Consider the following 68,370-nt stretch of genomic DNA (forward strand, 5'->3'; position numbering starts at 1 on the left):
CTGCCTCTTCCGCCTCCCCTCCTCCTCCTTCCTTCCCTGACGCTGAATAATCAGGCCCGGCTGTCCTGGTTTCTGGAAATACCCGCGTGTGGGCAGTGGCTCAGGGCTGAAACAGGGGATGGATAGATGAGGACCGCTGGGCAGCCCCAGGCCTCCAGTGCAAAGACACCAAAATCCAGGGGTGTGGTCCATGCCGGTCTCCTTCTGAGGAAGGGAGGGCAAGAGGTTTATTGAGCAGTGGGGGAGGGATGGGAATTCAGAGGGCATGGACGCAGGCCATCTCGTCTCCCAGGTCCTCCTCATCAAAGCGGGAGAGGATGGACTCCTCGTCACTATAAAGTGAGCTGGTCCCCTGTGCCAGCAGGTCACTGGCGGCACTGTCCATCTCGTCCAGTGTCAGGCGACATGCATCTGCAATCTCCCGCTTGGCCAGGGCCACGAATTGCGGGTCTCGGGCAAACAGGCCCAGGCCCTCGGAGATGAGCACCTGGGGGCACAGATGGAATCAGTGTTGACAGAGGGCACAGCATGGAGTCGAAGCAGTGTGCACAGAGGGGTTGGTGTGGAAGAGTGATGAACCCGTGAGGGCACGCAGGGAAGTCAGTGGGGGACAGTGGGGCACACATCTTGCTGAGCAGAAGTCACAGAGCAAAGGGATAGCTACATACACAACACAGAGACTGGGGACCCTCCTTCCCAAGCTCCCACCTTCTCCCCTTCTCTCCCATCCCTGCGGCCCCCTCCCCTTCTGGACTCACAGCCTCCACCAGGCTGTCAGCACTGCCCCTTTTGCCATAGGTGGGGTCTGAGTGGGTTCCAGGCACGTGCAGACAGGTGAAGGTGCGCAGTGGACTGCTGGATTTGCCGAGGTATCCGTCCCCTGCTGCACCCTCCTCCACCAACAATAGTGGGGCGTATAGGAGCCGGCCCCGCTGAGGAGGGGTTGCCCAGGAACCCTGGACCAGAATAAACATCAGGAGCATAGTGGTTGATGGGTAGGGCATGAGGATCTAGAAATCACTCCTGTGCCTACCTCTTACCCCCCAAACACAACTGGAGTCAGATTGAATGGGTATACATCAGACTTGGGTTTATTTCAGAGCATAGAAGGCCTGGGTTTAAATCTCAGCTTTGCCACTTACTAGCTGTGAGATCTTGAGTAAGCCTCTCTGGGCCTCAGTTTCCTCATCTGTACACTGGGGCTAGTAACAGTACCCACCTCACAGGCACAGTGAGGACTGTGTGAATTCACATGTGCCCCCTTCTTCAGAAGGGCCCGATATGTAGTGTGTTTGACAAATTCAGCCTAGGCTGCCCCCCACCCCTCCGGGCCTCAGTCCCCCTCCCCCACCTCACCTGTGCCCTGCTGGGCCCTGAGTTGCGCCCACGATGATAGGTGCCTGGGATGGGTAAATCTTCACAACTGCCCTGGCGCCGCAGACACTGGATGGTGAAGGAAGGCTTCCGGCCTGGGGGTGTGGGGGGTACCAGGGGCAAAGAGGAATGTCAGTGCCTCCCCAGCCCTCTGCCCTTATGGCCCATGAGGCCCCCCCAGGACCCATGTCCACTTTCACCTGCAGGTGTTGGGGGCAGCAGACGGCGGCGTGGTGCTTGGTGGCCATCCACATATCTCTGGGGTCTGTGAGGTGGCAAAGGGATGGGGCGTGGGGGAGTCCCTGCCTGCTCATCTAGGTAGGAGAGCCTGTTTGGGAGGGAGGGCTGGGGTGAGCTCAGGCCTGGGCATGCGCGATGGGGTGCCATCCCTCTCGCACGTGGCTCATGGGCTCATCGTACGTGTCGTGGCCAGAGTGCTGGCTGGGGACTTCCTCTTGTTCATCCTGCTTCTCTTGCCCTTTGGTTGCCTTGGACTGAGAACTTCCTTCTTCCGGAATGGTGAAAATGAGAACCCCAGAGCCTCTTCTGGGGAAAGTGAGGCAAGTTAGGCAGACCAGATACCCCCAGTGTGGCCCTGGTCCCCTGGTCCCCTCTCATTTCATGTCCTACCTTCTACAGAAACACTAGACTTTTTTAACTGGGAAAATTCACATAACATAAAATTAACCTGTCATCGCTTTAAAGGAGACATGGGCTTTCTTTTAATAGATGTTTGTCTCACTGGAAAAACCCTCTGCCCCCTGAAGTACCCCCATAAAGTGGCTAGTCCCTGCCTTCCCTCACAATCCTCCTGCAGACCTTTGGCCATACCTGTGGGCATGGGACCCAGCCTGGGGCACACTGGACTGTCTGGAGTTGGGAGCACCCCCATCGTCGTCACTGGGCCCAAGGGAAAGTGAATCTGGTGGTTTGTCCCAGGCAGGCAGAGACACAGAAATCACAGAGCTCCGGCGAGATGGGGGCTGGGAGCCCACTGGGGCCTGTGGAAATCACAGGATTGAGCGTTGCATCCAGGTTATAACTAAGTCACTTGGTCAAATAGTGTGTCTCCAGTGAGCTCCCCAGGGGCCAAATCTGGCTCTTGCCCTCCAACAGTGGGTGGTAGGTACCATAAAAACATTTGTCTATTGCAGGGGGTCTTCTCTGGGGGACTTCCTCCCAGACGCAGTATGGAAATCACTCGGGGGGTTGAGGGAGTATTTTACAATCAAGAGTTCCTGGGGGAGTGAAAGCTTATTGTCCTTACTTTGTACGTTTCCGGGTCCTTCTCATCTTCCTCCTCCTCTCCCTCCTGCCCCTCTTCCTCCTCCTCCTCATCTGTGTCACAGGTGAGGGCCTGCCGCATCTCAGGACCCAAGTCTTGCAGGCTCCTCAGACCAGCCTGTGGGGGTGGGAAAACAGGGAAGTGGGTAGCTCAGGGTCTAAACTTCCCTGTCCCTGAGCAGGAGTGTGGGGTGGGGGAAGGAGCCCCACAGTCACCCCTGACCTTCTGTGGGTCCTGGGTCAGTTTCCTCATCTGTGACATGGGTTCCATGAGATCAAGAAGGCAGTCAGCCTCAGCCACAGAGCTCCCACATACCCCCCCCCAGCTCAGGCCCTGCTCCCAAGACCTGAAGGGCAGAGGAGGTGCTTGGGGGGGCCTCGGCCCCTAGTAGCCCCTTTTCTTTCCTCCGCCGGAATTTGCGGAAATAGTCCTGGATCAGAAATGTGGCGTAGAATTTGCCCACGGTAACTTCTTCCTCTGGAAGCAAGGGAGAGGAGGCAAGGTCACACAGGAGTCCTCTGCTCCCCACACCCCCACATCAAAGCTTGGACTCTCCCCCTGCACCCCTCCCTCTCCAGCCAGTGGTGGTTTGGTGGTGGTGAGCAATCGTTGACATTCAGAGGCAGGCTTAAGGAATTGGGGTGGAGCTAGCTCACCGTCAGCTGGGGGGATGACCTCATCTAGCAGCTTCTGCTTCATCCGCTTCCAGATCTTTTTGATGACAATCCGCAGCTCCTGATTGGCTTGCTCCAGGTTCCCTGCATGGGGAGAGGATGTGGGGCATGAGCCAATAGGAAGAGGCTTTCACAGCCACTCCTTCACTGTTGGAGGGCGCGTCACAAACTTCTACCGCAGCCAAACACCGCCCCCGTTGGACAGGTGGGAAAACAAGCCTGGAGAAGGCAAAGTCACCTATTTTGAGGTTCAGAGCTAAGAGTGGGGCCCATCTCTCAATTAGTTTGCTCCTTGCACCTTCCCCAGGGACCCTCCCACTCCTGCCCCTCCCCCTCCTCCCCACACACCTTCTGTCTTGATCTTCAGGGATGTCCGAACGAGGGCAAAGAGTGTGGCATTGAATGTCACTGTCCCATCTGAGTTGAGAGGCATGTTCATCGCCACAAGTCTCTGTGCACACCAGGGACATGGAACCCATTTTGGGCAAATGACAGGGATGCAGGCATGTGATGCCCAAGGGCAGAAACCTTTGAGGATGCCACCAAACACCCCCTCCCCACCCAAGGCAGGGTCCCTGCCCACCCCTGCTGTGTGGTGACAGTCCTCTCAGAGGCAGTGGTGGGCAGGTGCACAGACCTTGCAGGCCACTCGGTGTGGGCACAGCTTCCCGAATCCCAGGGGTGGCTGGATGCGTCTCAGCAGGGCAACCACATCCAGGTGCTTGATGCGGCCTCTGGGGAAGGTGGGGGTAGAAGAGAGGCACTACTGGGTTGGAGATACCCCCTCTGGTCCTTACTCAAGGCCCTACCAGCTCATCACTCCCTCGCCCCACCAACACCCCATAGTCTGCCAGGGAAGAACTGGAGGGCAGTCAGTGGGGGAGGGGAAAAGGCAGAGGACAGGGGCAGTGGGAACCTTGGGACATCTACTGCCTGGGTAATGGGAGGCATAGGTCAGAGGTTCCAGAGTTGGAGGACTGTGAGGCAGTGCACTGTCCTCTGGTATCCCAGGTATGGGGTCAGAGGGCATACTTGGCGCCAGGGTCATATTCAGACCAGATCCTCTTGAATTCATCGAGGTGATGGGGGCCCAGGATGGACCAATCTCTGGTTAGATAATCAAAGTTGTCCATGATCACAGCCACAAAGAGATTTATGATCTGTGGGCCAGTGAGTAGGAGAGGTTAGGTGAAGGGCAGAGAAGAGTATGGGGGGTTTGGTGGGAGGCGGAGGTAAGCTTCTATGGTCACTGGGTCATGAGTCCCCGGGTTAATCTTGTCGTCAGGCCAGCCCTTTCACCTGCTCTGAAGATCTGGGCTCCCCACCTCATCCCCATCAGGACCAGCCCCCGGGGCAGTAGTGGTGGTTGTGGGGATTGGTCCTTACCAGGAATGCACAGAGCATGAAGAAGCTGATAAAATAGGCTATGGCAAAATTGCTACCACAGCTAAACTCCTCACCAGGGCCGAAGTCAGACTCAGGGTCACACCGGCTCCCAGGAAGGCTGGCAAGCATTATCTCCTGCCATGCCTCACCAGTAGCACACCTGCGGGTCACACAGTGGTGCCATCTTGGGGGGAGGCTATGAAGTCATGACAAGGGCCGCTGTGGGGGCCAGAGGGGTGAGGATATGACCTATTTCTTACCAGGGGCTACATCTGGTAAAAACAGCGTTTCAATATTTTAAAAGCTGGTGTGGCCATGTTGATGACGATCATGTTTGCATTTTACAGAGGGGGTGCTGAGGCCTATGAAAGGTACACGTCTTGCAGCCAGAAAAAGGATGGCTGAGGCTAGAATATTCTAAAAGATTCTTTAGAACACAGCCAGAAAAGGTCTCAGGCAATATGGAGCCCCATGCTGCCCTGTTACTTCCATAGCTCAGGCAGTCTGGGGCCCAGAGAGGATGTGTGGGTACCCAAAAGCATGCTGGAGATCAAAGCAGCAGGGGAGAGGGTGTGTGTGTCACCTGAACAAAAGCAGCACAGCCTGTGGAAAGGTCTGGAAGTTGTTGTTTCGGTTGATCTGTGTGCCATCCTGAAGAGCCACCTTGCCGAAAATCTGTGGGCGTACAGGGGCTGTGTCAGAGGGGTGACTCCGTGCCCCTACAGGTTCCCATCCATTTCACAACACCTAATACCCAAAGGATCCTTATAACCCTGACAAGCAGGCAGTGCTGATCCCATTTCACAGATGTATGGACTGACTCAGGGTGGTGCAGCTTGTCTGTCTTTCTACCCCCACTTTGGGCTCATTCCTATCTAACCCCCCTCAACAGAGGAGTGCCTGAGGGATGCTCCCCAGGGTTCTCACTTGCCTGCATCCCAATGACTGCGTAAATGAAGAATATCATTGCGATGAGAAGAGCCACATAGGGCAAGGCCTATGGGGGTGGAGAGGAGGATAGATACTCAGGTCCAGGCAGAGAACTGTTAAGGTCCAGAATGCACTCAAGCCGGGGCCTGCTGAGAGATGTGGTCCATCCCCAAAGTGCCCATGACTGCCAGGGTCTCCCAAATATGGACACAGTATTAAATACAATAGAGTAAGGTCAGTGAGGCCAAGACGTGTTGGGAATTGAGAGCCCACAAAAGAGAGAAAACTGGAAATGGTAAGCTGCACATGGGTATGGCATGCTGGAAGGTGTAGTTCTGGGGGCGGTAAAAGGACAAGCTGAGGGTGTGAAGTGGGGATGAGGGGTGAACAAAGGAGTGGGGGAGTTACCTGGAAGGACTTGATGAATGTCCAGAGTAATGTGCGAATCCCTTCACCCTTACTGAGAAGCTTGACCAGCCGCATGACTCGGAAGAGGCGAAAGAAAGTGATCGAAATGCGGGAACTGTCCTCAGAGCTCTGGGGTTGGGCGTGTGGTGGGTATGCTCAGTCCACATTTGCCCCAGCCACCTCCCTGTCTCATGCTTTGGCCCTCCCAGCCTCCAAATCCCTCAGAACCCAGGCCCCAGGGTGGTCAGGGAGCATTTCTAAGGACTTTTGGGAAGAAAGGAAAGGAGGTCTGGTGAAGAGAGAGGCAGAGAGTCCCTGTTGTGAGGTGGGGGGGGGGGGCTACCTCGCCAAGATGGCCACCATTCTGCACGGAGATATTGCCAAAACAGAGGTGATGGAGGAGATGATGAGATCACAGGGACAATGAACAGGAGAGAAATGATGGAGGAGTTACGGGGGATAATGGATGGTAGAGTTATTATCCAAGGGATGATAAGGAAGGTTACGTGGTAATGGATCAGGATGGTTGAAGGAAAAGTTGGTAATGAGGGTGAAAGGTAGAGGAGAGGGCACAGGAGATGGTGGAGGAGAGATATTGGAGCCAATGGAGGAAATGATGAAGCCGGTGGTTTCACGGAGATGAGAGAACCGATGGAGGATCCAATGGAGAAGCCAGTGATGGAGATATGGACCCAGCAGCATTGTCAATGGAGGACCATGTAGTACCCAGTGAAAGAGATGATGGAGCCAACCGTGCAGTCAGTGGTGATGACAGAACCGTGAAAGACCCAGTGTCAGAGACGATGGTGTCGGTGGAGGAAATGGAGCCAATGAAGGAATCAGAGGAGATGATGGAGTCAAAGCAGGAGTTGGTGGAGATGATGGGACCAATGGAGGGGGATGTAGAGGCAATGAAGAAAATAATAGAAATAACAGGAGAGTCATTTTAGGAGATGCTGGAGCCAGAGGATAGCTTGCAAATGAACGAGCGGGAGCTGGTAGAAGGGGGCTTTGGCTGAACCCAATAGGGACTCAAGAGATAGAGCTAGAGGGAGGAGCTCTGAGTCTCCAGGAGTGGGGTGGATGTGAGTGGGAACCACCTCCCCATGTGAAAGAAAGCCCTGGGGTTGAGGTGAGGGAAGGTTGGTAGGGGGTGAGTGGGTTAGTGGAGAGCCAGTCCTCACGTTGACTTCAGTGACGGCAATGTCCACTACGCTGCCCACCACAATAAGAGCATCAAACGTGTTCCAGGCATCGGTAAAGTAATGCTGTAGACAGGAGGAAAGCAGTGCCCTGTCTTCTCAGAGCTAGCAAGCTAGGGTATGGGGCTAGTAGTGGTTGGGGGCATTGGGGAGGCAGGGTGTAGGCTGGATCACATGATAAGGCTGCATCTAGATCCCTCTTCCTCCCTAGTCTCATGACTCCCTGGTTGCTGCCCCCCTGAGAGCTATGCAGTGAGTTCCACCCTAAGGAATGGGTCTAGGCCTTGGGGAGTACCTTGGGTTTGAAGGCGATGATTTTGAGCACCATCTCAACAGTGAAGAGGCCAGTGAAAACCATGTTGAGGATGTCCATAACATAGTTGAAGGGAGCAGTCTGCTCATAGTGCTGGGGGAGAAAATCAGATGTGGGGACATAGCCTGAGGCAGAGATTCCCCCCCCACCCCAACCAAATATTCTCTGTCTTGGACTGAGGTAAGTCTGGGGATGTGGTAGCACTATGGGTTGGCCAAACCTCTCACACGGTCCGCCTCCCATTATGGATATTGGAAAGCCCAGCCCTTGATTTCCTAGCTTTCCTTGCAGCTAGTTCTGACAGAAACATAAGCTTGCTGCTGCTTGGGTAGCTTCTGTGAAAAATATTTTTGATTTCCAATAAAAGGGTCGAGTGAGGAGAGTCCCTTGGTGCAAGCTTCCTTCCTTTTTCCTTCTTTGAGTGTGGTTTTGATGTCTGGAACTGTGGCAGCCAACTTGTGACCATGAAGCAACAATCATGAGAATGAAAGCCAACTTACTAAGAATAGTGGAGCAGAAAGACAGAGCCTGGGTCCCTGATGAGCAATGAGCAAACAGCCTACCTCTGCACTGCTTGCTATGTGAGGTAACTATCATAATTCATTGACTCCAAGGATACACATCTTTTCACAGTTTAGAATCTCTGAAATTGGGGTGCATTTCACAGTCAATGACAACTTACATTTGCCATCTGCCATTTTTCCCACATTCTCACATCTCTGAAATCAGGATACAACTTATGATTATCGGCCTTTTATTTGAATATATGTGGCACATATCTTTAAAGCTTAAGTCTCTGTCAGTTGGGGATTTTGTTACTTGCAGCCTAAAGCATTCCTGACAGTTCTCAAGGATTTGTGCAGACAGAATAGGGTCAGGTGTCTGGCGGGATCAGGGTGGGGAGCTCAGACCTGCATGGCTAGAGCAACCGTGTTGAGCAGGATGAGCAGGAACATGAGATACTCGAAGGCAGCAGAGTTCACAGTGGCCCACACCCGATACTGATTCGGGTTCTTGGGGATATAGCGGCGGAGTGGCTGGGCCTTGAGGGCATACTCCACACACTGGCGCTGCATATAGGTGCAAGGCATGAGTGAGCAGTGGGGTCCCGAGGCAAGGAACTGGGGTGGGGGTGGGGGGTTGGTGGATCAGGGGTCGGAGGTCACCTGGTTCTTGTCCAGCTCACAGTCTTGGTACTCCTGCTCGCCCTGGGCACGGAAGGTGATGATGACGAAGCCCACAAAGATGTTCATCATGAAGAATGCAATGATGATGATGTAGACAATGAAGAACACTGAGATCTCCACGTGGTAATTATAGATGGGGCCCTTGTTCTCTGCGTTTGCATCGATGGCCTTATATAGCAGCCTGGGGAGCCAGTGGAGGCAAGTAAAGGGATATCCCAGACACCTCAGACCTGTCCCCAGACACCTTAGGCACCCCAGAATATCCCCAAAGATCCCCAAATCCCCTGACCTAACTATCTGAGACCTACACACCCGGCCCTCAAAGACTCCCAAAGCCCAGCCCTCCAGAGATCTAGAGATCCCCATCCAACCTTCCTGAGAATCCCCATGCAGGCCCTCCAAGACCCCCAAATCCCTTAAGTTCCCACAGACTCCCAGTTCTCCTCCAGCCATCTGAGGATCCCCATGCAGATCCCCAGAACTCCCCAACAAGCCCCCAAAGATCTCTAAGTCCCCTGTCCTATCAACTTGAATTCCTTGCTCCCTCGCCCCCCCACCTAGTACTCCCAAAGACTTGTGCAGCTATCTGGAAACCCCTGAATCTCCAGCTCCATCTCCTCCAAGACCTCCACCCAGTCCCCCCAGACCTCTACCTGGTACCCCCACTAAATCCCATGCAGTCCTCTCTAGACTTCCACCTAGTGCCTCAGAGACCTCTCTAACCCAATTCTTGGAGGCCCCCTCACCCAGGTCCCCTAAGCACCCCCGGCCAACTTCTGGGAGATCCCCACCTAGTCATCTGATACACCCACCAGTCCCCAGAAAACCCTATCCACTCTCCAGAGACCTTCTTCACATCCCAAGTTACCCTTCCACCCATCCCCAGGATATCCAAAGCCAATCCCCTAAAGACTCTTGCCCAGTCCCCTGCCCATCCCTGGGGCCCTGCCCCTCACGCAGGCCAGCCTTCGAAGGTGGAGACAGTGAACAGGGCCATCATGGCTGAAAGGACATTGTCAAAGTTGAAATCACTGTTGACCCAGAGCCGCTCCCGGACCAGGGGCCTTGACACATCTCCATCGGGGTAGACCAGGAAGGAGCCCCTGTGGATGTTGCAGACATGCTGGGTGGGTGAGGAGGGGTAGGGAGCTGTGGAATGGGGACTGGTGTCTCCAGTACGGAGGCAGCAGGGCATAGTGGTGGAGCTGGATAGCCTGGGTTCCAATCCTGCCCTTCCATTTACTGGCTGGGTGACCTTGGGCATTTAACCTCTGTGCTTCAGTTTTCCCCATTTATGACATAAGGATAATGACAGAACGTATTTCCTGGCTTGTTACAAGGATTAATTTTGTTAATCAATGAGAACAGTGTCTGGCATATTGTTGGGGCCGTATACGTTAGCTGTCAGCAACATTATTATCACCATCATTGCCATCCAGGAAAAAGCAATACAAATAACAGCCAACATTTATCAGCACTAAGTATATGCCAGGCACTGTGCTAGGCTTTACATGTACTAACTTTACATTGTAGTACACTCTCTTTGTAGTAACTCATTTGCTCCTCACAACAACCTTGTGAAATCCACACTCTTTTTATCCCCATTTTTCAGTTGAGGAAAATGGGACTCATCAAGGTTAAGGAATGTAACCAAGTCTCATGAGACGAATTTGAACCAAGAATGGTTCAGCGAACCATTTCAGCGAACTATTACCCTCTGTAGGAGTCTCAAGACGGAAGCTGGGGACTTGGTGGTGGGGGTCGGGTGTTTGGGGATGGTTGGGATTCTGGAGTGGAATGTAGGTAACTCTGGGGAATGTGGAGAGGGGTTTTGGGCGGTTATTGGGGGGGCCTCTTAAGGACTGGTGATGTCTGAGGGCTTTTGCCATTCTTGGGAGAATTCTCGGGATGTATCTTTGGGTCTTGAGGAATTCTGGGGTCTTGGGGGCCTTGATAAAATCTGGGGGGTCTCTGCAGTTCTTTGGAGGAAGATCTAGGGGTTTTAGAGGCCTGGGTGAGATCTAGGGGCCTCTTTGGACTTTAGGAGGGTCCTGGGCTCCATGGAGGGCAGGGTTTCAGGCACTCACTTGCATTCTTGGGGTGTGTGTTTGGCCTCATCAGTGCAACTGTAGAATTTCCCCTGCAGAGAGGATATTTGTCAAGCAGATTCACCCTTCATCCCCAGGCCCCGTGCCTTGATTCATGCCTGGGCCTCCCTCCAGTGTTTCCTCCCACCTTGAAGAGCTGCACGCCAATGCAGGCAAACATGAATTGCAGGAGCGTGGTCACAATCATGATATTCCCGATGGTCCGGATGGCCACGAACACACACTGCACCACGTGCTGCAGACACTCACAGATATGGCTCATGGACACCGCAGGCCACGGTGGCCACAGGGCAAGGACTCTGGGCATGGATGGAGCTCAGGGACTTGGGTCAGGAACATGTGGTCTTGGGTGAAGGATGTGTGGGTACCAATGGGAAATGTGTTTGCCAGACAGGGGTATGTGGCCACATGTCAGGAACTTGGATCACAGAAACGTGGCCTTTGGTAAGGAATGGATGGTCACTTGTAAGGAACATGGATGAGGCCACATGGCCAGTGGTCAGGGCCGTGTGGTTACACATTGTGGCCAGGCTATGTGGTCATGCATCACTGCAAATGGTCAGTCGGATCAGTGATCCTGGCCCCAGGGGCGGGGCAGGGTCTGGGTCCCATGGATTTGGGTGGGATGGGATTACCTTGAGTCCTTTGGCCCTGTTGATGGCTCGGAGGGGCCGTAGTACTCGGAGTACTCGAAGAATCTTCACCACCGAGATGGCACTGGAGCTGAGGAGGGGGCAGTCCTCAGGCCATGGCCCAGGCCTGGCCTTGGCTCTTGGAGGAATGGGGTAGGCAGGTGTCACTCACTGGATGCCAAAGGAGATGAGGGACACGCTGACCACCAGCAGATCCAACAGATTGAACCAGCTACGGCAGAAGGAGCCACGGTGCAGGAAAGCCCCAAACACTGTCATCTGGGGAGTAGGGGGCCATCAGGATAGTTAGACCCCAGATCCGGGGAAGAGAGGGGAGTTGGGGATGGAAGCAGGAGAGATGGGCTGCAGAGACGGATGGGGAATAGGTTGGGGTAACTGGGGGTATGATGGGGGGTCCATTAGTCACCTTTAGTAGAATCTCCACAGTGAAAATGGAGGTGAAGGCATAATCGAAGTACCCCAGAATCTGGGGGGCAAGAAAGAGGGGGAGCCACCGAGTCATGGCTGAGGGGGATCCTAGCTGTGTGTATCTCTCAGTAAGTTTTGCTGTCCCTCCCTCCCTCTCTCCTCCCCTCCCTCTCTCTCTCTCTCCCATCATCATCATCATCAAGGACTTTTCTACAAGGCAAAAGCCTTGGCCACCAGAAAGACAAGCGTTCAGATTTGGGTTCCTCTGCCTCTACTCAGCTACATGGGCGCCCTTGGTCTGCTCAACCTCTGAGCACAGCTCCCTCCTCTGCCAAACACTGATCACCTCCCTGGTGCTTCCCCAAGTGTGTTGCACTCATAATAAAGGCTGGCACTGCTGCAGCTGCCATTATTGCTCCTCTCTCTCTGCCCAGCTAGGGGTCTTCTCCTTGCCTCCACCCTGGCCCCAGCTTGTGCCCAGTAGGACACCCTTGGGAGTGTCCCCTGAGTCCCCAGCCCAAGGCTCACGTGGTTGCGGAAGGAGTGGGCTCGGATGGGGTCCTCAGCTGCCAGGGACACACTGCTGAGGATGATGAACACCAGGATAAGATTGGTGAAGACGTGATGGTGGATGAGGGTGTGGCAGGCCTTCCTCAGCCTGGGGAGTGGGGAATGGTCCATGGTCAGAACACAGGACCGCAGAGTTGATTGGGGGAGCCCGAGAGACACAGCATGGGCCCTGTTGCATAAGGCCGTGCACGCCCCCCCCCGAGCCTTGGCTGCTCCCTGGTCCTCCCCCTGCCCCAGCCCCTCCTGCCCCAACTCCCTGTACACTCGCAGCACTCACGGGTTGGTTTGGCTGAGGCAGAAGAAGGCGCTGCCCTCAGGGATGGGTACCACCTTCTCCTTGGGTACAACTTCCTGCAGGAGTTCCACATGCCCTGCACCCCCTTCCTCCTCCTCCTCTTCCTCCTCCTCCTCCTCCTCCTCTTCCTCCATGCCTGGCAACAGAAGAAGATCAAAGGAGAGAGAATTAGTTGAGAAAATGTATGTAAAGCACCTAGAACAGTGCTTGTCATGTGGTCAATTCTCATCTCCCTGCTAGAGTGTCAGCTCCTCAGAGAAGGGATTTCAGACTGTTTTGTTCACTGTTGTGTCCTCAGCACTTAGAACAGTGCATGGGACACAGGAGGGGCTCAGTAAATGTGTGTTGAACGCACATTACCATCTTCAGTCATATACATACTATTTTATAATAAAGGCTCTGAGAAGTTCTGCAGTAAAACAAAACGTCTGTTTCTCTTCTCTAATCTCAGCGTCTCAAATGTTCCTGGCCACACACCAAGCCCATTATTTTTAAGATGATGTTGGAGAAGGGTGCTCTCCAGAGAGGAGAGTCTCAGGGGTCACGAGCTCCACCTGGGTGCTGTCCCCAAGGTCCCATACCTCTTCCACCTGGTCTTTCCCACTTGCCTGCTCCTTCATTTTTTGCACCTTCCTCTTCCTCATTCTCCCCACCAGGCACCTGGGGACAGGAAGATGGGGGTCATTGATGATGGGGTAGGCATCGATGATGGGGGGATGGACACAGGGGAGGCATGGGAGGGACACAATAAAGAAGGAATGAATAGGCAGAGGATGCGGGATAAAGACACACACGCATAGACAGATATTGGTGGTAGTGGGAGGTGTAGACAGTGCCCAGGCCTCTAACTCACCAGTGCTCCATTTTCCTGTGGAGTTTCCTCAGTGTTCTTCTCCCTGTGCGAGGAAATTGGGGAGGAGGTGACTGTTAAGGATCGAAGCAGATAGGCAAGGCCAAGGGAGGGGGTCATTGCAATCAGAACAGACCTTTCTCAGGTCCCATACAACCTCCCTGCTTCCTCCCTCATCCCCTTAGTCTATTCTCACAGCAGCAGGAGGGATGCTGTTAAATTCTACATCTGATACATTCCTCCTCCTCTGCTCACACCCCTCCCATGGCTTCCCACCACTCAGAGCAAAACCCAAAGTTCTCACCATGGCCCAGAATGCCCTTCATCTGGCTTTTCTATTCCCCCCATTTGAGCTCACCTCCTACCACTCTCCTTGTTCCCAGACCAGGTATCGAACCCGGGGCCCCGGGTGAAAGCAGTGAAATAGCCGAGTCCTAACCACTAGACTGCCAGGGAATTCCCTCCATGGTGTTTTTTGAATGTGCTAAGAATATTATCATCTCAAGACCTTTGCACTTGCTGTCCCCTTGCCTTGAACGCTCTTTCCCCAGATATTTGCATGGCGCTCACTCCCCCACTTCATTCAGGCCTCTCTTTAGCTGTCACCTTCTCATAGAGGCCTTCCTTGATTACCCTAACCAAAATAGCAATCTTCATTTCTCTCTATTCTCTTACTCTGCTTTCTTTTTCTATATTACATATTATTAACATATATTTAAGTAAATTATATTATTATATATTAATTTGTTTGTTTTGCTTGCCTTCCCCAACTAGAATGTCAGCTCCATGAGAGCAAGGACTCTGTCTTCTTTGACCCCTGCTGTCTCTTTAGCATCTAGAACAGGGCCTGGCAAAAAGTAGGTGCTCAATAAATGCATGTTCAGTGAATGAGGACTGGAAGGTTGGATCTGCAGATGGGGATTGCCAGAGTGACCAAGGCATCTCTGGTGGTGTGGGATGTGTGTGGGAGGGTCCCAGTCAGGGATCCTAGGGAGAGACTGTCTTGGAGGCAGAGCCAGACCTCACCTGCCCTTGTCCTTGTCAGTGCCTGCATCTCCACTGGCCAGGTTGTCCACAGCAATGGCAAGAAACACGTTCAACAGGATGTCTGGGGTGAGCTCAGGCTACAAGGATGGAGAAGCAGCCTGCCTATGGAGTGCCCATGTCCCCATTATCCTTCCCCAGCCCTGCCACGATCCAGCCTCCCAAGACTCTGAGGATACAGTTGCCGCAGATGAAGAGGATGATGAAGTACACGCATACCAGCATCCCTGGGAAGAAGGGGCCGCCATAGGCCATGATACCATCATACATGACCACATTCCAGTCCTCACCTGTCAGGATCTGGGGGTGGGAGGTCACCGTGAAACTCTTGGGACCCTTTCCCCAACCTTGGGTCCCCCCGCCTTGCCCACCCATCCCATAATCTCCAGGTCTCACCTGAAAGACAGTGAGGAGGGCCTGGGGGAAGGTGTCAAAGGTGCTTCGCTTGGTGTGTGTCTGGTCAAAGTTGAACTTGCCCCCAAACAGCTGCATGCCAAGCAGGGAGAAGATGATGATAAAGAGGAAGAGGAGAAGCAGCAAGGATGCAATGGATTTCATTGAATTGAGCAGGGACGCCACTAAATTGCTCAGAGATGCCCAGTGCCTGCAGCAGAGATGGAGGGGGAAGGGTTGACATGTCCAGTGGTGAGTCAGGAGCCAGGGCAGGGCTCCAGTTTGGGATGCACTGGGGCGGACTGGGTTAAGATGAGCTTTTGTGTCATTGTTGGAAGTGATTTTGGAGTTGGGGTGAGGTGAGAATAAGAAGTAAGGGGAGGGTTGTATTCGGGGTTGGTGTTGGCATTAGGGGAGATGAGGTTAGTATGGAGGGTATATGGAAGTTGGTGAAGCTAAAATTGGGTTTCAGGTTGGGCCTGGGGTTAGGGATTGTAGCTGGGGATGGGGTTGGGGAATATTTGGAGCTGTAGATGACTGAGTCGGGGATAAGTCTGTGGCTGAGGGTTGGGATAGAGGAGAGGATGGATGGGGATGAGATTGGGGCTGGGACTGGGGATGGGTTTGCGTTTGGAGATAGGCTGATGGTTATGAGTTTGGGATGTGGGGGTTGTGGCTAGTGATGGGGATGAGGCTGGGAGCTAGGAATGAGGCTGGAGGTGGGCTTGGGCTTGGGCTTGGGTTATGGGGCTGTAAATGAGCTTGTGGATGATGAGTGGTTGGTGGTTGGGGTTAGAGATGGTGTTATGGTTGGGGGTGGGGGATGGGGTTTGGGTCGGGGATGAGTATGGAGTTGAGTTTGGAGATGGGGTTGGGAATAATGTTCTAGCTGAAGTTGAGGCTGAGGAAGGGGATGGAAATGGAGTAGACACCCTCCCCAGCGGACTTTAATCTCCAGGAAGGCAGGAACTTGTGTCTGCTTTGATTCCTGGTGTTTCCCTAGGGCCTGGAAGGGCACCTTGTATGCAGTAGGCACTCAATGGATATTTGATAAATGAATGGTGATGAGGATATAGTCATCATTGGAGCTGGGGTGGTGGCTGTTGGGGCTGTGTTTGGGGCCCCCGTCCTCTCCCCCGACACACACACACACACACACACACACACACACACACACACACACACACCTGGTGACCTTAAATATCCTGAGGAGACGCACACAGCGGAGCACCGAGATGCCCAGGGGCTGCATGGCGCCCACCTCCACCAGGGTGGTCTCCAGGATGCCCCCACAGACCACGAAGCAGTCAAAGCGGTTGAAGAAGGAGGAGACGTAGACAGAGGGCCCCAGACCATACAACTTGAGAAGCATCTCCACCGTGAACAGACAGAGCAACACTTTGTTGGCATACTCTGTGGGGAGAGGGGCAGGGGTGACTGGGTTAGTCAGTTTTTTGTGGTGAAATGTGGGGAGGTAGGGGCCATGGGGCGATCTGGGGTAGTTGGTATCCGTCCAGACACAGGCCGGTGGTGTGGTTAGGACTAGGGATCAGGTGAGTTTGTAGGTCACAGTGGGCAAGGTTTTGAGGGGCTTGGAGCTGGGGCAAGGGGCAGAGCTGGGGTGTGGGCTTCGGTCAGTCTCTATGAATACAGAAAAACTCCAATTCAAGGGTAGAGTTAGAATCTGGTGTTTAGTTGGGACTGGGGCTGGTTTGAGGGTTGGGATTAGAAGTGTACTCAGTATTCAGGTTGGGGGCTGAGATTAAGGTGAATAATAGTAAGAGCTAACACTTGTAAAGTGTTAGCTTTATGTGTGCCAGGCAATGTTCTAAGCATTTTTCACTTTAACTCATTTAATCCTCCCCGCCACCCCCTGAAGTGGATACTAATACTATTCCCATTTTGTAGATGGGGAAATTGAGGCACAGAGGGCTTAACTTGTCCAGACAGTGTGGTGTTAAGAGCCTGGACTTTGGAGCCAGGCTGCCTGGGTTTGTCACTCACTAGCTGAGTCCTGGGATTAGTCACTTACTGCACCTTAGTACTTAATTCACCTAAAGTTGCAGTGAAGAGAAATTGAGTGAGTACAGGTAAAGTGCTGAGAACAGAGCTTGACACACACAGCAAGTGCTATACAAGTGTAAGCTACAAGGTAGGATGGAACAGGCTAAAGTTTCTGCATTTACTTGGGTAGGAGGGCAGTATCTGGGGGTGTGGGGCACCCGAGAGATCCTGGATTGGAGCTTCTGGGGTGGAAGGAATTGGGGGCTTGGGGAGAGGGCTGGCAGGCTGGGGGGGTGCACCCTGGATCTGGGTGAGCCAGATGGGTTGCCCGTGGTGCTCCGAGGCGATGGTCAGCGTGTTGAGGAAGACGAGCAGCAGCACGGCCCAGTAGCAGGCATTGGACTTCACAGCCCGCCGGCAGCGCGCCCGAAGGCCCCGGTTGGCTCGGCGGAGGCAGCGGCTGTGGGGATGGGGAACCCACCGGCTGAGATCACCTACCTAAGCCTGTCCTGGGGGGCTCAGGTGGGGGAGCCCGGCGGTCATGAGGGGCTTGGAGGGCTTGGAGGTGGGGCTCACAAAGTCATGGGGTCCAGCAGTCACACAACTTTTCCAACTCACCAGACACTGGTTCTCATTATCTTGTTTCTGGAAAAGAGGGGGGTGGGAGGCAGGCATCGTCAGGGGCTGAGCGGCAGTCAGCAGCGAGGGTCAGGGGCTGAGGTCAAGGTTGGAGGCTAAAGTAAGGATTGGGGTCAGGGTCTGTTCTGGGTTCTGGCTGGGTCAGGGGTCAAGGGCTGGGGGCCCTCACAGGCAGCGTGTACAGCTGGCCAGAGCCCCCTCTTCCTCTTCCTCATCGCCTGGGGTCTCTGCCATCGAACCGGTGTCACTGGCTGGGAGGCTGGCTGTGTGCAGGGTGGAAGAAGAGGTCGGCACATGAAGATCCCAGGGTTCTGCCTTTGGCTTTCTCCTCTGCCTACCCATCCCTCCCCCTTGTCAACCTTGCTGGACCCCCACCGTGGCTGCTGGTGGAGTGTGTGGAGTGGGTGGAGTGACTGAACCAGTGCAGACGTCCTCGTCTCCTATTGGTCAGCTCTGCCAGTTGCGGCCCTGTGGGGACATGGAGGACAGTGATGGAGCACGGCCTGGGGCGGGGTTAGGTGCGCGCGCGCGCGTGTGTGTGTGTGTGTGTGTTATTTGGAGTCTTTGTTCTGGGTGCAGTCTGGGAAGGGTATCTGAGTCTGGCTTCTGTGTCCTAACCGGAGGCTGGGCCTAGAGTTTTTTTTTGTTTTTGGTTTTGTTTTGGCCGCGCAGCATGGCATGTGGGATCTTAGTTCCCCGACCAGGGATCGAACCCGTGTTCCCTGCAGTGGAAGCGCACGGAGTCTTAACCACTGGACCTCCAGGGAAGACCCAGGGGCCTAGAGTTGCTGCGGGCTGGGGCTGGATCTCAGGAGGGCAGCCCACATCTGAGGATGCGTGGAGCAGGGAATGGGCCAGGTTGGGATTGCCTACGGTGGCTGGCCTGGCCCTCTTGAGCCACAGAACCAAAGTTGCCATCAGCTGAGGGGTCCTCCATGTCCAGCTCCTCCGCCTGTGTGATCCAGTCCAGGTAGCCCCGCAGGTCCTCCTCCAGCTGCTGCTTCTCTCGAAGCTTCTGGAAGTCCCCTCGCGCTTTTGCCTTCTCCCTCTCCTTGGAGAACTCTCTGAGGGAGGAGAATAGAGGGTTAGGTGGGGGAACAACCCTGGCCCCCTTGCCGTCGTCACCTCCCGGTCACGCTGACCTCCTTGCTGTTCTTTGAATATGCTGAGCACATTTTAGCTTTGGAGCCTTTGCACTGGCTGTTCCCTTTGCTTGGAACACTCTTTCCTCAGATACCCACATGGCTCAATCTCTTTCACACTTTTACTCAGATAACACCATCTCAAGGAGGCCTGTCCTGATTGTCCTTATTTGTAATTACAAGATCTCGGCATTCCTATCTTAACTCTTCCTTTCTTTCCATAGCACATATTCCATATAAGACACTACACATATGTGTGTGTATGTATGTACACACACACATTTATTGTGTATGTTGCTATTGTCTGTCTCTCCCCACCAGAATGTAATATCCAGGAAGGCAGAGATTTTTGTCTCGTGTTCCATTCCTGAAACAGTGCCTCACACACAGTAGATGCTCAATGTTGATTGAATGAATGAAGGGGTATTTTAAATGGGTTTTGAAGGATGCCTAGCAGTTTGCCAGGAACAAAGTAAAGGGACAGGGGCTGAGGGGCAGGAAGGAAGGCCCGGGTAGGTGTCTAGGTTCCTCACCCACTCAGGACACCAAGTACAAGGTTGAGGACGAAGAAGGATCCAAAGATGACAAGACTCACGAAATACACCCAGGGCAGCTCATACCCCATGGCATCCTGCATCTAGGGAGAGAGAAGGGGCATGCATCCCTCAGGGTAGGCGGACACTCCCGCCCGAGCTCGGTGAGGAAAGGCAGGTGCAGCTTCTGCACTGTGTGCCCGCCGTCCACCTCACCCAGTAGAGCACGTCAGTCCAGCCTTCCATGGTGATGCACTGGAAGACTGTCAGCATGGCGAAGAAGAAATTGTCGAAGTTGGTGATGCCTCCGTTGGGACCTGCCCAGCGTCCACGGCACTCGGTCTGGTTCAGCGTACAAGCACGCCCCGATCCCGATGACGCACAGGGCGATGGGTCCTCCTCCGCCTCTACGTCTGTGGGAAGACTGGAGCTCTGGAACCCGAAGCACGCCCACCCACAGTCGTTGCCACCTTGGACGCCCGCCTACCTGGGAAGCTCGCCTCAGGGTTCTAGATTTTTCTAAATCAAAGACAACCCTTAGCCTCTGACTGTGTTGGGTCAGAATTCTGAACCCCTGAGAAGCTGTGAAGCCCTACCACAGGGATCTGAGGAGTGGGACTGTAAACCTTGGGGCAGAATCTTGTGAGTAACAGTGAGGCGTGAGCCTAGGAGCAGTCTTGTGAATATGGGAGGCTCTCTTGAAAGAAGGGTGGGGCCAAGAGGGGTTTGGGTGTGGATGAAAAAGGCCTGACTATTTGGGACCAGTTCTGGAGAATGGAGTCTTCAGTGTGGGATAGGGCCTTAACCTGTGAGTGGAAACTTGTGATAGGGCGGAGCAATTAGCTAGGGGGGCGGTTGTAGTCTGGAATTGAGGGCGGAGTCTTGAATATGGGAGGGGCGGGGTAAGACTTGTTTATCTGGGGGCGGAGCCTGAACTTGGGGGCGAAGTGTTGAGTTTGCGTGTGTCCCCTTGAGAACAGGGTGGGGCTTAGGAGCCAATGGAGGGGGCGTATCCTGTCCCGGGGGTGGGGTGGGGTGGGCTTGCTGACCAGATCCCAGGAAGTAGCAGGTTTTGTGCATGCGTCCCAGGAACAGCTCGAGTCCGATGATGGCGTAAATGATGATGACAAAGAGCACAAGAAGTGCGATATGCAGCAGCGGCACCAGCGCCTTCATGATGGAATTGAGCACTATGTGCAGGCCTGTGGGGAGCGAGGGGTGGGCAACGTAGGGGCGGGGTCAGCTCAGCTCCCCTCCCGCTCTTCCCTCCGCTACCTCCAAGCCCGGGGGACGAGCCACTCACTCGGGACCCCGGACACCAGCCTCAGTGGCCTCAGCACCCGAAACGCCCGCAACGCCTTCACATCGAAGCCCCCCGGCTTCCCTCCGGTATGCGGTGCGTCCCCCGGGCGTCCGGGCCCCTGCTCGAGCAGCACGCTGAACAGCCTGATGGGGGAGCACAGGACAAGGAGGCGGGGGTCAGGCGTTCGGACCCCCCCTTCCCCCCTCCCTTCTCCTCGGAAAAGTACAAGTCCCTGTAAGTGGAAATGCATATTCCTGATTCTGGCTGCCGAATGGAGGCAGTCTGAAGCAGTCGCTTCCCCGAGCCCCGAATTTAGCGGGCCTGCGGTGGGAAGTTGAGCTAGGGTTGGGGGTATCCCTTGCAGAGGCGCACCCGACCACGACGATGATGAAGTCGAGCAGGTTCCAGCCATTGCGGATGTAGGCGCTGGGGTGGAGCACCAGCCCGTAGGCCACGATCTTGAGCACGGTCTCCACAGTGAAAATCACCAAGAATACATACTCCACCTGCTCCTGGGGGCGGAGCCGGGGGTAGGGGGCGGGAGATCGGGAAGTTATTTGGGAGTGGGGTTTGTTTGACAGGGGGTAGGGGAAGAGGAGCGTAGCGGGGACCGAGAGTGGGGCTGGGCAGGAGAGGGTCATCTGGGTCAGAGAAGGGCGGGGCCTGGCTGGAAGGCTTGAGGTGTGGCTCTACTGGGGCTGTATCTAGCTGGAGGCGGGGTGGGGCGGGGCTAGCCTCACCAGGTTGTGGTTGGCAGTGTTGGAGTCATCCTCTGGGAAGGGGATGTAGACCCCAAGGGCCACGCAGTTGGCAAAGATGGTCAGCAGGATGAGGATGTCGAAGGGCCTCAGGTGGACACAGTTAAGGACCCAGGCAGAGTGGTCTCAGAGCCCCACATTCCCTTGGGGCCCTCCCCACCCAATGCTGACCCTTGACCCTAAGGTGACCAGCTCTGACATTCCCAGCCCCTGCCCTGACCAAGGCCTTGACTCTGACCCCCCTGGAAACCTTAGCCATCCTCAACTCTTGTTGAGATTTAGTCTTTGACTCTTGATCCCCCTGGTGACCTTCACCTTTCTCAACTCCCCCTTGAATCCAGTTCTTAATCCTTGATCCCTGGTGACCTCAGCCCTCTTCCATTCCAGCCCTGGCTTAATCCTTGACTCTTGGTACCCTGGTGACCTTCACCCCTGAACCCTGCCCCTGGCCTTCCAGGATGCTTCCATTCCACGATGCTGATGCAGGACCGCCGCAGGGGGTTTGCCAGGGTGAGGCAGAAGAGTGCCCGGGGTGAGCGCTGGGCACTGGCCACTGCCACTGTCTTGTGCTTACTGTGCTGAGTCCTTCGCTTAGGGGTCCCCAGGCTGGATGCCCCGCCGATTTCACCACCTGATGCTGGGGGCCCAGGGCACAGCCCCCATTCGGGCCCAGGGCCTGTCCCGTTGGCTGGACTGGGCTCTGGGGTGGTGTCTGTGTGGAGAGACCGAGTGGGGGGGGGGGACAGGGTATTGGGGCAATCATGGCTGCCTCCTACATGATCCTATCCCTCTGTCTGAGGGAAGGAGAGAAGAGCATGTAAAATTAGGGAAAGTTGAGGGTACCCGAGTTAAAGATTGGGGGATAAGAGTTGGAATTGGAGTTGATTGATTGACGATAGAGTGAGAGTTTATAGGGGAGTGAGGGTGAGATTATGTTTCTAATTGAAGTAGGGTTTGGTGTTAGATTTGGGGGGTAGAGCTTGAATTGGCATGGGGTAGGATTAAGTTTATAGCTGGAAGCAAGTTTAGGATTAAATTTGAGTAGTAGAGTTTGGGTTGGGTTTAAATACTGGTGGGAGTAAAGTGTTCTTGAGATATGATTTAGGGTTAGGACTGGATATTTGAATGAGTTGGAATTTGAATTAGGATCAAGGTTAGGGTTTAACTTGAGTTTGGGTGGGATCTGAGTTTTGCACTGGGGTTTTCAGCTAAAGCCATTCCCAAGTCCCATGGCCTTGTTTCAGTCTCCAAGGGGCAGTGGGTTGGCCTGGTTAAGACACCCAGCTTTGGAGGAAACAAGCTATCTGTGTTTAAATCCTGACTCTACCACTTGGTAGCTGTGTGTGGCCTTGAGCAAATTATGTAACCTCTCTGAGCCTCAATTTCCTTATCTGTATAATGAGATGACAGTAAGAGTACCTACAATATAGGGTCGCTGTGAGGATTAAATGAGTTCAGCATTCAGAAGAGTGTCTGGCACATAGTATTATCCCCATTTTGCAGGCGGAGAAATTGATGCAAAAAGAGAGGTTAAGTGATTTGATGAAGTAGCTGAATTGGGAGCCAAATCCAGGCAGTCTCTGACTCTAAGCCTTCACAACTTACTACCACCATCAAGTGTGTATTCTCTTTCTCTCTCTCTCTCTCTCTCTCTCTCTCTGGTACTTAAAAATGGGTCTGGGGCTTCCCTGGTGGCGCAGTGGTTGAGAGTCTGCCTGCCGATGCAGGGGACACGGGTTTGTGCCCCGGTCCAGGAAGATCCCACATGCCACGGAGCAGCTGCGCCCGTGAGCCATGGCCGCTGGGCCTGTGCGTCCGGAGCCTGTGCTCCGCAACGGGAGAGGCCACAGCGGTGAGAGGCCCGCGTACCACACACAAAAAAAATGGGTCTGCACTCTTTCTGGAAAGTCAGAGACCCACTCACTAACAGTGCTTATATCCAGGGGTTGGGGTTGAGTTTCGGTAACTTTAGAGCTCATGGTAAGGTCTGTATTCATGTTGGGGTTTGGATTCTAACGGGGGTTTGCCCTCTGGTTGGTAAAGTTTGTGTTAGGATTAAGCTTGGGGCTGGCACTGGAGTTGAAGTTGGGGTGGGCGCTAGGATAGGGATCAGGGCCAGGATTCGGTTGGGTTTCAGTTGGGATCTAAGGCTGTGTTTGGGGCTGGCTGGGATGGGAACAGGATGATGTGATTCTGGTCCCCTAAAGGCTCTCCAGGGGTGGGGTCCTGGTGGGCAGTGGGTGGGTCAGAGGGGCTGAGGATGGAGCAGAGCCCAGGCTTGCTCCAAGGGTCTGCAGGGGTGGAAGCCTGCTCTCACCTTTCCCGCCTTCAGATGCCGCCATCCTCCTTTCCAGGTTGAAGAGCCATCTGCACACAGCCCCCCTCTCTTCCCCCAGCTTTGGAGGGATTAAGGTCACAGGGCGGGGCCATAACAGGGTCGGATGGGAAGGTGAGGAGGGGTGAAGATGGGACACTTGTGGGCCAGAGTCTGGCAACAGAAAAGGCACTGATTTAAAAAAATATATTTTTACAAAATATATACTAGCACCAGAGTCAGAAACTAAAATAAGAAAAATGATAATTGTTTCCCAACAGTATCTGAAATTCGAAGTATGTAGGAATAGACCTAACATAACATATGTGCAAGATCTCCATGGAAAAAAATTATCAAATATTTTCAAATGATTAAAGGGGACCCAAATAAATGGAGAGATACATTAAATTTACTAATTGAAATAGTCAATATTGTGAAGATGTCAATTCTTCCCAGAGTGATCCAGAGATTCAATGCCGTCCCAAACACAAATCTCAGAAGGGACTTCCCTGGTGGTGCAGTGGTTAAGAATCCGCCCGCCAATGCGGGGGACACAAGCCCTGGTCCGGGAAGAGTCCACATGCCGCGGAGCAACTAAGCTCGTGTGCCACAACTACTGAGCCTGCGCTCTAGAGCCCGCGAGCCACAGCTACTGTGGCTCTAGCCACAGCGCCTAGAGCCCGTGTTCCGCAACAAGAGAAGCCACTGCAGTGAGAAGCCCGCGCACCGCAACAAAGAGTAGCCCCCGCTTGCCGCAACAAAGACCACGCGCAGCAACAAAGACCCAACACAGCCAAAAATAAATAAATTAATTTAAAAAAAATCTCAAGAGATTTTTCCTTGAAATTTGACAAACTGATTCTAAAATGTATATCGATATACAAAAGACCTAGAAAAGCCAAAATGCTTTGAAAAATAACAAGATGGGAGGACTTGCTATATCAGGTATCAAAGCTTGTTATAAAGCAAGAGAAATTACGAACAGCATGGAGTTCAGAAACTGAGTCCCACATATAGGTACACGTGATTTATGACAAACGTGGCACTACTGAGCAGTGGAGACAGGGTGGTCTATTTCATGAATGGTGGTTATATGGATGTTTACTATGTAATTATTCTCTGGAGTGTGTATATATATATATATATATATATAAAACATTAAAATAAAGCATTTATTGAATGCATGAATACTAGTGACTGTAACTTACATAGTGGTTTTTGTTTGTTTTTGTTTTTTACTGTATTATGTATCAGGCACACATTTCAACGCTGCTTTACGTGAGTTAATTCTGTTTAATCCTAGGAAGCAGGTACATTAACAGTTCCATTTTACAGAAGAGGAAACTAAGACACAGGGAAGCTATGTAACCTGCCCACGGTTGCACATTTAGCAAGTTGCAGAGCTGAGACTCAAACCTAGTCGCTTTGTGCGAAAGCCCCTGCCTTAACTTGTACACTTTTACAATCTAGAAGATGAATGCTGCCTTAAATGAATGAGTATAGAAGCCTCTCTCCGTCCCGCTCCTTCCCCCTTCCTTCCTGACATACACACACACACACACTTGCGCGTGCAGTATAATCCTTTGCTCACTTGGAAGAGCGCACTGGGCTGCAGGAAAGAGAAAACAAACAAAACCAGACCTACAACTCCCAGCAGCCATTGCACGCTCAAGCTTGCGCGCGCCCATTCACACCAGAACGACAGGCATCCGGCTTGCGCCGAACTGGGTCTCGGAACTACACTTCCCGGCTCTCCTCGCGCAGCCCGTGACACTCCTTGGACCGCGAGCAGGGAGCGGGCTTTCCACAGCTGCGCCTCTCTTGCTCGGACCCGGCCCTGGACCCAACCTCGGACTCCAACACGGCTCTACCATGGAGGAGGCGGACCGAATCCTCATCCATTCCCTGCGACAGGCCGGCACGTAAGGACACAGCCCCCGCCCACCCCGGAATGCCCACATCCGGGACTCCAAAACTCTGGACCTTGACATCTAGGGCTGCAACTTCAGGACCCTAAGACCCTCCCTCCTCCTTACACACACACACACACGCACGCACACACACACACGGGGCCTCCCAAACCCTTTGACCTCTACACTTGGTAAACCCCAAACTCCAGGACCTAGACACCTCGAGACCTTAAAACCTTGGAACCTCAAGACCCGGGATCCTGAAATCTGTGGATCTTGACATCAATACCCTGGGACTCTGACATCTGGAGATTCTAAGCCACCTTTATCCTGTGAACCAGGGAACTTAAAACTCTGGGATCCTGGCACTCAGGGACTCCAAAATCCCCTGGGATTGGATACTTGGGAACCTTCAAACCTGGTTTCCCAATACCTGAGCCTTTTAAAACCCCAGGACTCTATAAAATCTGGTGGCCTTAATGCTTGGTGACCCCGACGCACAAGGACTCCTGCATTCGAGGGTCCTAAAAACCCAAGATGACAACATCTAGGGAGCTTGATTTCTGGATTGCTTGAGACTGGGTGGTCCTGATACCCAGGGACTCTGACATTTGGAACTCCTGAAAACTCCAGCCTCCCAACATCTAGTCTCAAAATTCTAGCAGGTCAGTATCTAGGGGCCTCTGACATGCAGCAAACATGATATCTGGGGATGCAGAAACCCAGAGGCTATTCCACCTGGGCTCCTAGGCCTTCCCAGACCCCAGAAATTTGGGGCTTTTAGGCATAGGGAAATTTGAGAGTTTTTGAACTCGGATCCCTTCCATCCACCGTTCTACACCAAGATCTTAGGACCTGAGGACTCCCCCCATTCTCAGTTTTCCAAATGGAAGTCAGCCAGCAACACCCAGGACCTGTCTGAACTGTGGCCACCCTCCCTACCCCATCCCAGTACTAGGGCTTCCAGAAGGCAGCACGGCCCAGCCTCATCCCTGTTTCCTGACTGCTTCCCCCCACCCCCCATCGAGCCTGCCTCCTTCTTCTTCAGGGCAGTTCCTCCAGATGTGCAGACCCTGCGAGCCTTCACCACTGAGCTGGTTGTAGAAGCTGTGGTCCGTTGCCTGCGTGTGATCAACCCTGCTGTGGGCTCCGGCCTTAGCCCCCTGCTGCCTCTTGCTATGTCTGCCCGGTTCCGTCTGGCCATGAGCCTGGCTCAGGCCTGTATGGTGAGTGTCTTCCTCCCAATTACACACAGCCTCTTCCTTCCTCCTTCACAAAGTCACCAAGCTCCTTTGAGACTCTTGACTTTCCTCTCTGCCACCTCCCGTTGTGGCTTAGCGTTCATTAGTGGTTAAGGCTGCCGGCTCTGTGGTCAAACTGCCTGAGTAGTTCAGACCCTGGCTACAGCACTTGTTAACTGTGTGACCTTGCTAACTGATGGCCCAGTGGGCATCAGTTTCCTTATCTGTGAAATCGAGATGATAAAAGTAGGGTTGTCCTGAGGATTAAATGAGTTTGTGCCTGAGTTGCCCCTGGCTCTCATATTTTGAGCTTAGCACCAAGAACTTTTCCCCCTATAGTATCCATTTACCAGTTCCTGAAAAGGCCCTGTTTTGAGTCATGTGCTCAGGCTGAAATTAACCACCACGTTCTCTGGTTGGGCCAGCTTGGATCACCTGGTCATCCCTATAGGGCACTGTGATTGGCTGCTCCTTCAAGATCACTTGGAGTTGGAGGAGGGAGGGTTACCCGAAGGAAGATATGCTGCTTAACTAAAACAGTGTCTGCACTAAAACTTTACTCTGCTCTGTTGCAGCTTACCTCTCGTAAGAATAATTTACATACTGTCTCTATTGTAAATAAAGTGCCTTCTGGTGAAGCACTCATGCCTCCCCAGTACAGACCTGTGTCCAGTTACTATATCCAAGGGCTCCAAGTAAATGTCATTTCTCCTGGCTCATTAGTTCTGGGATTTTAGGCTAGTCTCTTAACCTCTTTGGGCTTAAGTTTTCTCATGTGTAAAAAGGGTAAGAATTGTACCTACCACATAGGGTTGCTATGAGGATTAAAAATGAGTTCAGGGCTTCCCTGGTGGTGCAGTGGTTGAGAGTCCGCCTGCCGATGCAGGGGACACGGGTTTGTGCCCCGGTCCGGGAGGATCCCGCATGCCGCGGAGCGGCTGGGCCCGTGAGCCATGGCTGGCCACTGAGCCTGCGCATCCGGAGCCTGTGCTCCGCAACGGGAGAGGCCACAACAGTGAGAGGCCCGCGTACCGCAAAAAAAAAAAAAAAAAAAAAAAGAGTTCATACGTGAAAAGCTGGATATAGTAAGCTTTGTGCAAGTGGTATTACTATTATTGGATAGGCTTGATCTGGCTGCTTGTGTTCCAGCAACTTGTGGCTACGTAATGAATGTCAACATGCCCAGCGTATGGTGGCAGAGGGACAATAGAGTAACTACAGTGAAACCTTCCACTTAGCCCCAAGGGACTGGGTGGTCAGGTTTCTTGAATTTGTTCCTTGCTTGTGCAGTTTCTGTCTCTTAGAAATAGGCCTCAGAGCTCTACCCTTCCCTTGGCTCTCTGGTTCACCTAGTTCTCAGGAGTTCTCAGGTTCTTTTGTCTGGGGCTCTCGGTGGCCCTCCAGGCAGGCAGTCTGTCCCCTGGCCTGGGGCTGTCTTCTCGAGGACGGCACTTTATAAAGGGGAACTTGTGTCCTGTTTGGCTAGGAGGGTGCACAGTGGGGCGTGTTGAGGAGGGGCCGGGGATCAGGCTTCCCCCAGTTTTCTCTTCCTCCCTTCTCTCAGTGCTGTTTCCCACTGGATTTGGTGGTGACCTACTTTTCCTCACACTAACTTTAGCGTGAGTATGGCTTTTTCCGTGATTGAGAGGTTCACGTGATTGTCTGGCCCCAGAGCCTCGGTTTGCCCTGAGCAGGTAGAAAAGGTCTCTCTTAACCCAGCTGGGTGCTGCTCATGTAGCCCACCTTGGCTCAGCACTGCCGCCTTCTGGTGCCTGCCTCTTCATGTGCCCTACTCCTGGCAGCACTTTTTGCGACTCAGCCACTTCCATACTTTGGTGTCTGTCATTTCACACACCCCACTCCTGGAATGAGTTTCTGTATCAGTCACAGCCCTTTGATTGCAGGTGTCGGAAAAACCCAAAGTAAAGTAGCTTAAAAGACAGTGATTTTCACACTGTTTTGACTGTGATCCTCTGAAATAAATATATCTTACGTTGTGACCAAGTACACATATGTGTGTATAATAATGATGTTTTCTGAGTGTGTGCTCTGTGCTGGGCATTGTGGTAACCTGGTGTTAACTCACTGAATTCTGGTGACAACTTTCTGAAGTAGGCACTGTTGGTATCCCTTTTCTCAGGTGAGAAAAGTGAAGCTCAGAGAGGTTAAGTGATTTGCCTGCGGTTACCCAGTTGGTAAGAAGCAAAGCTTGGATTTGCATCCACGAAGTATGCTTTCAGAATCCATGCAACTCTGGCCCAGAACCTTGATGGGCCCTTTTATCCCTTAAAGCATCCACATCGGGAAAGTACTGTCAGCCCCATTTTACAGCTAGAAACTGAGCTTCTTGGTGGTTGAATAACCGGTCCAAGGCCTTATAGCCAGTTAAGTAGTACAGGCTGGATTTCAACCCCAATCTTTTTGACTCCAAAGCCCATAGCCTCTTTTAAAAACATTATTTACTATTTTGTGTGGGTCATTTTTATCAGTCAGGGTCCAGTCCAGAGACACAAACCCCAGCAGTAATTTGAATAGGGAAATTTCAATATAAAGAATTGTTAACTGGGTAAAAGATGGTTAACTACTGAAAGAGTCAAAGAAATCTCCAAGGTGTGACAGAAGTAACACAATACCTTGAAAAGTCCCACTGGCACTCCAGACCGTTCACCTCGTTACCCTTACCCGTCTGCTGTAAGGGGATTACCTTGATTAGTTTCTTGTGTGTCTTTCCAGTTTTTAAAAAATGAAGATATAAGCAAATATAAATATATATTCTTATTTCCCCCCTTTCTTACACAAAAGAGAGCATATACCTAGTTTCTTACCTTATTTTTTCCCCTTGCCACATATCCTGGAAATCATTTCATATCAGGCAATCTTTTTTTTTTCCTTTTTGCAGCTGCAGAGTAGTTCATTGTATGTATGCACTGTAGTTTATTCAACCCCTCTCCTGTGCTTGGACATTTAGGGAGTTCCCAATATTTTGCAAATAATGCTGTAATGAATAATCTTGTGCATATATATTCTTGAATTGTTGGAGGCCTGTCTTCAGGGTCAACTCCTAGAAGTAGGATTGCTAGGTGGAAGGGTAAACGCATACGCCATTTTGTTAGATTTTCCCCAATCGCCTTCACTGGGATTGTTTAATTTCTGCCTTCCCAACAGCAGTGTATGAGAGGGTGCCTGTTTACCCACAGCCTCACCCACTGAGTGTATTGTCAGAGTTTTGCCCATTCAATAGGTGAGGAATAGTCTCTCTGTATAGTTTTCCTCCTAGCTTTGTACTTTGAAAAACTTTCAAATTTAAGGAAAAATGAAAACAGAAAAATAACACCATTCTCCTAGCTTTCTGTGTTGTTAACATTTTCCTCCACTCTTTTCTCTCTATCTGGGTACACACACACACACACTCACACACACACACATTTTTTTCTGAACCTTTTGAAAGCAGCAGACATCATGACACTTCATACCTAAAACTTTCAGTGCATCGCTCCCAAGTAAAAGGGCATTTGCCAGTATAACCACAATATCATGATCCCACCCATGAACTGAATATTGATAGAGTAATAGTATCTAATATTTAGTGCATGGTCAAATTTCCTCAGTCGTTACAAAAATATCCTTTTTAGCTCTTTTTGTTTCCAACTACAGAGTCCAATCTAGGATCATACATTTCATATCACTGTTACATTTCTAATCTTCTGTATCCAACAGTCCTACTTAGTTTTTGTTTCTTTGTTTCTTTTTGCAATGATACATGTTTTTGAAGAATGCAGGCTGGTTGTTTCCTGAAATGCCCCATAATCTGAATTGGTCTGATCGTTTGCTCATGACTAGATTCAGGTCTGGGGCAGGAACTCTGTGCAAGTGATAGTATCTCCTTGCCCGAGTGGACCTCAGGAGAACGTAACGTCAGGTTGTCCCGGATGGGTGATGCTCGTGTGGCGTCTCTCCGTGTGCTTTCAATTCAAGTCGCTCTTGTAAGCAAAGTTGGACATATTTGCATATGTTTAAGGGCCGTTTTTCATTCTCTTTATGGGAATTGTCTGCTCCTATCTTTTGCCTCTGTTACTGTTGCACTGTTGGTCTTTCTGCTTGTGTAGTTTTAGGCACTCTTTATATACTAGTGAAAAAGATTCACTCTTTGCCTATGATATGAACTCCAAGCATTTTTTCCCAGCTTGTCATTATGCTTTTGACTTTGCTCACTGTAATTTTTCTTGAAAAATTTTTTCATGTATTCAGAAATACCCATCTTCTCTTTCATGGCCTCTGGATTTTGAGTCATATTTAGAGAGGCCAGAGCTTTAATTTTATTATTTTTTTAAATATTTATTTATTTTGGTTGCGCTGGTCTCAGTTGCGGCACGTAAGACCTTCGCTGAGGCATGCGGACTCTCAGTTGTGGCACGCATGCCACAACTAGTTCCCCAAACAGGGATCGAACCTGGGCCCCCTGCAATTGAGAGCGTGGAGTCACACCCACTGGACCACCAGGGAAGTCCCCGGAGCTTTAATTTTTAAAGCTCTGAAGGCCTTGGTGAGCCAAGGGGAAGTTCAGAGGGTGGTGGTTGGTGAGAGAGTGGGAGCGTTTGTGGTCTTAGCCCTGGGCTCCCAGAACAGGAGGATCCTGCCTGCCTGACTGATAGCGGCCACCCTTCCCCACCCCCAGGACCTGGGATATCCCTTGGAGCTTGGCTATCAGAACTTCCTCTACCCCAGTGAGCCTGACCTCCGGGACCTGCTTCTCTTCCTGGCTGAACGTCTGCCCACTGATGCCTCTGAGGACGCAGACCAGCCTGCTGGTATGGGGTGCCTGGGGCGTGGTGGGGGTGAGGGAGAGGGTGCTGTGGGGGCTGAGAGAGGTGGAAGTGGTGAAAAGGTTGACTGGTGGGTGTGGGGTATATGTCTTCAGGAGAACTAGGTGGGAGGACTGGGGCTGGGAGAGGGGATGCAGGGCAGGGGGAAGGGAACTGGGGATTGGGCTGACCCAGGTGGGGAGTTGGTGCTGGAAGGGGCCTCTCTGCCTCACCTCCTGCCTTGCCCCCGCCTTGCCCACTCTACTCTAACCACACCAGGCCACTCCGGCCTCAGGGCCTTTGCATCTGCTGGCTTACTCACCCAGATAGCCTCATGGTTCACTCCCTTATCTCTTGGAGGTTCCTGTTCACATGTCACCTCATGGAGGCCTTCCTTGGATTGCCTTGTTTAAAATTATATCTTCCTCTCAATGGTCCTTATCTTCCTTTCCTGATGACCACCTGACAGTCTTCTGTATTGTACTTACGGCCTTGGTCACACTCTCCTCTACCTGCCTCTGCCGGAGGGCAGGAGGTTATTTATCAGTTTGTTCACTGAAGTAGCCCAAGGGTCTAGAATGGTGACTGGTACCATTCTAAGTAGGTGCTTAATAAGTGTTTGTTGAATGTCTGAGTGTGAGAATGATAGCTACATAGATATGTATCTCTGGGGGGGCAGTCAGGCTGCTTTCCCAGGGTATGCATTTTTGGAGTTGTGGCACTGTCACCTGATTGACACTCCCTCCCCACTTCCCTAGGTGACTCAGCTATCCTCCTCCGGGCCATCGGGAGCCAAATCCGGGACCAGCTAGCCCGGCCCTGGGTCCCACCCCTCCTTCGCACTCCTAAGCTGCAGCACCTCCAGGTGGGACCCCTCAACTCATGTCAGTGTTGCTTGTTGCTGCCTTGCCTGCCTTGTCCCCATTTGGGTGCTCAGGTTTTTGGCCCCCTCCCCCTGGTGCCCCCCGTCACGATTCATCCTAGAGGTCTGATTCTGCTCTCTCACCAGGGTTCGGCCCACCAGAAGCCTTTCCATGCCAGCAGGCTGTTCATGCCTGATTTGCTCTCCAGAGGAGGTGAGGATGAGGCTTTGGAGAGGGGCTGGGGGGAGGGGTAGAGGTGGGCCTAACTGCATGGTGAGGCTGGAGGGCTGGCTGACTCTGTTGCTGCCTCCAGAGCCCCGGGAGTTCCAGGCGAGTCCCCTGCTGCTACCAGCCCCCGCCCAGGTGCCGCAGCCTGCTGCGAGGGTGGCCTCGCTTCTTGAATGCCACGCCATCCAACTCTGCCAGCACACGGGCCGGGACCGCCCCAGGGATGAGGACTGGGTCCACCGGGCATCCCGCCTCCCCGTCCAGGTACTGCCCAGTGCTTGGTCCCTGCTGACGAGGTCCCTGCTCACTGTGGCTCCCATTTCGTTTCCCGTTAGTCCTCTGCCCCTGTCCTTTCCCCACTTTGTCCCTCTCTTCCATCGTCTCCTCCCTGTGTGCAACTACCTGGCTCCCTGCCTGAAAGAACATTGGAGTCAGAAAGATTGTGGCCCTCGCACAAGTCAGTATGGCCCCTCGGAGTGTCCGCTTCCTGCTGTGAGACAAGGGTGGTGATACTGCTGTCTTCTGAGGGCGATGTTCCACCGAAGGACGTGCACAGGCAGCCAGAGCTGTCAGGATCTGCTCCCTTCCTCCCTGTTTCTACTACCTTCTTCCTGCCCCTGATTCGCTCCCTCTTTCTCTGTCTCTGCCGTCATCACCAATGTATGGCTTCCAGATCTCTGCACCGTCTCTTCTCATCACTGGCTTTCTCCTTCTGTGGTTTTGCTGCCCCTCTTTCTCTCTCGCCACTGCTGTCTCCTCGTTTCTGTGTCTCTGCCTCATCTACCTCTATATCCGCCTCCATCTCCCTTCTGTCCACCTCAGTATCTGTCCCCATCCTCTCCCCACTTTGTCCGCCTCTGGAACTGTCTCCTTCCGCCTCCTCCGCTGCCATTTGTTCTGTCTTTATCTTTTTCTCTCTTTTTTAAACTTATAGGCATTTCAGACACAGAAGTAGAGAGAATAGTCTCATAAACTCTATGTCCCTGCCATCCACCCTCAATTATAAGCCTTTTGTGGGAATTCCCTGGCGGTCCAGTGGTTAGGACTCAGCGCTTTCGCTGCTGAGGGTCCAGGTTCAATCCCTGGTCGGGGAACTAAGATCCCACAAGCCAGGAGGCACAACCAAAAAGAGAAAAAAAAAAAGATATAAGCATTTTGCCAATCTTTCCTCATCCCTTCTCTAACATTTTTTTTCTGTAATATTTTAAAGCAAGTCCCAGACGTCATATCATTTTAACTCTAAATACTTAAGCAGACATCTCTTAACTCATAAGGGCATTCACTTTTTAACACAACCCCTGGGCCATTTTCACACCTAACAGAATTAACAGTGACCTCTTTTTCTTTTGTTTTTTTTTTAAAGCTTTGTATATGCATTTTATCTTTTGAACCAGAACCTATTACATCTTTTTTTCCCCTAAATTTATTTATTTATTTACTTTTGGCTGCATTGGGTCTTCGTTGCTGCGTGCGGGCTTTCTCTAGTTTTGGTGAGCGGGGGCTACTCTTCGTTGCAGTGCGCAGGCTTCTCATTGTGGTGGCTTCTTTTGTTGTGGAGCACGGGCTCTAGGCACGTGGGCTTCAGTAGTTGTGGCACGCAGGCTCAGTAGTTGTGGCTCGCGGGCTCTAGAGCACAGGCTCAGTAGTTGTGGTGCATGGGCTTAGTTGCTCTGCGGCATGTGGGATCTTCCTGGACCAGGGCTCAAACCCGTGTCCCCTGTATTGGTAACAGTGACCTCTTAATACCATCCAACACTGGGTTCGTAATCAGATTTCTCCAGTTGTCTCAAAACTGCCTCTGTTCTCATGTCTCTCTCTCTCTCTCTCAATTCCACTCTGCCTCTGCCCCCTTCTTTGCCCAGCACCTCTGACTCGGTTTCCGCTCTGTCCCCACATATCTTTTGAGTGTCGGTCTCTAATTTGGGGGCTGCAGGCTTACTTCTCTCCCTTCCCACAGGCTCCTCCAGTGCAGGGAGCCAGTGGGTAGAGAGAAGCAGGGCTGAAGAAGAGGAGGCCCCGTCCTCAGGGAGCTCCCAGGCCTGTGGACCAGGAGAGTGGGTCCAGGCCCCCTTGTGGGAGAGGCTGGATGGCTGGTGTGACTTGGGGGTAGCACCTTGTCAAGCAGCTCCCTGGTGGAGGCAGGGCCTTGGGTACCCCGCAGGCCTCCACACTCTTCCACTGTTTCTAGGAGGATACTCGGGCTCAGCGGCAGCGGCTGCAGAAGCACTTGGCCGAGCATCTGCGCCAGACCTGGGGCCAGCCAGGGGCCCCCCAACAAGCCCGAGACCTGGGAGAGCTGCTGCAGGCCTGGGGTGCTGGCGCCAGGACTGGTGCTCCCAAGGGCTCCCGCTTCACACATTCAGAGAAGTTCACCTTCCATCTGGTGGGTGGGCCTGAGTGGCCCTGGGGCATGCTGATGGGGCCAAGGCAGTATTGCTTGATGTACACACATCACATTTTATCCATACAGGGGCCCGTGTTCCCACCTGCCCTCTCCCCATGGTGGATGGGCACCCAGAACGGTCCCCTGGCTTCTTGGGGACTTCTGTGGAGAAAGGGTAGAGGGGTGGGAACTATGTAAGCGTGTAGGGCTGCTCTTTGTGCAGACCCCAGCTTTTCCTGGGCAGTTTCCTCTGGACATATCTTCTCTCCTTGGATGGTCATCCAGAGGGGCCCTCGTCCTTCTCATGGGCAGATGGGCAAGAGCTGTGTCAAGGTCAGGGAGGTTTCTTTATGAGCAAACACTCCAGTCTAAGGTCAGAGAGTGCATTGATCCTCACACACATTCTGACAGCCGTCAGTGGTACTGTACCTGGGTATGGTGCTGGGAAGGTGCTTTTGGTGGGTGTTGAGGCTGGGCTGTGAGGGGCAGGGCTTTCCCCGACAGCCAGGATGCTCCTTTCTCGCTCCCCAGGAGCCCGAGGCCCAGGCAGCCCAGGTGTCAGATGTGCCGGCCACCTCCCGGCGGCCTGAACAGGTGAGCAGAGCAATGGTGGGGCGGGGGAGGTGTCTTGGGCCCTTGGCTGTCTACTGGGCCTGACACCCCCACCCCGACTGCCTGTGCCTCGCAGGACACATGGGCAGCTCAGGAGCAGGAGCTGGAGTCTCTTCGGGAGCAGCTGGAGGGAGTGAATCGCAACATTGAAGAGGTTGAAGCCAACATGAAGACCCTGGGAATCAGCCTTGTGCAGGTGGGTGTGGGAGAGGGGCTGTCCACCGGGGTCAGGTCACAAGTCCGGCCTAGACGGCTTAGAGGGACTTGAGGGGGTACTCTGTAGAGGTCTGCACTTGTTAGAAGGGTTCATGGGAGACACTGGGGACCTGTGGGCCTCTTGAGGGTTCAGGAGAATCAGTGGGAGTGAGAGGGCGATGTAGGGTTGGGGGTGGGGGTGGTGTTGGACCTGCAGGGGTTAGAGGTGCCTTGGTGTCGGACCTGCAGGGGTTAGAGGTGCCTTGGTGTCTGTGAGAATCGGGAGGGGTGTAAGTGTCCGTGGGCCTCTGTAGGGACTTGTGGGGCTCATCAGGGGTCCTGGGGAGTCAGTGTGGAGGTGGAGGGGTCAGAGGGGCCTGTGGGTGCCTGTCACTGCTTATAGGTCTCTGTTACTATCAGGAGGGGTCCGAGGGGCCCATAGGGCCCCTAGAGGGATGTGTTGTCATCTGAGGGCCTTGGGCTAGGCCAGGGCTCTCCAGGCTTAGCGAGGGCTGGGAGGTTGTGTGCATGGGGCTTCCCCACTGACTGGGAGTGGGGATCCTGGGTGCCAGGTGGAGACCGAGTGTCGGCAGAGCAAGCTCAGCACAGCGGAGCATGAGCAGGCCCTGCGCCTGAAGAGCCGGGCGGTGGAGCTGCTGCCCGACGGGGCTGCCAACCTTGCCAAGCTGCAGGTGGGGCTGGCGCTGAGGCTGGGCTGGGAGGGTCGGAGTTGGATGGGCCCAGCCAGTGTGACATGTAGCCCCCCTGCCACCACCCCTAGCTCGTGGTAGAGAGCAGTGCCCAGCGGGTCATCCACTTGGCAGGTCAGTGGGAAAAGCATCGTGTTCCGCTCCTTGCTGAGTACCGCCACCTCCGAAAGCTCCAGGACTGCAGAGAGGTAGGTGGTGGGGTCCGGGGCCATGGGTGGGGCGGGTTCGGTCCCTCCCTCGGGGGCTAGCCCTGCGCTCTGCCTCACTGCCCTCTACCCGTGGGGTCCTGGCAGCTGGAATCTTCTCGACGGCTGGCAGAGATCCAGGAGCTGCACCAGAGTGTTCGGGCAGCTGCTGAAGAGGCCCGCCGGAAGGAGGACGTCTATAAGCAGCTGGTAAGGCCCGTGTGGGGGCCCTGGGCCACTCAGAGCCGGGGAGGTGTGGGTGCTAAGGGAGCACCTGCTGTCTCTGCCTAGATGTCAGAGCTCGAGACCCTGCCCAGAGACGTGTCTCGGCTGGCCTATACCCAGCGCATCCTGGAGATTGTGGGCAACATCCGGAAGCAGAAGGAAGAGATCACTAAGGTACGCCATCGTGGCCAGGGAAGGTGGGTCATACGGGTAGATATGCCGAAGGGGCAGATGTGTGTTGCAGGGCTACACGGGGACCTCACACCCTCTGAAAGTCAGAGCTATCTGGCCATACCCAGACACAGAAGAGCCCCACACAGTCCACTCCAGCCACCCCTGACCCTGTGTGGATGGGACAGCATAAACGTGAATGCCCTCAGCTGGCCGGCTGCCCGCCCCAGACGGGCTCACGGCTACCCTGGTCTCTGCCAGATCTTGTCTGACACGAAGGAGCTTCAGAAGGAAATCAACTCCCTGTCTGGGAAGCTGGACCGGACGTTTGCGGTGACTGATGAGCTTGTGTTCAAGGTGTGGGGCAGGCCGGGCTGGGTGCGGGGGTGGGGTGGGCCTTGGGCCCTGTGTGAGCCTCGTAGGTACACTGATGCTCGGGCCTGGCTTTGCCCTGGGGAAGATGAAGTCAGGGAGTGGGAGAGGGTGGCCTTGTGGGGGCCTGGAGGTGGGGGTGGGGTAGGGGCGGGGTGAGGCGGGGACAGCCCACCGACACCTTCAGGGTCTCCTCTGTCTGGTCAGGATGCCAAAAAGGACGATGCTGTTCGGAAGGCCTACAAGTATCTAGCTGCCTTGCATGAGGTGAGGGGAGAAGCGTGCCTGGGGGCTGGCTGGGGTGGGGCCAAGTTGGGGTGCAAGCCTTCTGCTCCTGCTGTCCCCAGAACTGCAGCCAGCTCATCCAGACCATCGAGGACACGGGCACAATCATGCGGGAGGTTCGAGACCTTGAGGAGCAGGTGAGGCCTGGGGCTGGGAAGGCTAACCAAGGCAGCTCCTCGGTTTATGCCAAGAGAGGCTGTGGAACCAGACACAGCCCTGCCCCTTAGGCGCTGTGTGTGTGACCTGGAACAGCCCAGTGGCCTGCTCTGGCCCCCTCCTTCCCCCTGAGGGTCCTCACGCCTGCCTCCCAGGGCCGTTGGCAGAGGCTTCAGCTTGAGTATGTGGTGGGCAGTCCTGCCACATAGCAAAGGATGCTTTAGGTGGACGGATGACATGTGCAGAGGCCTGGCGGTGGGACAGAGCAGGCTGCTGTTGGAGGGGGTGGAAGGAGCATGGGAGGGGCCCTGGGTGGCTGTGATGGGGTGGGGCTGGTGAGCAGGAGCTGGGAAAGCGGCCCTGCATGCTGAAGGGCTGCGGTTCGCATTGCCTTAGATTGAGACGGAGATGGGCAAGAAGACCCTCAGCAACCTGGAGAAGATCCGTGAGGACTACCGAGCCCTTCGCCAGGAGAACGCTGGCCTCCTGGGCCGGGTCCGTGAGGCCTGAGCAGCCCCCAGCAGAGGTCTCCCCCAGGCCTCAGGCAGGGATTTGGGGTGCTGGGGGCACTGGCCAAGCACTGGCCTGGGCCATGCCCTCTGCTTGTGGTCCAGTTCCTCCTGCTGTAGTCTTGGCCCCAGACCCTTGCCCACCTGACCCCAACCCTTATCTGGGGCGACCATCCAGAGTGTGGAAGCTCAGCTGCAGTTTATTGCGGAGGGTGCTGGGGGTTGGGGCCTTGGATCTCAAATAAATGAGGGGCTCTGTCTGCAGTCTAAGCTGAGGCATGGATGGGGGCACAGGGCACAGGGCTCAGGATGGGGGAGGGGGCGGGTGGCAGGTGAGACACTGGGTACATTTGGTGAGTCGGTGTGCATGGCCCTGGGTGTCTGCGTGGGACTCAGGACGCCCACTGGGGTGCTTTGTGGGTGTGCATGTGTGAGATATGCAGGTGAGTTCAGAAAGTCTGTGCGACCGAGCGTCTGTGTCGGGAGCTGTGTGATACCGTGTGTGACCAGCATGTGTCTGTGTGGTTTTCTGGGACCTGAGATCCTGAAGGTACCGAGGCTGCTTCTGTGCGGGTGTCTGGGCATGCCCCGTGTGACGCTGCACCTGTGGGCCTGGAAGCTGGCTACGGGTGTGTGCTTTGGGGCATGTGGGTTGACAGGACTGTGCTCGGGTGTGACTGTTTGTGTGACTGCGGATTTGAGGTGGTGTGAGTGTACTGAGGCAGGCTCTTCGTGTTTTAGGGTTTGTATTGAGTCCAAGGGACAGGATTGCGACTCTCTGTGTCCTTTCCAGCCCTAAGGTCATCTGTGAGAGCGACTGAGGCAGGCTGTGTGTGTGGTCAGTTGTGAAGGCTCAGTTTGGCTGGAGAGCCGGTTGCAGGGGGCTGGGGCGGGGGTGTGGGGTTGGGGTCAAGGTCCCTCTGAGCAGCCTTGGTGCAGAGCATGTGATCCAGGAGGGCAGTCAGCTGGGGAGCAGGGTCCCTAGCCAGCAAGATGGTGCACACCTTACTTCTTGGTCCCTGCAGGGACGTTCAGGGCCGGTCACCCCTGCCTCCAGCCACTTCTACTCCCCCGTTTTGGCCCCTGTCCTTCCTTCTTTCCTTGGCTTTGAGGTCAGGAGCCGGGTGTGGGGTTGGAACACCTGCTGGGCCTCTGGCTCCTCTTCTTGCGGAACTCAAACTCATCCACGGTCCACACGGCCCCCTTCTCACTCTCCACGCGCACGAAGCACTTATGCAGGCTCAGGTTGTGGCGGATGGCGTTCTGTGGAAGGAGGACCAGCCAGCCGGGCCGGGGACGTTGGGGAGGGGAGCAGGCCAGGCAGTCATCCTCTGAGGCCAGCAGTCCCCACCAAAAATCGACCTCCTGCCCTTTCTCAACATGCCTACAAGCCCAGTCCCAGGCCCGCCCATTCCTGAACTTGACCCAGCACCGCAGTGGCATTTGAGGCCCTCCCAGCCACTGCCACCTCCGGAGGTGCTCACCTTCCAGGTGGCAGGGTGGTTTCTGAAGAAGGCGAACATGTGTGTGAACCAGTGGTAGATCTCGTTGAGTGTCCGCTGCTTCTCGGGAGCCTCCAGGATGGCCTGGAGGTTAGGGGGTGTGGGGGTAAGGGGAGCCGCTCCCCCAAATTCAGACTGAGAGGGGCACTGGCCCACCTTGGGCCTTCTGACCTGGGTGGAACTGTGGGGACGGGGGAAGGAAGGGAGATGGTGTGGGGTGACGGGTCAGAGACAGGGTTAGAAGCGGGGTGAGGGTAGGGCTGGGATGGGGTTAGGTAGAGGATCAGGTTTGAGGTTGGAGTGGGGTCTGCTTCAGGGTTAGGGCTAGAGTTAAGTTAAATTTCTGGGGTAGAGTTGGAGTTGGAGTTCTCTGTGAGAGTAAGGTTTCAGGGTTTGGGAAGGGTAAGGGCCAGAGAGTGGGGTTCAGTTAAGGATTTGGAAGGGGTAAAGGACCAGGCAGAGTTAAAGGTCAGGGAAGTGGCTGGTTAAAGGTCAGGCTGGGGATGAACTGGGGTGAGTCAAGGGGCAAGGGGTGGGATGACGCGTGACATTAGGTCAGGAGTCAGAGGTGGGCCTAGTTATGTAGTTATTTTATGTGTCAGGGATGTGGTTAGTTTCAGGGTCAAGAATGAGGTTGACTGTGTGTGGTCGTTAAGGGTCAGGGCTGGGATTAGGCGTGGAGTGAGGCTAAGGGTCCGGGAATTTGATCTGCTTGGATTTAGGAATGGAATTGCGTCAAGGGTCAGTGACCATGGCTGCGGTGAGGCTCCGGGTTGGGATGGGGCTAGGTAGGTGAGCGGGGGGCATTGTGTAGGGTTAGGTGTGGGCCTAGGATAAAGGTCCGGGTGGGCTCTGGTGAAGCCTCTGGGAAGGCACTAGGGGGATGAGGATGAAGGGGTTGGGACGGGTCAGGTGTTACAGGAAGGGGTTAGGGATAGGGTTTAGGGGGGAATGTGTCGGCAGACTGGGGTGCGTCTGGGCTGGTGAAGGAGTTTGGGGGCTAGTTTGGGGGCTATTTATAGGCCCAGGAGGCAGTTAGGTTTGGAGTTGATGTGGCCATCAGGAAGGGGGTGTGTTGAAGGCCAGCTTTTAGCTTGCACTGGCTTGGATGGCAGTCTAGTTGTGGGTTTGGGGGCAGGTCTGGGGTGAAGATGGGGGATCACATCTGAGGCGTGGGTTCGTTCAGGCAGGAGCCCGCCTGGGGGTGCTCAGGGAGAGGCAGATCCTCCACCCCGCCCTCTCTTCCTTCTCCTCAGCCCGGCACTCTGCTTACCCAGCGGATGAGGGTGGCATAGGTGAAAGGGGGCCGCATGTTGTGAAACTTGAAGTAGTCCATGTTGTGGAAGAACTCTGGCAGAGGTACGGTGGGATCAGGCCCCGTCAGGGAACTCCTCGCTCCCTCTCCCACCCTCTGCTCTCGACCGACCGGCTGTCGAGTCTGCATGCCTGAAATCCCACCGTGAACACCGCTTTCCAGGATCCCAGTCACTGTTTGCTAAGCACTTGACATAAATGATATCATTTCCCCTTTGCGCCGCTCCCACCAAAATGGGGCTTATTCTCCCCAAGGCTTAAAAGAAACGAAGTAACTTCCCCACGAAATGCATGTAACTGGTTAAATGGCAGAGTCAGGATGGCACTCGAAGGCCCTAATCGCTATTAAGCCCACAGCCCAGACTTTGCGGGTAGTAGGGGATTGGTGAGCTTGGGCGAGTCACCCTGCTTTTCCTTGGTGGGGAGAGGGAGAGTCCCTGGGAGTTACTAAGCTAGCTCCCTTCCTTCTGATGACCAAATGGAGTAGCTGAAGCGCAGAGTGAGTGAGCCCTAATCCTCAGGGGAGACAGGGCTAGGACTAGACATCTGAGACCACAATGGGGGCTTGGAGGCCATGGAAATCCAGAGAGGAAGCTTTTACGAGCAGTTGCCCGTTTCCAAAGACTGGGTGGCAGTGGTGGGGAAGAGCAGTCCCCCGCCCAGTACCAGGCAGGGAGATGAGGGGCTCAGAGGGCACCACGTAGGGCACGTACCATCCTTACCTGGGATCGTGCTGTTTGCATGGCTGCCCCAGAGGTGCCTCCGCACAGCAAACAGGCCTTCAGGGGCCTCTTGGGGACCCGGCCAGGCTGGGACAGTGGTGCCCGGTGTGCCAGTGGCTACGATACAGCAGGAGCCCTTGTCGGATGATGCCTGGGGGAAGAGGGAGAGGCTGGTGACCCAGAGGCTTAAACTTGCCACTTTAGTTTTAAATAAGTGTTTTTAAAAGTAAGGGCACCCTCTTCTCAATTCCACTCTGATGTAGAATCCCACAAAGCAGCACGAGCCATATTTATTAAAGTGCGGGTACGGACACTAGTGTGTGTAGCACACCAGTGCCAGGGCCACGAGCTAGGGTTGAATTGGGCTCCTCTGCTACCCAACTGCGACCTTGGGAAAGTCACCTAAGCCTCCCTGGCCTCAATTTTCCTTATCTGTGAATTGGGGATGATAGTAATACCTACCTCACCATGCATCATGGGGATTAAATAAGTTAACATCACCAAAGTGCTCACAAACAGTGCCTGACACCCAGGGCCAGCTTCTATGTGATCTCTGAAGGTCTTGGGGCCCTGCACTTTGTTTAATGCTCTGCGGTCATCATTTTGAAATCTGAGCCCCGTGATTTCATTTTGCACTGGGCCCTGTGAGTTATATAGCTGGTCTTGCCAGCGGCACACAGTCTGCATTCAGTGTTTGGCGATTTGCTGTTGCTTTGCAAACTCAAGATCATGATTTGGGATCTTAAGGCCAGAGGGTTTGTAGGTAAAAAGGGACAGATTCCTAGGTCTGGGCATGTTTGGAGCTGGGGACAGGGGCCCAGAGATCCCAGGGCCTGGGTGCAAGGATAGGTCCCCCGCCCCCTGCAGGGCCTCTCTCTCCCCTGCTCCCCAGCAGTCTGTGCAACCTGTAGGCCTGGGGTGGCTCACCGTGGATGGAGCCTTGGTTGGGGCCATCTTCCCAGCCAGGTGGGCCTGCATAGCACCCAGCTTCTCCTTCTCCAGCACCAGCTGTGAGGACAGGCACAGAGTGAGGCCTCAACCTGATCTTTCTCCACCATGTCTTTGTGTAGGCTGTGGTCTTCCCTGGGAGTGCCCTGCCCCCTTCCTTCCTTCATGCCAGCCCCCATCCTGGGTGAGCTTGTATCCTGGCACAGGGTGGACGTACGGTTCACCCACCGCCCCCCTGCCCCCGCCCCCCCCATGTCACCTGTTGCTCCAGAGACTGCACCACCTCCCTCTGGAGGAGACACTGTGCCCTGCCCTTCTCATCCAGGAGATGGTCTGCCTGGCAGTGCCTGGGTAGCGGAAAGAGTCCATGCGGGTGACCATGGCGAGCCTGGCTTCTCGGCTCAACATTCCTAGTGGGGAGGGCTCAGACCCTCTGGGAGGAAGGTCTCTCCTCAGAGCCTCAGCCTCCCTCCCCTCTTTCTACCTCAGTCTTCCTTTCACACCTGTCATTCCTTCAACATATGCTACTTGGCATCTACTGTATGGCCAGGGTGCTGGAGATGATGATGGAAGGGTAGTGAGCTGAGAGTGGGAAAGGCATTCCCGGTGGAGAGTACAGCTTGTGCGAAGGCCTGGTTGTGAAGAGGACGGGATGCACTGAATTGCCACTGATAGTTGGGTATGGTTGGAAAAGGGGTATGTGTGTGTGTGTGTGTGTGTGTGTGTGTGTGAGAGAGAGAGAGAGAGAGAGAGAGAGAGAGAGAGAGAGAGAGAGAGAGAGAGAGAGAGAGAGAAAGAGAGAGAGATGGGGCTGAGAGGAGGCAGCAATAGCCATTGTGAGGATCTGGGACTTTGGGGGTCAATAAAAGGCTGGTGTGTTGGCATGAGGGGGGGGGGTAGCAGGGCAAAGCAGTTAGGAGTGTGGATTCCGGAGGCTGGCTGTTACTCAGGAACTGGGTGATCTTGATCAAGACACTTAACCTCTTTGGCCTCAGTTTCTTTGTCTGTAAAATGGAGGTAAATCATAGCACACACCTCTGTTATGATGCCCCCATTATACAGATGAGGAAACCGAGGCTCCAAGAAACTAAGTAACTTGCCCAAGGTCACAGAGCCAGTGAGTGATGGAGCCAGGATCTGAACCCGCAGTCTCAGCTTTTGCCTCTTTCATGTTACCCCTTATCGGGATGAGGCCTGAGCTGAGACCTGCACCCCAGACCTCCTCCCACAAACTGGGGCCCCCCTGGACCGGAACAGGCCTGACCCACTCACTTGAGGAAGTCCTCTGGCTCCTCGAAGACCTTCTCACATCCGGGCCACTTGCAGACACCATTTGCTAGCAGTGAGTAGGAGCCCTGGGGCATGGTTGAAAGGGTGCTGGGGGGACAAAGTGTGTCAGAGGAGGGGATGGCAGGGCAAGGGTCCTTCCCAGCCCTGCACACTGACCTGTCCTTCCTGGGCACACCGGGGCTTGGGAAGGTGCAGAGCAGTGCTGGCTCCCTGGACACCCATTCCAGGCTGGCCACGTTGATCCCTGCAGGTGGGGACAGGGCACCTCTGGGGGCTGGGGGCCAGGCTCTGGAGCTCGGCCCACAAAGCCTCTCATTTTGAGCTTCCCACCCTCCTGAGCTTTGCAGGCCCAGACTCCCAGGGGGCTCTGTGGTCCCTAATCTCCAAGGCTACTGGTGGAGCAGCTCAAAGACTGCGCTGACATTTCGACTAACTTTGCAAAGATCTGTGGTTCCGTGATTTTGACATTCTGTGTCTTTAAGGTTCTGAGCCTGACATTTTTAGAGGTTGGAGTTTCCAAGATGATAAGACCTGACACCTCTGGCCTCCTGAGGGCCGCAAGTCAGCAGCCCACACCACTTATGTTCAAGGATTGGGGGCTCTGGGCTTCTGTGGAGCTGTGGGGTACAGTGTTACCAGGTGGCAGGCCGGGCCGGGCCTTGAGGGAGAAGACCCCCGTAGCAGCAGTGGGTGGCGGGAGGCTGATCATAGCTGGGCTGTCCAGTGGGCGCACCTGCAGCACAGGGGTCCGGGCATGGGCATCCACCGTTGAGAGCTAGGGGCACATGGGGTCCATTTCAGCCAGGTCCTCTCCCCAGTTCTCCCGCCTGCTCCCTCCTCCCTGCCTGTTCTGGGTTGGTACCTGGTGCACAAAGTGTGGCCTGTCCTGGAGGAGTGCCTGCAAGTGGGGCGAGGGACCCAGCCGTGCTCCAGAGGGTGCCACCATGACGAGGGGCACTGTGGGCAGCTGGGGGAAGGCAGGCGGGTGAGATGCCATCCTCATGTTCACTGTTCTACATGTCTAACCCGTATACTCCTCACCAACGACCCCACGTACTAGGCAGAATGACCAACCCCATTTTACATATGTGGAAACTGAGGCTCACGGAGATTGGGTGACTTTTTCAAGATCAAACAGCTAATAAGTGGCAGAGCTGGCCTCCATCCTGTCACCTCACCTCCCTGGGCCCCAAGCCCTCTGTCACAGGGGGATGGAGACACACATGGCTATGCCTGTGGGACCATGATAGGGTCTCCTATCCTGAGACAGGGATTGGGAGGTTGCGGAGAGCCTCGAATCTCTGAGACCTGCTAAGTGGGGACTTTCTTGGCCCCGTGACATCTGCATAAGTCACAGACGTGCCTGGGACCCAGAAAACCACTTCCTGTGCCCCAGCTGGGCCCCCCGCCCAGTGCCACAGTAAAGGTCGGCACCTATAGGCCCAGGTACCCCACCCTGCCTGCCCCTTCCTGGGCCCTAGGCCTCACCTGCAGCTGCGATGGTGGCATGGGGTTCAAGGAGGAAGAGGAGGCGTGAGCCCCACCTCGGAGGTCCCGGCCCTGGAAGGTTGTCCCTGGGCCCTTGGCTCCCAGCTGGTCTGAGGCCTTGGGTGCAGCCCTCCAGCTGGGCAAGGCTCCTGGGGATGGGCTGAGTACCAAGGAAGGGGCCAAGGGCTTGGCTGGCCTGGGGTTGGGCATTGGGTCCTTGTCCGAGGGCAGGCTGCGGGGACACAAGGGGAAGGAGTTACAAACGTGCTGGGGTGTGTGTGAAATGCTCAACCATCTGAACCATGTGGACACCCCCTCTGGTCAGAGCAGGCATTGGCTGGGGTGTGTCCCAAAGGGGCCCCAGCTCTGGTCACGTGTGTGCGCGTGTGCACACACATACTCGGTGTCAGGAGCACGGGTGTGCCTGTGTCTCCAAGCACACGCCACGTGCAGACATACACGGAGCCAGCACACAGCGTGCCTATACACGCTGGCACAGGCCTGGTGGGGAGGTGTCCTCCCTGAGGGTGGTGGGGAATTTGGGGTGGTTTGTGGGGCCTCAGCCAGGATAGGTCTCAGCACTTGAGTGGTGCTCTTCAAGCCTCAGCCCTCCTGTCCTCCCTGAACCCAGTATAGGCCACACGACCTTTGCTGATCCCACGGGGGCTGCTTTCTGATTTCCTCCTGGGAGCATTATGTTACCCCAGTGACGGGCATATCTGGGAGTGCAAGGTGGGCATGGACTCCAGAGATCCCTCTGGCTGCTGTGAGGGGGGCAGACTCTAGGAAGGTGAGGGCAGAAGTAGGGGGACTAGTGAGGAGGCTACTATAATAGTCCAGGCAAGCAACAGTCCAGACCAGGATGATGGCAGTGGAGATGGTGAGAAGTGGGTGGGTTCGGAGTTAATGTTTCGAAGGTGGAATCAGGAGAATTTGCTGGCAGCTTGGATGCGGAGGGTGAGAGAGGGAGGGTCAAGGTGACTTCTGGGTATTAGCTGAGCAGCTGGAAGGACAGAGCTGACATGACCTGAGATGGGGGAGATGGGGGAGCAGGGTTGGGGGTGGTGATCCAGGTGTGGAGGGACATGACGACTCTGGTGTTAGACATGCAAGTGGCAAGGCCGTGTGGAAGCTGAGTACAGGAGTCTGGAGCTCTCCATCTGAGATCATCTCTGGGCTCCCGCCCCGCATGGAGCTGGCAGGGCAGGTGCCAGAGAGGAGGAGAGACAGGCTCTCTTGAGCCGGGGCCTGTGTGAGCTCCTCGACTCGGCTCCCACCGGAGTTCATCCCAATCTCTGCTCTTCAGGCCTGCCTCCAAGCCTTTGTTCATGCTATTCGACCTGCCTGGAATGCCCGCTCTTCCTCTCTTCCCCTATCCAAGCCCTATCCAGAAAATCCTCCAGAATGGCTCCAGAACCTTACACTCCCCGATGGGCAGGGCCTTGGTTTCTCGGAATGCTAGAGTACCAATCCGAGAGGAAGCCAGAGCTGGAAGGGACTGCCAAGCCCAACTTCCATTTTACTGAAGGGGACAACCAGATACAGTGTCCCACAGCCCCATGGTGACTTGAGATCTCTACTTCTTTCGCCGGAAAGTGTGTGTGTGTATGTGTGTGTCTCCCCACCCCGCCCCATAGCACTGGGTTGGGCACACAGCTGCCGAGAGCAGCCCTGGGGAGCAGAAGAAGGGCTCTGAGGGGGCAGTTGCTCCTTTCTTTCTTTGCTTTCAGCTCATGGGGGTTGCCAGAGTTATGGTGCTGACGGAGGTGGGGGTGTGAATCCAGGTATTTAAACCCTTACTCTCTCGGGGCCTTAGAACATTACTGCGTGAGAATCAGGAGCCTGGGTCTACGGAGGCTCAGAACAAGGGCCTGAATGAGTGCATGAAGGCGGAGATCAGGGTGTTGCTTGTATAAGCCAAGGAATGTCAGAGCGCCAGCAAACCATCCGAAGCTAGGAGAGAGAACAGATTTCTCCCTCGTAGCCCTACAAGGAACCAACACTGCTGACACCTTGATCTTGGACTTCTGGCCTCCAGAACTGTGAGACAAAACATTTCTGTTATTTAAGCCACCTAGTTTGTGGTACTTTGTCACAGAAGACCTGAGCGAACCAATACTGATTTTGGTGAATGAGTGGATGTTTTCCACCGCTCTGGCCTGGCCTACACGGCTAGCCTGTGGTCACTTCTCAAGCTGCCTGGACCCTTGGCCAGAGCCTATAAGAAATCGCCTCCTCAGACACATCTGCAACAACCTGACTCAGGGCAGCATAGATACATTCTCAGAAGGGGGCCGTGGATATGGTCTGTCTCGTGGTGGGGTACCTGGAGGGCCAGATTGGGCAGCCGGCTTCCTGCACTGTCTGTTGGGGCATCCTTTTCTGACTATTTCTTAGAAGCCACATGGAGGATGTTTCTGGGACATAGTTTGTGTTTTCGTATCGGGGTCTGCATCTGGGCCTTGTCACAGCCCCCGACTTCCCCAGATATTTCCGCCATTGACGTCATGGCGGCCGGATGCGCTGGGCTTCATCGGCACCAAGGAGGAAGAGAAGGGGGCAGGTACCCTACCCCACGGGTTTCGTTCCGAGAATTGGCCGTCCCGTCCTGCAGCCGGCCAGGCCCAGGTGGGGTGATGTGGGTGCTGGCGGATGTGGTGAGTGACGTCCGTCTGGCCACCATGACAAGCCCTGGGCCCTGTAGACCCGGCCCTTTTTGGGCCATGGAGAGGCCCAAGGTTTGATGCTTGGGGAGCGCCATGCAGACCCCACAGAGACTGGGACCCTCAGGGTCTTCAAATGGTACTATTCTAGAACCTCAGAATCGTAGAACATCATTTCTTAGATTCAAATGATCCCAGAATCTCAAACCCACAGACTCTGTGGGGTCCATGGGTCCAACTTCTCAGTAGGTGAAGGCCTATGTCCCTGGTGTCCAAAATCACTGGAACTTCCCGAAGTTCCTAGTGCCTCCCGCCTGCCAGGCCTGGAATTGCAGCAAGCCTCCCTCCTAAGTTCTGTGAAGGCAGGAGGGTCAGAATCGTCCCCTCTGCTTCCCCCAGCCTGGGGCCAGGCTCTGAAACTAACTAGCTGTAACTCTCCTTGGGCTCATATGTAAAACAGGACAATAATTGTACCCATCTTCCAAAGTTAACGCACATGAAATGCTTAACAAAATGTTGGTGATCAGTAGATGGACCCCTGCAGGGCCTCCATCTCCCTGTCCATTCTGGGACAGCGCTCCCAGACTCACAGCCATTCTGCCAGAGATGGGGAGGGAAGGAAGGGGACATTGAGGCTGGCAGACCTTCAGCTAGGACCTCATGGTGGGAGCAGTCAGAGCCCTGGCCTTTGCCGGTAGAGTCTACCACCAGGCTCTCTGGAGGAGCCGTGGGATAGAGGATCCCAGGGACCTGTGCCAACTCTGGGGACACGGCTGAGCTCTGTCCACAGCCAGACCCACAGATATACCGACTGACTTATGTCCCTCTAGTATCACCACCCTCTGGCCATGAGGCCTCCTGACCCATGGGGCCCTGGGACCCCACCCAGCCTAGCTCTTGTGAGGCTAGCCCCACACTGTGACCATGAGGGTCCAACTTGTGAGAGGGTAGAAGGGGGAACGGCAGCAGCTGGGAGACAGCCCAGGGTCCCCCTGCCCCTGTCATGGGTGCTGAGGGGTAAACTGAGGCCCATTGTGGGGGAGAGACACAGAGCCAGGGCCCCACTGAGAGTCCTGAGATCTGAGCTTGGGTCTCAACTCTACCACTGCATCTCTGTGAGGCCTTCAGAGAGGCCCTCCCGCCCATCTCCCAGCCTCAATTTGCCCCTCTGTACTCTGGGAAGGGGAGAGGTGTGGAGCGGATGAGGGCCAGGGGCCTTGTGCTCTGTGTCTGAGTGAGCCGTTAGGTGTCTGTAGGGCTTTGATTCGATAACTGCCGTTCTACCCAGGGGACTGGCTGAGAGACAGAAACAGAGATAGACAAACAGACATAGGCAAACAGAGAGACACAGAGAAGAAAAGCTACAGAGAGAGATGGGAGAGACATGAGGTGGGACAGAGATAGACACACAGAGAGAGAAACAAAGAGAACAAGAGAGATAGTGAGAGACACCGAGAGAAGGAGAGACAGTGAGGAGGAGGAAGGAACCCATAGGAGCAGAAAGTCAAAGAGAGAACAAGAGAGACAGAAACAACACAGGGAGATGGGGAGACAAAGAGACAGAGACAGAGACAGAGAGAGAGAGAGAGAGAGAGAGAGAGAGAGAGAGAGAGAGAGAGATGCTCCAAATAAGAACAGTTGTTGGTCTCTGGCTGGAGGAGCTGATCCTTCGTTATTCCAAAATAATGAGGAATAACAAAGGGCAAGATGCCAGGGCCTTCGGCCGGGTGCTATATTGTATTGCAGAGCAACAATCAGCAAAGCGCTGTGGCCCTGGCACCAGAACAGACACCGAGGAACAGAACAGAATGGAAAAGCTCAAATACAGACCAATGTCTAGAGGGAATGGAGTCTGTGATGAACACGGCATTTCAAACCAGGGGACGCTGGAGAATAGATTGTTTAACAAATGGTTCTGGGATAATTAAGGGGAAAATAAAGCTAATGACTAACCAGTCCATTTTTCCACCAACCCCTTCCTGCCCAGTTTGAAATGTCACCCTCATCATGTACCCTAAAATAAATTCCAGATCCATTAAAGAGATAAATAATAATCTTATATGGATCTTGGGTTTATTGTATGCCAGGCCCTAGGCTAAGCATCAAACAAGGTTGAGAGATTTAATCCTTACAACCAACCTTTGAGGTCAGTACTATTATAACCATCACAGTACCTATGAGGAAATGGAGGTATCGAGAAGTTAAATGCCTGGCTAAAAATCACATGAATTGCTTGAGCTGAGGCTGGGTTTGTCCCAGACAGTCTGGCTCCAGTACCCACACTCTTAACCTCTACAGTAAGTGGAAAAAATGAAGCCATAAAAGAGAATAAAAGCCAACACAGGTGAACATTTATCTCATTTTCAAGTGGGAAAGGACTTTCTAAGCACAAAACCAGAGACAGTAACCGCAGAAGAAAAGACTAACCTTGTTGACAATATAAAAACATCATAAGCATCACAAAACAGCATGAACAAATAGCAAAACAACTTCAGTAAATGATGAATTGAGAGAAAATATTTGCTATATATGTACGGCTGATGGAAGGCTAACATCCTTTTATATAAAGAGCTGTGACAAATCAATAAATAAAAACGATGAACACCCTATTAGGACTAAGGACTTGACTAGACAACGGAAAAAAAAAAAAAGCACATATGGTCAACAAACAGTGTAAGTTATCGAAAGATGCAAATTTCAACAACATGGTAATATTTTTCTTACCTGTTATGTTGAGAAAGGATTAAAAAATGACAATACCCACCCACGGTTAGCTTGAGTAGAGGGAACATAAAACAGGACAACCTTTTGGAAGAACAATTTGCAGAGAGGGTCAGAAACCTTAAAAATGCACAAACGCTTTGCCCTAGCCACTCGATTTGTAGGAATCCGAGGAACTAATACGGGATGATTATGCGAAAAAACTAGAAACAACCCGAATGTCCAAAAATCAGCACTTGGTCGAACCAATCGTGGTTCATACCAATGTGAGGACAGTCTGAACAGTTATGAAAGATCATACGTTGAAACATTTTTCAGTGACCTACAAAAATGCTCCTATTCATTGAATAAAGCAGAAACAAAAGCAATAGATAGCTAGATAGCATGATTCTAATTTGGTTAAAAAATACTAACAGTTAACACTCAGTGAGCACTTGCTAAGCCTGCAGAGACGAGGTCACCCCAGACCTGAATGGCCTGCTCTGTTCCTGGACATGGATCCTGGCCCTCCCCCCACAACACGAGGTCCTGAGGGTAGAATCCCACAGCTAAACCATGGTTGACAATTGCGTGAAGTGCCCCCCTGGAGGGTCTCCTCATGCGGTGCAAGCGCAAGTTCAAGTTAAGTGCTCAGCCCAACCCGACAGCCCACAATCCTCTTTCGATTGGGGCAAACAGAATTGATGCTCATTCTTGTAAAATGTAAACGTCCTCCTCGACATTACTCAACACACTGTTATTAAGCGCCAACTGTACAAAGCTCTGTGCTGGAGGCTGGGGGTAGAGGGGGAGAGGCAGGCAGGGGGAAGGCAAGACGAGTGAGCAGGAAAGGCGGCGGGAGAGACGGAGGAAAGGAGATAAATGGAGTGTGGTCAAGTTGGAGGAGACAGCGACAGGGGAGATGGTCAGAGCCAGAGAAAGACAGAGGGGTGGAGAGTCTGCGTGCCAGGGAAACAGAAAGAGAGGGGCAGAGAATCACGAAAAGAGTGAGACAGAGAGGGACGGGAGATATCGAGAGAGAAGAGCCAAAGGTATGTCAGAGACGTCGCTGATATTTCCAGTTACACCTGGACAGTGTTTCAAGTTGTTCAAAGCTCTGAGATTCATAAAGACTGGCAGCTGATATATTTAAAAAATCCTACCCGTCCACACATCGATCCATTTATTTATCTTTGCCTCTGCCTCAGCACTGATTAAGTACTTGATCTATCAGTCCTCTGGCGTTTGTTATTAGTATTATTACTGTAAAAAATACCTTACCTGACCAGGATCACAGGAGCTGCTGCGTGTGTCTTGCTGGTCCCCGAGGGCCCCTGACTACCCTCCAACCCAGTGCCTACCTCACTGTCGTCTCTTCCGCTGGACCCGCATCTGGTGGGGGAGAGCGGGGACACTCACCTTGGTGAAGTGGACTGACAGAAAAGGATCAGCCTGGCTTGTGGGAAACTGTCACATATCAAAAACAACTTTGCTTTTATACCGAGAAGAAAAACCACGGTGTGGAAGCCACAGACCTCTCTCTTCTAATAATCCAATTTTTTTTTTCGATGAGTGTGTACGCTGATAATCACGGGGTGGGGGGGGTTCTCATAGTTTTTTCTCTCTCGCTCTCTCTCTCACTCGCTCGCTCTGTTTCTCCTCTTCTTGATTATGAGACTTAAACGGAAATTTTGAAATTTTGGGTTTTTTGTTTGCCCTTTACGAGTCATCTGAAAATATGATTTCTTCCCCTCACTACAGAGGTGAGAGGTATCAATGAGATAACAGGGCTCATGAGAAACTACAGTTTTTAAAACAAAAGTGTGTAGAGTTAGAAAAAAAGGGAAAAGAACTCAAATCACAGGGACATCCCAGGCAGGGAGAGATGCCACTCTGTGAGTGAGGGGATATTTGAGGGTCTCTGGGGAAAGGAAGAAAGGAACTGAGATGCTACATGTGGATGGGAAACACCAGGGAAAGAAATGGAATAGGGCTGCGTTTCCAGAGGCCTTGCTCTGGTCCAGGCCTCAGTTTCCTCTTAAGTGGAATTGATACGGTCATCACGGTCTTACTGCCCAGGGGTGGGAGCTCCGGATACTCTTGCAACCCATCTTCTCACAGAGGGTGAGAGGCATGGAAATTACTTCATGGAGAAAAAATCAGGGAGTCCCTCCCTACCCCCGACAATTCACAGAATCCAAGAGTCTGAGAATCATTGGCTCCCAGAATCCACTGAACATCACTGAGTGAGGAAAGGGAGAAAAGTCTTGCCTCATTACATCTTAGGGCCTGAGAGCTCTGACCCAGAGGGGAAGGTCCCAACCAGGCCCCAGTATTAATGAATCCATCCTCACAAAGCCTAGAGAGGCTCGTTGGGACCCCAACCTTCTCATGGTCAGGGACACCATGGCCCGATGCTTCTGAGGCCCTCAGCCTTTGCGATTTTCTACTTCGAAAAGTCCCAGTTTCCAAGGATTTAGGATTCTAAATATCCACCATCATCCCCGTAGCCGACAATTTCTCAGATTTTCCATGTGCCAGATGCACCGCCGAACACTTTTCACAATTATCGTGTTCAATCCTCACCACAGCCCTTGGATTTCCATCTTGTCGTCATGGCCGTTATACAGATGGGGAAAACGGAGGCACGAAGTAGTCGGGCAACTTGCCCAATATCACAGAGCTGGAGGATAGGGGCCCTGCGTTCCATTGGTGCTGGGCTTTGAAACCGCCAGGTTTCCTTGAGCACAACGGTCTCAGGTTTTAAATTCTAGGCTGCAATGATAGGGAGGTTCTGAGATTTGGAGATTCTTCTGGGGGCTTGAAGGTTTCAGGTTGTCCAAGACTTGGCGGCTGCATTTCCTCACCTCCGCAGGCACCCCCTCCAACCAATGGTCAACAGGGGAGACCAGCCCCCAGGGGCTTCTCCTGACAGGCTGTGGCTGAGACTCCCTGCCCTTGGCTCTCCAGTGCCCTGCATGACCCAGAGTTCTGTCATCCAATGTCCACTCCAACCCGTCTGCAAGACTGGCTTCAGGCCTGGGAAAGAGAAATTGGAAACAGATTTTTATTTACATGGTATAAACCTACTGGCCAAGACCCACCCCTTTACCCCTTTGCTTCTTTTCCTCCCACCATCTCCCAAATCCTCAAAAGAAGGAGAGACTCTTTCTTCAACTCAGACTCACCTTTCTGGAAAAGCCCAGAGGGGGGCTGGTGGCCTGGCTTTGTGAAGACAAGAGAAAAAAAAATAGGTGAATAGAAAAAAAAAAAAACCTAAAAAAAATCAGCCAACAGCAATAAAAAAAAAAAAGAACCCAACCCTCCCTACCATTAGTTCAAAACAAAACTTTCACTGGTTGAGGCTTCTGAGTTGGTGGGACATGTCTGAGACCCAAAGATGGCCTGTGTGTGCCGGGCAGGCAGGGGAGGCAACAAGTGGGGTGAGGTCTCAGGTTGAAGGCCTGCAGGGACCCTGCATACAGCAGGGGCTTAAAAGATATGGCATGTGGTTGGGAGCAAGAGAGGGGGTGAGGCGCGTGCTCATCAGGAGGGAGTCCAACTTTAGGGATGTCCCTAAGGTTAATTAATGACCCCTTGCTCCCTGTCGACTTGGTTCTGAACATTCCCTACATGTCCCATGTAACTATAAACCAGGTCAGTTCTAGAAGCCGAGGCCCCATTCCCTGCCTCAGGACCTGTTCCCTCCTGAGAGAGGGGGCTGGTTTTCTCTTTCAGGGTCCGAGGTGTGGGCTACATCCTCCCCAAACCATCTCTCCCTTACTGTCACTTGCCCCATGAGAGGAGTGCCAGAAAAGAAGGAGGAAAGCTGAGTGACGGGTGATGCTGCTGCTGCTGAGAGCCAGGACCCTTGCAGAATGAGGGCCGAGGGGTCAGGTGGGCAGAGGTCCCCATCTCCTCTCTGCACTGGACTATATCCTCTCACATGAGAGGCTTCTGGGGGAGAGTGGACAGGATTAAATAGAGAGGTTGGTGAAAGTCCCCAGAGAAGTGGGCCTTTGACAAAGACTTGAAGGAGGTGAGGAAGGGAGCCATGTAGATATCTGAGTAATTCCAGAGGAAACAGCCAGCGCAAAGGTCCTGAGGTGGGAGTGTGTCCGATTTGCTCAAGGTCTACTAAGGAGGTAAGAGTGTGGTTAGAATGGTGTGAGTGAGAGGAAGAGGAGTAGGAGGTGAGGTAAGAGGGGGGACTAGGGGGGCCGTTAAACCATGCAGGACCTTGTAGCCCATGGTAAGGACTTTGGCTTTTACTCTGAGTGAGTAGGAGGCCATGGGAGGGTTGTGAGTAGAGGAGAGATGTGAACTGTCTTAGGACTTAACAGGATCCCTCTGATTGCTGAGTGTAGAATGGACTTTAGGAGTGAGGATGGAAGCAGAGGGATCAGTGAGAGGGAAGCTACTGCAATGATGAGGGAGGCTACTGCAGTCGCTACATCATCAGCGACTGATGATGGCGTTGGCAGTGGAGGGGGTGGGGAGAGGGTATATTCGGGAAATATATTGAATGGAGAGCTGACAGGATTTGTTGAAGGATGAGAGTATTGGGGCCACACCAGGACACAGACAACACCCTAACTCTGTGGGCAGGAAGGAGTCCCTGGACTACTTAACAGCTTGAACTTTTAGGTGAGGAAAAAAAAGTTCTATCTTGTTTAAGCCCATATTATTTTGTGGGGTTTTCCCTGTTATTTGCAACTAAACATACTGATTGGTTCCTGGCCCATAACCCCATCCTGGACACTGAGACCTGAGGAGGGGAGCCCGCCGGTGGAACTGCCTCCCTCCTAGGGATGCTGTGAGTCAGAACCCTGCATACAGTAGGTGTTCAGAAAATCCTCCCAGGATGAAGGGGGAATGTATGAATGGCCATGTTCAGTGGACACAAGCTACAATTCTGTTCCCACGGAAGGCGGGATCTCAAAGGAAGAGTGAAAGGGGAATGAAAGGAGTCCACTAGATGAGGAAGAAGGAGCAGCACTCCTGGGAGAGGGAACAGTAGGAGCAGAGACCGGGGACAGAAAGAAGGGAGGTGAGGCCACTGTGGGGTGTGGAGCTTCAGTCCCGCAAGAAAGACAGGGCTTTGATTTGTGATTACGTTAGTCAATATCTGCCAACATGCCCGACCAACTCCTGGCTGCATAGTCACGCTCAGTGTTTTCTGAGCTGGAGTTAGAAAAAGCTAATCTTCCCCGAAAACTCAACCTTTCATTTGGCCATTCATTCAACAATGGTGCCAAGTCCTGGAGAACACTGAGGGTGATAATCAGGGGCATTCTCGGCTGGTGGCACCGCTCAAGCAAAGGCTCGGAGCTGGGTTGGGCAGACCCACTAACTGCGACAGGAGAGTCCGTTTTGCTTTCTCAGATCTCACACTAGGATGCAGTCTAGGTCTTCAGGGGCTCTGGGCATTCATAGCCCTGGGGCAATAGGGAGTCACGGAGGGTTAAGGAGAAGGTAAATCCATCCATGAGAGGCATACTCTTTCTAAGGGCTGCCTGCACTCTACGGTTCAGAGGCCCGACCACTCTACAGCTCAGACGGCCTACGAACCTTCCTCTCCTCTAGTCTCCTTATTGGCTGTTCATCCCCTCCTTCACACCAGCTACAACATCCCCGTTGGCTCTGCTCTTTCCCGTCCCACCTCCGGGTCTTTCTGTCCCGATACACTTTCTAGCTTCAGCATTGGTTCATCCCGTTCTTGCACTGCCCCTTGAGGTCTCAACTGCCTTCACTCTGACTCCCCCATTGGCTATCTGCTACCTCTCTTCCTCGCTCTCGCCTTCATCACCCACCCCATTGGCTATTCCCCTCCAGTCCCGCCTCCGAGGCCGCTCACATACCGCCTCTTGGTCACCTTTTGGTCTCCGTATTGGCTAGTTCCGCCCTGGCACCGCCCCTTGAAGGCGTAGTGCACACTCACAAGACTCCCCATTGGCTCGCTGCAGCCATTATCGTCATCCCTCCTCTACGTCACCGCTGCACGGCTCCCCATTGGCTGTTCGCTGTCTCTACCTTCCGTCCCACTACCTACGCAACCCATGGATCTCCTACTGTTCCGGCCTCTCCGTTCGCTCCCTGCTGCTCCCATCGCCTGTAGCCATTCCGTTTTCCCTGCCGCTCCCACGCCGCTCCCGCTCACACTTCCCCATTAGCTGTCCTACTTCTGCTCTCTTCATCCCGGACCCCGCACCCCCCCATTCACGCATCCCCATTGATCTCCGATCATCCCGCCTCCTACACCGCCCACTCTCGGGTATCCCCATTGGCTGCGTGCTTCCCCTGCACTCGCTTCACCGTCTACGTCACGCGTGCGCGGCTCCCCATTGGCTCTCCGCTATACCTGTCGTCTCGCCGCCTACGACCCCCCTCCCCGTGAGTCGTATCCCCCTCCCCCCGGCCCTGGCCTTCCCATTGGCTGCCCGCCCCTTCAGGCCCTGCCCCCGCCGGTCCCGCTGCCGGTGCCGTCGGTGCCGCCGCCGCCGCCGCCGCCGGTATGGCGCGCACGGCCCCTGTGGAGCCCCCGCTGCGGCATCCCGCGCCCCCCTCGCCGGCCGCGGGCGAGCCCCGTACCTCAGTCGAGGCAGCGGTGGCCCCGCGGAGGGTGCTGTTCGCCGACGAGGCCCTGGGGCTGCCGCTGGCGCAGCTGCGCCGCTACCGGCCGTGGGGCGGGCCCGGGGCGGGCAAGATGGCGGTGGCGGCCGGGCAAGATGGCGTCGGCGGCGGGGCTGACGAGGACGACGATGGCGAGGATGGGGATGAAGGGGAGGAGGAAGAGGAGGCTTGCCCCGAGCCCTCGCCGCTGTGCCCCGTTCCCGCTGGCGGGGGGTTTTACCTGGTGCCCACATTTTCGCTGCCGCCCGCGCCGGGCCGTCTGGAGCGCTTGGGGCGCGTCATGGTGGAGCTGGAGGCACTGCTGCCGCCTCCCGGAGCGGTCCCCGGGGGTGCCGGGGTGTGGGTGCCTGGGGGGCGCCCGCCGGTGCTGCGCGGGTTGGTCCGCGTGCTGAACCGCTCCTTTGAGAAGGCGGTGCACGTGCGGGCCTCACACGACGGCTGGGCTTCCTTCTGCGACCACCCAGCGCGCTACGTCCCGCGCAGCCCGCCGGGGGCAGGAGCGGGAGGACCAGGAGCAGGAGATCCCATCCTGGATCTGGGCCTTGGCTTGGGCCCCGGCCAGGCGCCCGCCTCCTCGCCCGACGACGGCGGCCGCACCGACCGCTTTGCCTTCCAGCTGCCCTTTGCTGAGGGTGCGGGCGATGGGGCGCGCCTGGACTTCGTGGTGCGCTATGAGACCCCCGAGGGCACTTTCTGGGCCAACAACCACGGCCGCAACTACACAGTCCTGCTCCGGATTGCACCCGCTCCCACACCCACTGATGCCGAAGGGCTGCCCCAGCAGCAGCAGCTGCAGCAGCTGGAGCCACAGCCCGAGTGCCAGGGTCCCGTGGAGGCTGAGGCCAGGCAGCTGAAGAGCTGCATGAAGCCGGTGAGGCGCAGGTAATGTCTGCCAGCGCCACCTCCGCCAACGCAGTGCTGTGTTTAGGATGGAGGACAAGCATTCCGACCCAGGAGCCCCTGAGGCCTGCTCTCCAGGACAGGGAGGAGGGCGCATTCAGTCAGTCGGTCAAAGAGTAATGGAGACCGAACATGTGCTAGGCTGTGTTTTAATTACTGGGGTTTCATTCATTTATTGAATTGCACTGTAAAGCCCTGAACAAGACAGACATCTTACCTGCCCTCAGGGAGCATACAGGCTTTTATGAGAGACAGTTTGAAAAAACCAGCAGGTGGATAAGATACAGACGAATAAGTTTAGCTGCTGAGAGGAAAGTAAAATAGAGTAAGGGGACAGTTTGGGAGGGAATAGCTGCTTTAGGTAGGGTGTTTGGGGAAGGCCTTTGAGAAAGTGAGTCCTGGATGCTGATAAGAGTTATGCACAGATATGGGGAGGGAGAGAGTTTGTAGAAAAGGGAACAAGGAGGACTTTCTGAGAGGTACTGTGTAAACAGCCTTGAATGATAAAGAGGAATAGTTTTGCACACATAATGGGAGCAGAGGTGTTCTAGGGAGAGAGAACAGCAAGTGCAAAGGTCCTGAGGTGGGACTGAATCTGGTGTGAACGAAGGGTAGTGTGCTGGAGCGGAGAGAACAGCAGTGATATGGTAGTGTGGACCAAGGTCCTTACCAGTGGGAGGCAGGGAATCTGATCCCCATTTGATGGAGCAGGAAGCCAGAGTTCTAGAGGGAGAAACTGGTTGAGGAAGTGATGGCTCCTGGCTTTTCCAGTTTGGCCATGTCTGACCTTGAAGCCTGTGCAGTCTCTCTACTGTTTTGCTCTAATTTAGTCTGATAGCTCCTGTGGAGTTGAGGGGCTGAGCCCCTGCTCTCACAAGAAGCAGTGGCTCTGGCAGAGGCAGAACCAGATGGGCCTGGACTGGAAGCTCTTTACCTTTGTTTTTGCTGTACCACCTGTGACCATTCAGGGCTTGGGAGAAGGAACCACTTAACCCCAGAAGCCCCTGATACAAGATCCTCCTGGGTTTTCCCAAGTTCTTGAGTTCTTGAAGAACTCAAGCCATGAGTTCTTCAAGAGTAGCAGCGAGGCCTGATTTTGGGGGGAATCACCTAAGTCTAACCTGGGATAAGTAGATTCTCCAAGCACATGTGGGAAATGCATACATTTCCCTGCTCCTGGGAGGACTGGAAATGGGAATGGGAAAATGCTGTTTGGACCTTGTATATGCTTGATCAGAAGCCTCTGGCTGCAGCAAGATGTTTGTGATCCTGGAAGGGCCTTAGGCTGTGAGTGGTTCAGAAGGGTCTAGCTTGGGGCTTGTGGGCAGATGTGCCTGGGTAAGTGAGCAAGCAGACAAGTACCTACTTACCAACCTGTGTTGGTAACAGTAACCTGAGACTATCTGAGCAGGGTAGGCAGCATGGCTTTCCTTACAGGTGTAAGAGTGTGGATTCTGACATCAGTGCCTGGGTTCAAATCCCAGTCCTGTCATCTGTTAGCCTTATGATCTTGGCCAACTATTTAACCGCACTGTGCCTCAGTACCCTCATCTGTAAAGCAGAGAGAATTATTGCAGCTACTTCACAGGAGATGAGTAAGAGCACTCAGAACCAAGCCTGGCTCTTAGTAGTGCCGTATAGGTGTCGGTATTAATGCTTAGGGAATCACAGATAGTTCCTTGGATTCCCCTCCCAAACTCTGCTCTGTCCATCACCAGCTGTGTAGCCTTGCCTCAGTTTCTTCATCTGTGAGCCTCCGTTTTCTCATCTGCTAAAGGGGAACTACAGTCAATTTGTGTGCTTGGATTGGACGCAGCAAGCATGGGCAAGGTAACTGAAGCATGGTGTTAGCTTTGAAAGATTAACAGTGGCCAACATTTACTGATCTCTGTGTTGAGAGCTTCAAGTTTGTTCTCTCCTGAGTCCCACTGTGCATGCTGTGTGGTGTAGGTGCTATGGTTATGCCCATTTAATAGAGGGGGAAACTGAGGTAGCTCAGAGAAGTGAGCCAGCTTGTTCAAGTACACTCAGCTAGTGAGTGATAGGACCAGGGAGGAGACGGTAGGGACGTTTTTTAAAAACTACTGTTCCTCTTGAAGGCCTGATAGGATTCAGGGCAAATTCTGCATTTCGCTCCAGGTGTTCCCATGTTCCTAGCATGTCTTGCTTTCCTTCTAGCTTTTTTTTTTCCTTTATTGATCTTAAGTGTGAAGCTCAATAGATTTTTACATATGTATGCCCTTGTGAAACCATCACCCAGATCAAGATATCCAGCCATTCCAGTGCCCCTCGCCTTAATTTCTGTCACTTTTCCTGAGTCGTCATTCCAGCTGGCTGTCGTGGGAGCCTTGTCTGTAAGACGTGTCAGTTTGGGTAACAGAGTTTGGTCATTTTAGAGTGTGAAAGGAAGGGAACAGAGAAATCAAAAGCTTGCAGGGCCAAGGTGGGTGGGAGGGTGTTTTTCTTTTAACATACATGGGTGGTTTTAAGGAGAAATTGAAGCAGCCCGTTCAGACAATTGTTTTGGTATCTGGCCCCAGGTCTGTGGTTCCTAACATGACTTATGATATTATTTTAAGTGGGCAGATGGCTTTTCGATAGCTTCTTTATCTTGATCTCAGCTCTTGCAAAGGGGAGGTCGGTGCTCATTGCAAGATCAGCGATAAGATTTTCTTTGTAGGTCGGTGGCTTTCTTGGCGAGTACATTTCAACTTATTATTGTTTTAAAACCTGCGTGCTGCCGGTGACTTGGAGTGCTGTTGGAGAACAGCCGCTGCCTGCGACCCAGCCCTTCTGGGAGGTGGTAAAGGATCTTAGGGGATAGCCTCAGCCTGCGGGAGCCCTGTTGTAGAGGGCTTCCCATTCCGGAAGTGTTGCCTGCAGGTCCACTGTGCACCAGCACAGCCACGTCACGTGGGGACACAGGAGAAGTCTGTGCTAGCCCTCGGGATACAGCTCAGAAACTGAAATGGCTGCATTCCTCGAGTTGCTGGCCCAGGCTTTTGATAACCCTTAGGCTTAGAGCTGATCCATCAACAAGCATTTATTGAGGGCCTACCATGTGCTGGGCACAGTGCTAGGTTCAAACAGGGCCAAAGCTGCAGACTGGCGCTAAGATGTCAAAGGGCTGGTGGTGGAACCGGGTGGGAGGGGCAGGGATGGAGGGTTTGTTGTACAAGACCTGGCAGAGACCCTGCGGAGTATTTGCGTGTACAGTCTCATCTAATCCTTTCAGCATTCCCTGTGAGATAGATGGTTTCGATCCCTCTTTTCTGGATGAGCAAACCGAGGCTCCCAGAGTCCAAAATCCCAGGGCTGGTGTGGGGAGGAGAGCCCTCCAGGTCTGCCTTGGCTTAACACCCTTGGGAGGTGTCCTATTCCTTTTAAAAATAAAGACCAAGAGAGTTGCAGCATGGCTTTTGAGCACCCCATGACCTCTCCCCCAGTCTGGCCTCCAGGGCATCTAGTCTCACTTCATGCCATCCTCTGCCTTCTGAGCTTCTGTCACTGTGGTCTTTCCAAGGTGCTTTCCCCCTTCCTGCCTCAGGGCCTTTGTCCATGCTGTTTCCCTCATCAGGAATGTTGGTCCGGTTCCCACTGCAGTCTCATTTTGATCCTTCAGTTCTAAGAGTGCTTCCTCCTGGAAGCACTTCCTCCTGGAAGCACTTCCTCCTGGAAGCATCCCAACCACCTCAGGCCCGGGTCTTTTTATAGCAACTGACCAGCCAAGCAGGCAAGCCCTGTTAGAGAATGTCATAGAGCAGAGGAGATGAGCATTGCCACAAATCCAGGGTCATTTTCCACCCTGCCTCGCAGTCCTACTGTTTTATTCTGATCCACTCTTGTCTCGTCCCTGAGGTGACTCTTTCAAATGTTCTTTACCTTCAGACTTCCTGCTTCAAAAAAACAAGTAGAAACTATAAGAATGGAACTCCCCACAATTTGTAGCCCCCAAGCCTGCAAACTGATTTCCCTCCTTTGTGTTACAGGGGAGGAGGGGGGTCCTTTTCCTCCCTCAGGCCAGTCTCCCCATTTGTGCCCTGGGTTCCATTTTTCTGCCACTTGCTCCAGAACCTGACATAATCAGTTACCCTTTCTCTCCTGGCAGCTTTTCACTGCCCTCCTCGCTTGAGCCTTTCTATTGGCCTTTATACATGCCAGTGTCTCTGCTGTCTTAGAAATCTGTGCTTTGACCCCACCTCTGTCCCCACTGCTCCTGGCCAGCACCCAATCACCCTTCTCCCCTTCACTGTCGACCCCCCTCTAAAGAGTGGCCTACACTTGTCTTCTCCACTCACTTCTGCCCCTGCATCTGCCAGATTCCATAGGTGGTTTTTTGGTGTTCTTGAAGTGGTTGAGCACTCCTATTTAAAACACTTTCTTCCCTTGCCTTGGGACCATCCTCTGCTGCTTTTCCTCTGAACTCTCTGGTTCTTCTCTTTCTCCCTACTCTTTCCTTCAGCCTCATACATAAAAACTCAGTATCTCTACTTGGCTGATGTCTCAAAGATGCCTCAAGCTCCCCTTGTTCGAGATTGACTCCATCACCTCCTCCATAGAGTCCTCAGCAGCCCCTCGCTCCCTGACCCCTCCATTGCTCATTTTCCTTCTAAGCATCTTAAGCCCTCCCTTACCCTGTAGTCTGGGCCAAGGCCCCTTGTTCTAGGGCATTCTTTCCTTTTCTGAAGGCCCTGACCTCAGTTTGTAGTTAGACCTTCATTAGGGGATTATCGGATGACCCTCTCTGCCCTGCTAGACTGTAAGCTCCGTGAGGGGTAGGGACATGGTCTGCTTTTGTTCACCACTGTATTCCCACAGGGCCTGCCACGGTGCCTGGCACTTAACAGGTGCTCAATAAATGTTTGTTGAAAGAATGAGTGTGAGTATCTTTTTTTGATGTCTTCCTGCACGCTAAATTGTAAGCTTCCTAGTCGGGTTTGCTCACCATTGTGTCTCCAGAGTCTGGCCCTGGGCTGATGCACAGTAAGCCCTCAATGATTTTCAGGTGTACCTGTAGCTGAATGGATGGGGACCCAACTTGCTATCTGAGTTGGCAGTTGGGAAATCAGAACAATCAAAGTCGAAACAGGATGGGCCAGGGGTCATCTTAGTTGTCTGGAGTGAGGATTTTAGTGTGAAAGTGATCCTCTTTTATTCCACGGAAAACTGATAGGGCATCATGGTCGAGGATGTGGGCCTGAGGCCACGTGTTATGAAAGCAGCACAGCCAGAATCTGAGCTGGGTGCTCCTGCTCTGGTGCCCCAGTTCTCAACTGCTGTGCCGGGCTGGGTGATGTGTCTTACCAGCTGGGCAATGCTGGGCAAGTTGCTTTCCTCTTCAGAGCCTCAGTTTCTCTCTGTGGGAATTTGGAGTGGAGTACTGTTTGTTAAGCACTTTAAAGGCGACTTTCAAATATTTCCTCAATCTGCCTAACAGCTCTCTGAGGTAAGTATTACTATTATACCCTCTTCACAGATGAGGAAATGGAGGCACAGAGAGGTTAAGTAACTTGCTCCAGGTCACACAGCTGGTAGGTGGCAGAGCTGGGGTTATTCAAAACTACATGTCATGACCCTTTATTAAGATGTGAAATAAATTTACTGGATTCCAACAAACATTAAAAAAATAGCATAGAAAATAATGAGTGCATCACAACATGTAGTAAAGGTAAGTTATCTCATTCAAAGAACAACTGGTTTTCAGAGATATGTATATATGGGTGTGTGCTGGGTTATGATGTAAAACGTATTTCTTACCGTGGGTCACGGCCAAATGAATGAAGTCATTGCTGTAGCAGAAGCTCATAGCACAACAAACTGCTCAGCTTCCTCCCTCTGCCCTACTGGATTGTCCATAAGTCCCAGAACTGACACTGACACAGACTAGCTGGGGAAGACAGAGCAGTACCCCACATAACTTGGTGGCTTTCACAGCCTCCTTCAAACCCTGTTGTTTTTAGAAAGCAGATGGCTCAGGGTAACTGGGATTCCAAGTATCTCGGGCAGATTTCCGAAGACACCTGTCCCCTCGGAGAGTCAGCGTTATCTTCAGGCTGACTGCATGGGAGCTGGGGTCTGCTGAGTTTCCCTTTGGGTTTCAGTGCATGACCCACTTTGGGCTGGTCAGGTTCTTTGAAAACACGAGTGTTGGGGGTGCTCTCAGAGGACTTGGGTGGTGGTGGCAGTGATGTGACTGCTCTGAAAGTCTGCTTTGCTCTTCTCCACAGAGGTTGTCAGCCCTCACTTGCTCACTCACTCTCTGACTGTGGCGATTGACTTTTTTGTTCTGTCTTGGCTGGCCTAGGCTGGGGCCCACAGCACCTCTTTCTGAAATCTCACACCCTGGTCTCTCTGGGTGCCTTCTGAGGTCAGGCCATTGAGTCTCCTGATGGCAGGAAGACTTTTCACACCCAGGAGACAGGCATGCAGGCCTGACACGGCCCATCCTAGACTACACTGTCTTGACTAGTTCTCGCGAGAGCACCCAGAGGATGAGTGCCCAAGATGCCCCCTGGTCTGTGCTCCAGTTCGTGACTGCCCACTGCCCTTGAGGCAATACCACGTGGCGTGTGTGGGGTTGGTGCCAAAAGAGCAAGTTTCCTTCTCGAAAATTAGCAAGCATACGGGAGGTACAGTTTTGTTCTTAATCTCCCTCCCCATTTTTCTAAGAACCCCTCTTCTCTGTTACTGATTAGTGAGTCAGTATACATTTGTACTCCATTTCTTTCACTATCCTCCTTTTGATTAAAGTCATAGCTGCCTCCGAATATTTACTGTGAAAGACAGTTCAAGGATATTTAGTGTTTTTTTTTTAAGCCCACAGTTTCACACACTGTCTTCAAAATGGAACCCTCTTTGGATGTTATCAGTGAGGTGTGTAGTTAATAGTAGGTGTAGATACTGTTCCTTGAGCCTCAGTTTCTGCATTTGGGAACAGTTTCTGCAAAGGGAAGGGTGTTGCTTTGAAGGAGAGATGTGAGGGTTTTCAAATGACTTGGTGTATCAATGAAAAGGGCCCACGGTGGAGGAGGTGAACAATAGATGCTGTGCCTCCTGCTTTCATCTCTCTGACTTTGGAAGTAGGGAGAGTGACCTGTGTACTTCTGCTGACTTCGTGGATTTGGGGATTGGCTGAATTACTTGACGTGATTTTTGGATGTTCCCCCTCTTCTCACCCTCCCCGGCTTTGGAAGAGATGTTCTGGGGGCTGAAGGATTTGTTTTGTATTTGTTTTTCTTCTCTCTCTTTTTCCTTCAAATGGACCATGAAGTTCTTTTCCTGCTGGTTGGCTGCATCCTGAGTTCCCCTCTCTTCTCTCTCATGTACATCTAGGACTCTGGAGTGGCTTTTAGAAGCCTGGTTATCATGCACCTGCACTGGGCCAGATGGCAGGGGAAGGCTTGCCTAGCCCTGCCCTGGGAGGAGGGCTGCCTCTCTGTTTGTTTGCGGGTCTTGAGGATGCTTGCTTTAGAAGACCCTAGGAAGATGACATTTTCTCTAATGAAGGACTACACCAGCAAAAGAAGTCAGCAGAAATTGTGTTGGGCCACAAATCCAAAGACCTGGATTTTTGACCTACTAAGGGGAGTGGTGCAGAGCCAAGCCAATTTGCTCCAAATCCCCCTTTCTCATCCGTGAAGTGCAGGAATTGATGGCTGGGCTCCTGGAGTCACCTACTTCATGCCCTGTAGTCTTCTGACTCAAATACCTCTGGTGTGATGTGTGAGCCCTAGTCTGTGGAGAAAACCAGATGGTCCCTTCCAGATCTTCCAGACTCTAGATCCATGTACATGGTTCAAGCTTCCTCCCCAAGGTGCTAATAAAAACCAGTTCTTGCAGCTATTTCTGTGTCTGGTGGTCTCCTAGCCACATGTCCCCTGAAGGCAGGGAAACTGGGAATGAGAGTGTGGGCAAAAGGCAGATCAAAAGCAAAGCTTGAATGAAGGTGGAGGGAGGGATCTTGTCTATTATTGCTGCCTCTTTCTATCTGCCCTGGAAAGGATTGGAGATGAGGCTGTGGTGAGACCCCAGCCTCCCTCATCCAAGAAGCAGCAGTTTGTTGGTTGAGAGCACAGACTTAGGAGCTGAATGACCTGGGTTTCGATCTTTGCTGCATGACCTTGCCATTTACTTGGCTTCTGTTTCACCATCTGTAAGATGAGGATAATAAAACTGCCTACTTCAAAAACGTAAAAGTACCTATCTCATAGGGTTCTCATGAGAATTAAATGAATATATGTGAAGCTATGCTATGAAGTACCATAGTAAGCACTATATTCAGGTCAGCTAGTGATATTCTGTTTCTGTAGGTAATTGTGAAGGGAACTGATTATGTGTTTTCAAAAAAGTTGCAACCACTTACCGAAATGTCAACATCATCCTGTTACTTCTGAGGAAGAAAAAAGGTTTGAGTTATTACCTCAGCTCTTTTCAGGTCTCCGCATGTGTTTTAGTTAATGGTTCCCTCATTTGCCTTAATTTGTAAGCAGTTGATACTCATTGGTGAGAATGAGAACAGCGATTTCTCCATGATCCTCATACCCTCACCCCTGGCAGGGACTGACTGAAATACCCTTGGTTTCCACCACTCAGACCTTGGGTCTGACTTGCCTGGCAAATGAGGAAAAAGACCAACAAATATCTATGCTTGATTCAGCCCCTGCTCTGTGCCAGGCCCTGGTGTCTGGCTTGATGTCCTCATTTCCCTCGACTGCCCTGTGCTTGGTGTACACATGCTGGCTCCCCTGTGCTCCGTTTTAAGGTGAGGAGGGTGAGGTTCAGGGAGGTTAAGTGCCCTGCCAGGCTGATACGGCGATGGGTGGAGGGTTGGCGGAGGGACCTAGGCCTCTGTGATCTCAGGTTACTGCCTTTTCTGCTGACCTCCTTCCCATTCTCCAGTTGCTTCCTTCCTTCCCTTTGCTGTTTCCTGTGCCCCACAGTCCTTGCTTGCCCTTTCTTGGAAAAGATGGTTTCCTCCACAGCCAGAAGTATACTCTAAAGAAATGATCCAAAATGTTCATTAAGCTATGCCCAATGATGTCTGCCAAAGTCTGCTTTGTGGGAGCAAGATGAAGGAAACAACCTAGCTGCCTAGTAGGAAGGGAATGGCTACGTACATTAAGGTCAGCCCATGTGATGGGGGTAGTAAGCAGCCATTTCAAATGTTTACAAAAGTATGTAATGCTGCTTCTTACTGTTAAATGGACAAAGCCAGCTGCAAAATTATGCCCGCAGAATCTAAACGATTCACAGAATGTGTGGAATGAAATTTTCCAAAATGGTAACGATGGTTGCCTCTGGCTGATGTGTGACTTTTCTCCTGCTTCCTTACGCTTTCCTGTATTTCGTCAATTTTCTACAGTGAGTGTGTAGGACTTTATGACCAGAGGATAGAAAGAGGCAGCAGAAGAGAAAACAGCAGCTGTCAGGTGAGGGTGGGCCAGCAGAGAGGCTCAGAAGGTGCCGGTAGGTGGCAGAACCGGCCTTTCAGGGCATCAGATCCATGCATTCTCTCCTCCGCCCCACAGGCCTAACGAGGAGGAGCTGAGGATGAAGAGTGCAGACGATAATACCCCTGCTGTGGGTAAGCA

The 68,370-nt window shown here is 53.2% G+C and overlaps 4 protein-coding genes across 6 annotated transcripts in view; 2 read left to right on the forward strand and 2 right to left on the reverse strand.

Annotated features, from left to right (window-relative positions):
• Positions 1-256: 256 nt before the first annotated feature.
• CACNA1F (calcium voltage-gated channel subunit alpha1 F) lies at positions 257-23,801 on the reverse strand (the record flags this gene model as incomplete). Its single annotated transcript, XM_082865094.1, has 47 exons — positions 257-487; positions 759-956; positions 1,357-1,469; positions 1,575-1,702; positions 1,795-1,920; positions 2,206-2,375; positions 2,642-2,776; positions 3,006-3,136; positions 3,316-3,417; positions 3,682-3,784; positions 3,971-4,067; positions 4,366-4,493; positions 4,720-4,879; positions 5,303-5,394; positions 5,651-5,716; positions 6,058-6,186; positions 6,401-6,421; positions 7,242-7,325; positions 7,555-7,665; positions 8,484-8,642; positions 8,739-8,940; positions 9,716-9,862; positions 10,847-10,899; positions 10,995-11,102; positions 11,503-11,590; positions 11,672-11,778; positions 11,927-11,986; positions 12,457-12,586; positions 12,776-12,929; positions 13,398-13,453; positions 14,670-14,751; positions 14,867-14,987; positions 15,084-15,291; positions 16,268-16,493; positions 17,384-17,544; positions 17,703-17,729; positions 17,893-17,986; positions 18,099-18,191; positions 18,597-18,787; positions 19,399-19,502; positions 19,615-19,811; positions 20,448-20,600; positions 20,702-20,844; positions 21,074-21,213; positions 21,442-21,547; positions 21,898-22,171; positions 23,777-23,801. The coding sequence occupies 47 exons, from the start codon at positions 23,799-23,801 to the stop codon at positions 257-259; spliced, it is 5,934 nt and encodes a 1,977-aa protein (XP_082721220.1).
• Positions 23,802-25,603: 1,802 nt separating this feature from the next.
• CCDC22 (CCC complex scaffolding subunit CCDC22) lies at positions 25,604-38,870 on the forward strand. 2 transcript variants are annotated; one of them, XM_082864117.1, is made up of 17 exons: positions 25,604-25,695; positions 26,732-26,909; positions 31,600-31,732; positions 32,485-32,591; positions 32,736-32,802; positions 32,903-33,081; positions 35,006-35,200; positions 35,732-35,794; positions 35,889-36,008; positions 36,580-36,699; positions 36,789-36,905; positions 37,011-37,112; positions 37,194-37,301; positions 37,560-37,655; positions 37,878-37,937; positions 38,018-38,092; positions 38,508-38,870. In XM_082864117.1, the coding sequence occupies exons 1-17, from the start codon at positions 25,646-25,648 to the stop codon at positions 38,619-38,621; spliced, it is 1,884 nt and encodes a 627-aa protein (XP_082720243.1). In that variant the 5' UTR covers positions 25,604-25,645; the 3' UTR covers positions 38,622-38,870. The 2 variants fall into 2 exon arrangements, with proteins under 2 accessions (XP_082720243.1, XP_082720244.1); XM_082864118.1 differs by having other exon boundaries at positions 38,018-38,071.
• Positions 38,871-39,733: 863 nt separating this feature from the next.
• On the reverse strand, positions 39,734-46,221 carry FOXP3 (forkhead box P3; the record flags this gene model as incomplete). Its single annotated transcript, XM_082865095.1, has 10 exons — positions 45,885-46,221; positions 45,259-45,363; positions 45,033-45,171; positions 44,379-44,640; positions 43,366-43,453; positions 43,086-43,166; positions 42,159-42,309; positions 41,396-41,472; positions 40,105-40,206; positions 39,734-39,883 (listed from the first exon to the last, which is right to left on the reverse strand). The coding sequence occupies exons 1-10, from the start codon at positions 46,092-46,094 to the stop codon at positions 39,734-39,736; spliced, it is 1,365 nt and encodes a 454-aa protein (XP_082721221.1). The 5' UTR covers positions 46,095-46,221.
• An 11,540-nt stretch (positions 46,222-57,761) lies between these two features.
• Positions 57,762-68,370, forward strand: part of PPP1R3F (protein phosphatase 1 regulatory subunit 3F) — a gene marked incomplete at both ends in the record, with an annotated part of 15,113 nt that continues 4,504 nt past the window's right edge. For both annotated transcript variants that reach the window (XM_082864673.1, XM_082864674.1), the window contains 2 exons: positions 57,762-58,762; positions 68,308-68,363. In XM_082864673.1, coding sequence (XP_082720799.1) covers positions 57,762-58,762; positions 68,308-68,363 — 1,057 coding nt within the window. The remainder of the gene's footprint in view (positions 58,763-68,307; positions 68,364-68,370) is intronic.

This window comes from Leucopleurus acutus, assembly GCF_964270905.1.
Source record: "Leucopleurus acutus genome assembly, chromosome: X".
Taxonomy (NCBI): Eukaryota; Metazoa; Chordata; class Mammalia; order Artiodactyla; family Delphinidae; genus Leucopleurus; species Leucopleurus acutus.

Coding starts and splice junctions, on each gene's coding strand:
- CCDC22 (XM_082864117.1), top strand. CDS start 25,646: ATGGAGGAGGCGGACCGAATCCTCATCCATTCCCTGCGACAGGCCGGC. Junction 36,009..36,579: donor TGGGAATCAGCCTTGTGCAG/GTGGGTGTGGGA, acceptor CCTGGGTGCCAG/GTGGAGACCGAGTGTCGGCA. Junction 36,906..37,010: donor AGCTCCAGGACTGCAGAGAG/GTAGGTGGTGGG, acceptor GGGTCCTGGCAG/CTGGAATCTTCTCGACGGCT.